The sequence below is a fragment of the Zea mays genome, chromosome 4 (assembly GCF_902167145.1).
Source record: "Zea mays cultivar B73 chromosome 4, Zm-B73-REFERENCE-NAM-5.0, whole genome shotgun sequence".
NCBI lineage: Eukaryota > Viridiplantae > Streptophyta > Magnoliopsida > Poales > Poaceae > Zea > Zea mays.
This window is the reverse complement of record NC_050099.1, coordinates 245701880-245772624: the sequence shown is the minus strand read 5'-3', so window position 1 is coordinate 245772624 and position 70745 is coordinate 245701880. Positions and strand designations below refer to the sequence as shown.

At 51.9% G+C, this 70745-nt stretch overlaps 3 protein-coding genes across 3 annotated transcripts; 1 reads left to right on the top strand and 2 right to left on the bottom strand.

Annotated features, from left to right (window-relative positions):
- Positions 1 to 31733: 31733 nt before the first annotated feature.
- On the top strand, positions 31734 to 35546 carry LOC103654910 (protein MEI2-like 7). Its single transcript, XM_023302249.1, has 4 exons — positions 31734 to 32437; positions 32573 to 32680; positions 34604 to 34745; positions 34856 to 35546. Exons 1-4 carry the CDS (start codon positions 31833 to 31835, stop codon positions 35048 to 35050), a joined length of 1050 nt encoding a protein of 349 aa, XP_023158017.1. The 5' UTR covers positions 31734 to 31832; the 3' UTR covers positions 35051 to 35546.
- A 3780-nt stretch (positions 35547 to 39326) lies between these two features.
- Positions 39327 to 40518, bottom strand: LOC100283801 (uncharacterized). Its single transcript, NM_001156700.2, has one exon. It carries the CDS (start codon positions 40337 to 40339, stop codon positions 39749 to 39751), a length of 591 nt encoding a protein of 196 aa, NP_001150172.1. The 5' UTR covers positions 40340 to 40518; the 3' UTR covers positions 39327 to 39748.
- An 873-nt stretch (positions 40519 to 41391) lies between these two features.
- Positions 41392 to 45760, bottom strand: LOC100272658 (uncharacterized). The gene is made up of 16 exons (NM_001147116.1): positions 45530 to 45760; positions 45359 to 45438; positions 45166 to 45234; positions 44990 to 45047; positions 44840 to 44892; positions 44690 to 44732; positions 44541 to 44602; positions 44265 to 44384; positions 44033 to 44135; positions 43870 to 43919; positions 43304 to 43432; positions 42977 to 43228; positions 42781 to 42860; positions 42416 to 42542; positions 42190 to 42333; positions 41392 to 41900 (listed from the first exon to the last, which is right to left on the bottom strand). The coding sequence occupies exons 1-16, from the start codon at positions 45615 to 45617 to the stop codon at positions 41715 to 41717; spliced, it is 1644 nt and encodes a 547-aa protein (NP_001140588.1). The 5' UTR covers positions 45618 to 45760; the 3' UTR covers positions 41392 to 41714.
- Between the last annotated feature and the right edge of the window lie 24985 nt (positions 45761 to 70745).

Below are 70745 nucleotides of genomic sequence, written 5' to 3'. Positions count from 1 at the left end.
CCGCACTGTGTCCGGTCAGTCGAGTCACCTGGAGAGACTGCACCACCGCCTGCGTGAGGAGCAGGAGCGCCAGCGTCAGCACAGGGAGCAGCAGGGCTCTTCCTCCCCACCTGAGCAGGAGGTGGAGTCCGTGAGGCGCCGCTCCTCTGTTCCCCAGCTGGAGGCGCCCCCTGCACCACCGCGGGACGCCCCGGCTGTTGGAGGAGCTACTGGAGGAGGTCTTGGAGGAGACCCCGACGACGACGACTCAGACCACAGCACGGAGTCCTCTGAGCCGCAGGAGGCGGAAGGATGGGTCGCCCGACCCATCACCCGTGACGCCGCTCGCGGTTGTCACTTCCACGACGCACTCAACACCTTGCTGCGCCAGGCTTTCGACCGGCACACCTGGTCGATCGAGTACCGTTGTGTAGTCTACCAGCACAGTCGCGGGGGGTACCCGGACCACTGGGAGGCTACCTGCCTAGTTCGTCGTCCGGAGGATGACCTCCGGGGTGCAGAGGCCGTTTCGGAGCACTACTCCATCTCCGAGAGGGACACTGCAGAGGCGGCTATGCAGGATGCAGCACGGCGTGCACTCTCCCAGTACTGTTCCTTGTTCGGTGGGGTGGCCGACGGTCTTAACCTTAGGTACTACCCCCGCCGTCCTACTGGCAGCACAGAGAGTGTGGTTGTCTCACCTCTTGGTGAGGGTAACCCTAGGTTGAGCAGCACAGTCAACCTAGTCGCGGTGTTTAACACTGAGCTGGATCACTCTCTGGACGAGCTGAGCAGGGCTCGAACGGAGATTGCTGAGTTGCGTGCTGAGCTAGCAGAGCGCCGCCACCAGGAGGGTGGTTCTCCCGCTCCTGCTGGGACTCAGCACCCATACCGCTCGCCGCCACGTGGTCACCACACTTATGGTTCCCCTGCCTGTAAGACCAGGATAGATCTGGATCCTTAGATCGTTAGTGTCGGAGTTTGTAATAATCCTGAAGTCAGATGTCTCAGTCTTAGGTAGTCAGTTTAGTTTGCTTATCAGTTGCTTCCATTCAGTTTAGTTTGATTATCAGTTGCTTACATGCTTGTCATGATGAACTTGTGTTGGATTTGAATCTTTGTAATGACTGTTGCCAACCTGTGGGGTTCCCCTGCAGTTTGGCTTAGCTAGTAATGTTAATGAAGTCAGTTGTTTAGTGGGGAAACCATTTACTTCTAATTTCCTTCTTATCTGAGAAGCTGTGTTGAATCATAATGAGGATCAGTGAAGCTCTTTTGTTCACTCGGTGTCATGAAGAATTCTGTATACTCTCTTTTCTTATGTTGAAGGATTGTAAGATCAATGCTGATGTGTGAATGTCTTCCACAGATGTCTGACAACAGGCGCCGATGCAACAGGCGTGCTCAGCAAGAGCAGCGTGCCCAGCAGGAGGAACATCAGAGGCAGCCTCCCCCGCCACCCCCGATGACAGTGGAGCAGATGTTCTTGATGCAAACTCAGGCAGTGCAGGCTATTGGGCAGACTCTGGCAGCCATGCAGCAGGCTCAACAGCAACCCCAACCCCAGTTGCAAGTGCAGATGCCCCAGATGCCACGGGATAAGCGTGGCGAGTTCATGAGAGGGCACCCTCCTACCTTCGCCCATTCTGCTGACCCCATGGATGCAGAAGACTGGTTGCGTGCAGTGGAAAGGGAACTGCGCACCGCCCAATGTGACGATAGGGAGAAGGTCCTGTATGGTCCCCGCCAGCTAAGGGGAGCAGCCCAGTCCTGGTGGGAGTCCTACCTCGCTACCCATGCTGACCCCGAAGCTATCACTTGGGAGGAATTCAGCGAGAGTTTCCGTCGGTACCATGTTCCAGAGGGACTAATGATCGTGAAGAAAGAGGAGTTCTTGGCTCTGAGGCAGGGACCCCTGTCTGTTAGTGAATACAGGGACAAGTTTCTGCAGCTATCTCGTTATGCACCTGAAGACGTCAACACTGATGCTAAAAGGCAGTACAGGTTCATGAGGGGTTTGGTGGATCCCCTGCACTACCAGCTGATGAACCACACCTTCCCCACCTTCCAGCACCTGATCGATAGGGCGATCATGACCGAGAGAAAGCGCAAGGATATGGAAGATCGGAAGCGCAAGATGAATGGACCACAGTCCGGGAGCATCAGCCGTCCCCGCTTCTCAGGCAGTCCATCTCAGCAAGGCAGGCCCAGTCACCCACAGGGATATCAGAATCAGAATCAGCGTCCGCATCAGCAGCAGTTTCAGAGGCAGTATCCACAGCAGCAGCAGTATCGTCAGAACAGCCAGCAGGGAGGTAACCAGTATCAGAGGCAGAACAACCAGGCACCTCGCCTTCCTGCCCCAGCAGCAAATCAGAGCAACCAAGCAGCCCCAGCACAAGGTGGAGGCAGAGGATGTTTCCACTGTGGAGAACAAGGCCACTGGGCGATGCATTGCCCAAAGAAGATGGCGCAGCAGCAGACCAACCCCAATGTTCCAACAAGGCAAGGTGTACCTCAACAGGCAGCAGGTAATCGTGGCCAAGCGTACAACCGTGGGAAGGTGAACCACTTGGAGGCCGAAGCGATCCAGGATGCACCAGATGTGGCAGTAGGTATGTTCTCAGTCGAATCTCATCCCGCAAAAGTGCTATTTGATACTGGTGCAACTCATTCATTTGTCACTGCAATATGGGTAGAAATGCATAACATCTCAGTAGAGGCAATGATGCTGCCCTTGAGGATTAATTCGGTTGGTGGTAAAGTGCAAGCAGATAGAATATGCTCAAATATAAGGGTGGAAATAAGGGGGATAGGGTTCCCCAGTGATCTAATAGTAATAGACACCCTTGGGGTAGATGTCATCCTAGGGATGAATTGGTTAATGAAATATGAAGCGAATGTTAGCTGTGACAAGAGGACCGTAACATTGAAGTCCCCATCCGGAGAGGAGGTAGTGGCTGAGCTAAGGATGCCTAAATCAGCGGAGGGAGATTGTCACCAGATTTCAGTGGATAGTAAGGAGCCCAACCCGCTCGAGGCTATCAAGGTTGTGTCAGACTTTCCGGATGTGTTTCCCGAGGAGCTAACGGGCATGCCACCCGAGAGAAAAGTCGAATTTGCCATAGAGCTTATCCCTGGTACCACCCCCATTTCCAAAAGAGCCTATCGAGTGTCTGGACCAGAATTGGTGGAACTCAAGAAGCAGATTGACGAGCTGTTAGAAAAGGGTTACATCAGACCAAGTATCTCGCCTTGGGCCGCTCCAGTATTATTTGTTGAGAAGAAAGATGGTACCAAAAGGATGTGCATAGATTACAGAGCCCTGAATGAAGTTACTATTAAGAATAAGTACCCTCTGCCAAGAATAGAAGATCTGTTTGACCAGCTCAGAGGTGCCAGCGTATTCTTGAAGATAGATCTGAGGTCAGGCTACCATCAACTCAGAATCCGACCCTCGGACATACCGAAGACGGCATTCATCACCAAGTACGGGTTATATGAATTCACAGTTATGTCCTTTGGTTTGACAAATGCACCAGCCTTCTTCATGTATCTGATGAACAGCATGTTTATGGACTATCTAGACAAGTTTGTGGTAGTGTTCATCGACGATATTCTCATATATTCCAAAAATGAGGAAGATCATGTGGAGCATTTGAAGATGGTATTGCAAAGACTACGAGAGCATCAGTTGTATGCCAAGCTGAGTAAATGCGAGTTCTGGATTCATGAAGTCTTGTTTCTGGTCACATCATAAACCAAGATGGGTTAGCTGTGGATCCAAAGAAAGTAGCAGATATCCTGAATTGGAAAACACCGAAGGATGTTCGTGGGATCAAGAGCTTCATTGGAATGGCCGGATACTATAGGCGTTTCATTGAAGGCTTTTCAAAGATTGCTAGACCAATGACAGCGTTACTAGCGAAGAAAGTTGAGTTTAAGTGGACCCAAAAGTGTCAGGAAGCATTTGAAGAACTGAAGAATAGATTGACTACAGCACCTGTGTTAGTTCTGCCTGATGTTCACAAGCCATTCTCGGTGTACTGCGATGCTTCTTACACCAGATTGGGATGTGTGCTAATGCAAGAAGGAAGAGTTGTAGCATACTCATCTCGACAGCTGAAGATTCATGAGAAAAATTACCCCACACACGACCTAGAGTTGGCAGCAGTGGTTCATGCTCTGAAGACATGGAGACATTACCTGTATGGACAGAAGTGCGACATCTACACAGATCACAAGAGTCTAAAATACATATTCACCCAGTCAGAGTTAAACATGAGGCAGCGAAGATGGTTGGAATTGATCAAAGACTATGAGTTGGAGATACACTACCATCCAGGCAAAGCCAATGTTGTTGCAGATGCTCTGAGCAGGAAGAGTCAAGTCAATATGTTGGCCACGTACCCAATGCCATATGAGTTAGCCAAGGAGTTCGACAGACTGAGTCTCGGTTTCCTGAACAGCACGCAAGGAGTAACAGTGGAATTAGAGCCCACCCTAGAGCGGGAGATCAAAGAAGGGCAGAAGGATGATGAAAACATCAACAATATCCGGCAGCTAATCTTAGAAGGAAGAGGCAAAGACTTTCGAGAGGATGAAAATGGAGTAATATGGTTCAAGGACCGATTGTGTGTTCCCGACATCAAACCTATTCGGGAGCTGATCCTAAAGGAAGCTCATGAGGCAGCCTACTCCATACACCCTGGAAGTGAAAAGATGTATCAGGATTTAAAAAGGAGATTTTGGTGGTATGGCATGAAAAGAGAAATCGCAGAATATGTCGCCATCTGTGATAGCTGTCAAAGAACCAAAGCAGAGCATCAAAGGCCCGCCGGACTGTTGCAGCCATTGCAGATCCCTCAGTGGAAGTGGGATGAGATCGGGATGGATTTCATAGTTGGCTTACCTCGTACCCGGGCCGGCTATGATTCCATCTGGGTGGTTGTGGACCGCTTAACAAAGGTAGCCCATTTTATACCTGTGAAGACAACGTACACCGGAGCAGTGTTAGCTGAGTTATACATGTCTCGAATAGTCTGCCTTCATGGTGTGCCGAAGAAGATAGTGTCAGATCGAGGAACACAATTTACCTCTCATTTCTGGCAGCAGCTACAAGAAGCTTTGGGCACGCATTTGAACTTCAGCTCAGCTTATCACCCGCAGACAGACGGTCAGACTGAAAGAACTAATCAGATCCTAGAAGATATGTTGAGAGCCTGTGCGTTGCAAGACAAGTCAGGATGGGACAAAAGGTTACCTTATGCAGAATTCTCCTACAACAATAGTTACCAGGCCAGCTTGAAGATGTCACCGTTTCAGGCACTCTATGGACGGAATTGTAGGACTCCGCTGCATTGGGACCAGCCTGGAGAGAGACAGGTGTTTGGCCCCGACATTTTGCTTGAAGCCGAAGAGAATATCAAAATGGTTCGGGAGAATCTGAAGATAGCACAATCAAGGCAGCGAAGCTATGCGGACAGAAGGAGAAGAGAACTGAGTTTTGAAGTGGGAGACTACGTCTATCTGAAGGTGTCACCTATCAGAGGAGTCAGAAGGTTCGGAGTCAAAGGCAAGTTAGCACCCCGGTACGTTGGACCATATCAGATTCAAGCAAAGCGTGGAGAAGTGGCCTACCAGCTCAACCTACCAGAAAGTTTGTCGGCAGTGCACAATGTGTTCCACGTGTCGCAATTGAAGAAGTGTCTGCGAGTACCAGAAGAACAGTTGCCAGTGGAGAGTTTGGAAGTCCAGGAGGATCTGACATACATAGAGAAGCCAACGCAGATTCTGGAGTTTGCAGACAGAGTCACACGGAGAAACACCATCAGAATGTGCAAAGTCAGATGGGGCCACCACTCTGAGGAAGAAGCAACCTGGGAACGCGAAGATGATCTGAAAGCCAAATACCCCGAACTCTTTGCTAACCAACCTTGAATCTCGGGGCGAGATTCTTTTAAGGGGGATAGGTTTGTAACACCCTGAATTTGGGGGTATAAAATTTCTTTGCTCATATCCACAAATTCAGGTGTTATTCCTCTCATCTCATCTTCCCCAATCTCTGTTTTTCTCTTTTCTATTGTAGAGTAGTGGTTATTTTATTTATAAATGCAATTATAATCTAGTGGGTTAAAAAACCCTAAGGGAAACAATGGTTGTTGCATCATGTTGGAGAACATTTATTTTGTTTGTTTGTTGTTTGTTGAATGGTTTGCTTGATCTTTCAATTAATCATTTGCTTGTGCATAGAGTTAAACTGAAATAAATAGAAAAGAGAAAGGAAAAAGAAAAGAAAAGGAGAAAACAGGTTTCAGCCTAGCCCCCTTCCCTGGCCCATTTCGGCCAGCCCACCCGCGCCCCCCCTCCCCCTCTTTTTCTTCCCCCTCAGCCCACCCGCGCCAACCCTCTCTCGTGGGCCAACTCAGCGCGCGGCCCAGCTCCTGGCCTTTTCTCCCCCGCGCCTGCACTCTTTCGCGGGCCCGCGCGCCGCGCCCACCCCAGCCCACCCCGCGCGCGCAGCCAGCTCGCAGCCCAGCGCGCCAGCAGCCGCTCGACCCAGCTCGCAGCGCCGCCAGCCCACCCCGTGCGCGCGCGCAAGCTGCAGGCAAGCAGCCCACGCGCCTCTCCCCGCCTGCGCTTGGCCCAGCGCCCTGCTCGCGCCCAGGTGCCGCGCCTGGCAGCCCAGGCCGCACGCAGGAGCGTGCGTTGCGCGCACGCAGCCGCTCGCCCGCGCGCCAGGACGCAGAATTTACTGTGTTTCTTCCCCAAACCGACCCTGCGAACTTTCAGCCGCCCATGACGTCTCCAAAATCGAACTGCCCATGATTCCTGCGCAGTTTCTCGCCCAGCACCGCTCCTCCTTGCCTCGCCCTCGCTCTCTGCGTCCCCTGCGCCGTCGGAGTGCCGCCGTCGTCGCCGCGTGCGCGCTCGCCGCACTCGCTGCGCAGCGAGTCTCGTCGGAGCGCCGCCGTCGTCAACCTCCGCTCGCCGACCTCGCTGCGTTCCGCCCGGAGTCGCCGCGCCGTCGAGGTGAACTCGCGTCCTCTCTCCCCTTTCCTCCCTGCACAGTGCCGTCGTCGGATTCGCGCGCGCAGCGCCTCGCGATACGCCGCCGAGGCGAGCTCGCCCCCGTTCTCTCTCTTCCCCCCGCCGTGTAAGTTCGTCGTGTCTCTGCAGTCCCTCGCCGGCGCCTAGCGCAGCGACAATCGCGGCACCTCCGGTCAGCTTCGCGACCAGCAGGCCCTGCGCGCGGCTGTTTCCCTGCCGTCGCGAATCGCAGCACGCAGCAAGCCCGATCCCCCGACGTGCAGACCCCGCGCGCCCTCGCCTCGTCCCTGCGCGCAGCGAACTCGTCCCCATGCCGCGCAGTCCAAGCTCGCCGCGCTCGCTGCACGCCCAGCACCCCTGCCGTGGCTAGCTAGGATGACCGAATCGCTTAGCCCGCGCGTCCAGCAGCCCCGCGCGCTCTCGTCCGGCGAGCAGAGGCCACCGTCGCTTAGCGTCGGCGTAGCAGCAGCATCCCCCTCGCCGTCGAGCCTAGTCCCTGCGCGTCGCAGCCGCGTTGCTGCGCGCTCGGCACGCCCAGTCGCGTGGACGTTTAGCGCCGTAGCAGCCGTTCGCCGTCGAACCTCGCCCTAGCGCATCGCGTACTCGTCAGTCTCGCGTGCGCAGTTTCGCACGTGATCACGGGTATCGCGCGCGCCGTCGTCGTTGTTTGTAGTGCCCTCGCGCTGTTTCGCGCGTGTCGCGCGCGCAGTTTGCGCGCAATAATTATTTACTTCGTTATAATCGTCTGTACGTGTTAGTCAATTAGTTCTCGTATTAATCACCGATTAATTGATAATTCCTTTGTTATCTAAAATATTCCACACAAGTAGTTACGTCAACTAAATTGAACTTAGAAATATAATTGTCGCGTTTAAACGTAATATGGATTGTTCGTCGTCACATCATTATTTAGCCGCGGTTTGCTAATTATTTAATGTGTCGTGCGTCGCGCAACTAGTGTGCGCGCTCGCGTTTGCTTGCACGCAGTGCGTCGACGGGACTCCGTCTACGTTTGCATACCCTTCGTCTACCCCTAGACGACTCTCGTCTACCCCCGTCTACCCCCCCCCCCTTGTCTAACCCCGTGCGCGTTCGTGTCGTTCGCCATCGCCCGCGCGTCGCGCAATAAGTCGTCGCGTGCTGTCCGCGCGCGTTGTGCGTGCTGTTCACACGTGTCGTCGTGCGTTTTACGCACGCTAATGACTCATCTCACCTAGAATAGCTCACGCTAATTAAAATATATATTTAAGCAACGGTTATTCGAACAACACACTAATCGGGACTAAGTAGTAATTTTACTCGGCATGTGATTATTGTCTGTTAATATGATTAAGCCAAATTAAATATTATAATTCACATTCGCTTAGTATACATGTGATATCCCTCGACCGTAGTATCAGTCGTCTCGGTTCCATTCTCGCGTAGTCGTAGATGCGAATTCTTTGTCGCGTGCATATTTATTTGATCTATACTGTTGTATGGTGTACTGTTTTCTACCATTTCAAGAATGTTGGATGTATGTTTGCACTCGCGTAGATATCGGGCCGTTCGTGGAGTCTGAGGGAATTGCAGGAGAAGACCCTGAGCAGCAGCAGCTTGGTGAAGGCAAGTGTCCTCTGACCTATTATGTCCCATTCGCTTATAATTTATTGTCCCGCATTACTCAATTGAAACCTAAGGATTGACTAGCTTTCTATTTATCATATCCTTGTTTACCTTTGGGTTATCATGGTTAGCATTCTGCTATTGCTTTAACTTAATCAATGAACATGATGAGACTATTTATGATACTGTTATCCTGATGATGTTGATGATCTTGTGATACTCTAGGGGGTGAAAGGGAAATGTGCCTTTGGGCCATTTCTAAGTATTTTGGTGATTGAGTGCAAACACAAGTGCTTAAATGTGAAAATATGCCCATGGATGAACAAAGTGCAAATCACAAGTTAAGGTATGTTTCTAAGCCTTAGTACATTGGTTTTGTGTACTAATATTCTTGTCTAAGTGTTAGAAACAGGAAGAAGAAGAAGAGGAGTGGAGGGCTGCTTCGGGCTGGGGCACCGGACTGTCCGGTGCGCACCGGACAGTGTCCGGTGCGCCAGACCAGCGCGGAGCAAACCAGCCGCTCTCGGGTTTTTCTCCGGCGACTTCGGCTAAAATTCACCGGACTGTCCGGTGTGCACCGGACTGTCCGGTGAGTCAACGGTCGGCCGGGCCAACGGTCGGCCGCGCGATCGGCGCGCGACACGTGGCCGAGCCAACGGTCGGAATGGGGCACCGGACTGTCCGGTGTGCACCGGACATGTCTGGTGCGCCAACGGCGCCCAGATCTACAACAGACAGCAACGGTCGGATGCGCTGTTTATGGAAATAAATCGGGCACCGGACAGTGTCCGGTGTGCACCGGACTGTCCGGTGCGCCCGACGACAGAAGGCAAGGATAGCCTTCCAGATGTGTTCTCAACGGCTCCTAGCTGCCTTGGGGCTATAAAAGGGACCCCTAGGCGCATGGAGGAGGACACCAAGCATTCCTACAACACTCCTAAGCACCAAGACATCGATCTCGCGCATTTGTTTCATTGTGATAGCATATAGAGCTCTTGTGGAGTTGTGAACTCTTTGAGTTGTGTTGCGAGCTCTTGTTGCGACTTGTGTGCGTGCTGTTGCTCTGATCTTTTGAAGTCTTGTGTGTGTTGCTCATCCCGTTCCTTACTCCGTGATTCTTTGTGAACATCAAAAGTGTAAGGGCGAGAGGCTCCAAGTTGTGGAGATTCCTCGCAAACGGGATAAGAAAAGAAAAGCATAACACTGTGGTATTCAAGTTGATCATTGGATCACTTGAGAGGAGTTGAGTGCAACTCTCGTCCGTTGGGACGCCACAACGTGGAGTAGGCGAGTATTTGTGCTTGGCCGAACCACGGGATAAACCACTGTGTCTTCTCTGTGTTTGATCTTTTGTGGTTATCGTATTGTGCAAGACCTTCTCTAGCCACTTGGCATTATTACGCTAACTCTTAACAAGTTTTTGTGGCTATAAGTTTAAGTTTTACAGGATCACCTATTCACCCCCCCTCTAGGTGCTCTCAATTGGTATCGGAGCCGTTCTCTTCAAGAAAGGGACTAACCGCCCGAAGAGATGGATCCTAAGGGGAAGGGAATTGTGATCAACGACAAGGAGAAGGAGTCTTTCGTCAACGAGCCAAGGGATGACAAGTCCAACAACTCGGGCTCGGGCCACAAGCGAAAAGATGGGAAGAAGAAGAAGACAAGACGCATCAAGGAGATCGTCTACTACGACAGCGATGAGTCCTCTTCTTCCCAAAAGGACGACGACAACGACTACAGGAAGACGGTCAATTCGAACTTTTCATTTGATTATTCTCGTATTCCACATAGTTCGAATTCGCATTTGCTTTCCATTCCTCTTGGTAAACCTCCACACTTTGATGGGGAGGACTACGGATTTTGGAGTCACAAAATGCGTAGTCATTTATTCTCTCTCCATCCAAGCATATGGGAGATTGTAGAGAATGGAATGAAATTTGATAGCTCGGATAGCCCTATGTTTATCAATGAACAAATTCATAAAAATGCACAAGCTACTACTGTTCTCTTAGCATCTTTGTGCAGGGAAGAGTACAATAAGGTGAGCGGCTTGGACAATGCCAAGCAGATATGGGACACCCTCAAGATCTCTCACGAGGGGAACGACATCACCATGCTCACCAAGATGGAGTTGGTGGAGGGCGAGCTTGGACGATTCGCCATGATAAGGGGAGAAGAGCCAACTCAAACTTACAACCGGCTCAAGACCCTTATCAACAAGATAAGGAGCTACGGAAGCACGCGTTGGACGGATCACGACGTCGTCCGCCTAATGCTCAGGTCATTTACCGTTCTTGATCCTCATCTCGTGAACAATATTCGTGAGAATCCCAGGTACACGATGATGACGCCCGAAGAAGTACTTGGAAAATTCGTGAGCAGGCGGATGATGATCAAGGAGGCAAGATACGTCGACGACGCGTTGAATGGTCCACTCCACGAGTCTCAACCCATTGCTCTAAAGGCAACAAGGAGCAAGGAGTCGCTACCTAGCAAGGTGGCGCAAGTTGAGGCGGTCGGGCTCAATGATGAAGAGATGGCTCTTATCATCAAAAGATTCAAGACAGTGCTAAAGGGTCACAAGGGGCAGCCAAGCAAGAACAAGACAAAGGGGAAGCGCTCATGCTTCAAGTGCGGTAAGATTGGTCATTTTATCGCTAACTGCCCCGATAACGACAGTGACCAGGAACAGGGAAACAAGAGGGAAAAGAAGAAGAATTACAAGAAGGCCAAGGGCGAGGCGCATCTCGGCAAGGAGTGGGATTCGGATTGCTCCTCCTCTGACTCCGACAATGAGGGACTCGCCGCCACTGCCTTCAACAAATCGGCTCTCTTCCCCAACGAGCATCACACTTGCCTCATGGCAAGGGAAAAGAAGGTAATCACTCGTAATGCTAATACTTATGATTCTTCTAGTGATGATGAATCTAGTGAGGATGAAATTGATTACTCTAGTTTATTCAAGGGATTGGATAGAACTAAGATAGCTAAGATTAATGAGTTGATTGATGCCTTAAATGAAAAGGATAGAATCTTAGAAAAACAAGAAGACCTTTTATATGAAGAACATGATAAATTTGTTAGTGCTCAAAATTCACTTGCTCTAGAAGTTAAAAGAAATGGAATACTTTCTTGTGAACTTTCTACTTGTAATGAAACCATTTCTTCTTTAAAAGGTGAAATTAATGTTTTAACTGCTAAACTAGAAGTAGCAAGTAACTCTTGTGTTGAAAATATTACAATTTGCACTAGGTGTAAGGATTTTGATGTTAATGCTTGTAGTGAACACTTAGTTTCAATTTCAAAACTAAATGATGAAGTGGCTAGTCTTAATGCTCAACTTAAGACTAGCAAAAGTGATTTTGAAAAACTAAAATTTGCTAGGGATGCCTACACGGTTGGTAGACACCCCTCAATTAAGGATGGACTTGGCTTCAAGAGGGAAGCCAAGAACTTAACAAGCCATAAGGCTCCCATTTCTGCCAAGGAGAAAGGGAAGGCCCCTATGGCTACTAGTGCTAAAAGGAACCATGCCTTTTTGTATCATGATAGAAGACAAACTAGAAATGTAAATAGAAGTTATGATGCTTTTGATTCATATGTTTATGATTCTCATGCCATGTTTGCTCCTAGTTCTTCTTATGTGTATGATAGAAATGTTACTAGGAGAAATGTTGTTCCTAAAAGAAATGTTGCAAATGTTCATAGAAAAGTAGTGAATGAACCCTCTACAATTTATTGTGCTTTGAATGCTTCCTTTGCAATTTGTAGAAAGGATAGAAAAGTAATTGCTAGGAAGTTAGGGGCAAAATGCAAAGGTGATAAAACTTGCATTTGGGTCCCTAAGGAAATTGTGACTAACCTTGTAGGACCCAACAAGAGTTGGGTACCTAAGTCCCAAGCCTAAATTTGCCTTGCAGGTTTATGCATCCGGGGGTTCAAGCTGGATTATCGACAGCGGATGCACAAACCATATGACGGGGGAGAAGAAGATGTTCACCTCCTACGTCAAGAATAAAGATTCCCAAGATTCAATTATATTCGGTGATGGGAATCAAGGCAAGGTAAAAGGTTTAGGTAAAATTGCAATTTCTAATGAGCACTCCATATCTAATGTGTTTTTAGTTGAGTCTCTTGGATATAATCTGCTATCTGTGAGTCAATTATGCAATATGGGATATAACTGTCTATTTACAAATGTAGATGTGTCTGTCTTTAGAAGAAGTGATGGTTCACTAGCTTTTAAGGGTGTATTAGACGGCAAACTTTATTTAGTTGATTTTGCAAAAGAAGAGGCCGGTCTAGATGCATGCTTAATAGCTAAGACTAGCATGGGCTGGCTGTGGCATCGCCGCTTAGCACATGTGGGGATGAAGAACCTTCACAAGCTTCTAAAGGGAGAACACGTGATAGGTCTAACTAATGTTCAATTCGAAAAAGATAGACCTTGTGCAGCTTGTCAAGCAGGGAAACAGGTGGGAGGCTCTCATCACACCAAAAATGTGATGACGACATCAAGACCCTTGGAGATGCTGCATATGGACCTTTTTGGACCCGTCGCCTATCTGAGCATAGGAGGAAGTAAGTATGGTTTAGTTATTGTTGATGACTTTTCCCGCTTCACTTGGGTGTTCTTTTTGCAGGAAAAGTCCGAAACCCAAGGGACCCTCAAACGCTTCCTCAGGAGAGCTCAAAATGAGTTTGAACTCAAAGTGAAGAAGATAAGGAGCGACAACGGATCCGAGTTCAAGAACCTTCAAGTGGAGGAGTTCCTTGAAGAGGAAGGGATCAAGCACGAGTTCTCCGCTCCCTACACACCACAGCAAAATGGTGTGGTAGAGAGGAAGAACAGGACGCTCATCGATATGGCGAGGACGATGCTAGGAGAGTTCAAGACCCCCGAGTGCTTTTGGACGGAAGCCGTTAACACTGCGTGCCACGCCATCAACAGGGTCTACCTTCATCGCCTCCTCAAGAAGACGTCGTATGAGCTACTAACCGGTAACAAACACAATGTATCGTACTTTCGTGTATTTGGGAATAAATGCTACATTCCAGTGAAGAAGGGTAGAAATTCTAAGTTTGCTCCCAAAGCTGTAGAAGGGTTTTTATTAGGTTATGACTCAAATACAAAGGCGTATAGAGTCTTCAACAAATCATCGGGTTTGGTTGAAGTCTCTAGCGACGTTGTATTTGATGAGACTAATGGCTCTCCAAGAGAGCAAGTTGTTGATTGTGATGATGCAGATGAAGAAGACGTTCCAACGGCCGCCATACGCACCATGGCGATTGGAGAAGTGCGGCCACAGGAACAAGATGAGCAAGATCAACCCTCTTCCTCAATTATGGTGCATCCCCCGACTCAAGACGATGAACAGGTTCATCAAAAGGAGGCGTGTGATCAAGGGGGAGCACAAGATGATCACGTGATGGAGGAAGAAGCGCAACCGGCACCTCCAACCCAAGTTCGAGCGACGATCCAAAGGGATCATCCCGTCGACCAAATTCTGGGTGACATTAGCAAGGGAGTAACTACTCGGTCTCGATTAGTTAATTTTTGTGAACATTACTCTTTTGTCTCTTCTATTGAGCCTTTCAGGGTAGAAGAGGCCTTGCTAGATCCGGACTGGGTGTTGGCCATGCAAGAGGAGCTAAACAACTTCAAGCGCAATGAAGTTTGGACACTGGTGCCTCGTCCGAAGCAAAATGTTGTGGGAACCAAGTGGGTGTTCCGCAACAAACAGGACGAGCACGGGGTGGTGACGAGGAACAAGGCTCGACTTGTGGCAAAAGGTTATGCCCAAGTCGCAGGTTTGGACTTTGAGGAGACTTTTGCTCCTGTGGCTAGGCTAGAGTCCATTCGTATTTTGCTAGCATATGCCGCTCACCATTCTTTCAGGTTGTTCCAAATGGATGTGAAGAGCGCTTTCCTCAATGGGCCAATCAAGGAGGAGGTGTACGTAGAGCAACCCCCTGGCTTTGAGGATGAACGGTACCCCGACCATGTGTGTAAGCTCTCTAAGGCGCTCTATGGACTTAAGCAAGCCCCAAGAGCATGGTATGAATGCCTTAGAGATTTCTTAATTGTTAATGCTTTCAAGGTTGGGAAAGCCGATCCAACTCTTTTTACAAAGACATGTGATGGTGATTTGTTTGTGTGCCAAATTTATGTCGACGACATAATATTTGGTTCAACTAACCAAAAGTCTTGTGAAGAGTTTAGCAGGGTGATGACGCAGAAATTCGAGATGTCGATGATGGGCGAGTTGAACTACTTCCTTGGGTTCCAAGTGAAGCAACTCAAGGACGGCACCTTCATCTCCCAAACGAAGTACACGCAAGATCTACTAAAGCGGTTTGGGATGAAGGACGCCAAGCCCGCAAAGACGCCGATGGGAACCGACGGACACACCGACCTCAACAAAGGAGGTAAGTCCGTTGATCAAAAAGCATACCGGTCAATGATAGGTTCTTTGCTTTATTTATGTGCTAGTAGACCGGACATTATGCTTAGCGTATGCATGTGTGCTAGATTTCAATCCGATCCTAAGGAGTGTCACTTAGTGGCGGTGAAGCGAATTCTTAGATATTTGGTTGCTACGCCTTGCTTCGGGCTCTGGTATCCAAAGGGGTCTACCTTTGACTTGGTTGGATACTCAGACTCCGACTATGCTGGATGTAAGGTCGATAGGAAGAGTACATCAGGGACGTGCCAATTCTTAGGAAGGTCCCTGGTGTCGTGGAACTCTAAGAAACAAACCTCCGTTGCCTTATCCACCGCTGAGGCCGAGTACGTTGCCGCAGGACAGTGTTGCGCGCAACTACTTTGGATGAGGCAAACCCTCAGGGACTTTGGCTACAATCTGAGCAAAGTCCCACTCCTATGTGATAATGAGAGTGCTATCCGCATGGCGGAAAATCCTGTTGAACACAGCCGCACAAAGCACATAGACATCCGGCATCACTTTTTGAGAGACCACCAGCAAAAGGGAGATATCGAAGTGTTTCATGTTAGCACCGAGAACCAGCTAGCCGATATCTTTACCAAGCCTCTAGATGAGAAGACCTTTTGCAGGCTGCGTAGTGAGCTAAATGTCTTAGATTCGCGGAACTTGGATTGAATTGTAGCATACATGTGTTTATGCCCTTGATCATGTTCATTCTTGAAAGGGAAATGTGCCCTTGGGCCATTTCTAAGTATTTTGGTGATTGAGTGCCAACTCAAGTGCTTAAATGTGAATTTATGCAATGGATGAACAAAGTGCAAATCTAGAGCAAAGGTATGTTTCTAAGTCTTAGTACATTGGTTTTGTGTACTAATATATTTGTCTAAGTGTTAGAAACAGAAAGAAGAAGAGAAGAGAAGACTTGGCTGTGTGCAGCCAAGGAGCTGCTTCGGTCTGGGGCACCGGACTGTCCGGTGGTGCACCGGACAGTGTCCGGTGGTGCACCGGACAGTGTCCGGTGCGCCAGGCCGCCTCGGTCGAAGAGGCCGCTCTCGGGTTTTTCTCCGGCGACTTCGGCTAAAATTCACCGGACTGTCCGGTGTGCACCGGACTGTCCGGTGAGCCAACGGTCGGCCGCGCGATCGGCGCGCGACACGTGGCCGAGCCAACGGTCGGAAGGAAGCACCGGACTGTCCGGTGTGCACCGGACTGTCCGGTGCTCCAGATCTGCAACGGTCTGCAACGGTCGGCTGCGCCTATTATGGAAACAAATCGGGCACCGGACAGTGTCCGGTGTGCACCGGACTGTCCGGTGCGCCCGACGACAGAAGGCAAGGATAGCCTTCCAGTTGTGTTCTCAACGGCTCCTAGCTGCCTTGGGGCTATAAAAGGGACCCCTAGGCGCATGGAGGAGGACACCAAGCATCCCTACAACTCTTCTAAGCACCAAGACATCAATCTCACGCATTCGATTCATTGTGATAGCATATAGAGCTCTTGTGGAGTTGTGAACTCTTTGTGTTGCATTGCGAGCTCTTGTTGCGACTTGTGTGCGTGTTGTTGCTCTGATTTTTGAGTCTTGTGTGCGTTGCTCATTCCCTCCCTTGCTCCGTGATTCTCTGTGAACTCAATTGTAAGGGCGAGAGACTCCAAGTTGTGGAGATTCCTCGCAAACGGGAAAAGATCAAAGGAAAGAAAAACACCGTGGTATTCAAGTTGATCGTTGGATCACTTGAGAGGAGTTGAGTGCAACTCTCGTCCGTTGGGACGCCACAACGTGGAAGTAGGCAAGTTTTGTACTTGGCCGAACCACGGGATAAATCTCTGTGTCTTCTCTGTGATTGTCATTTTGTGCAAGATCTTCTCCTTAGCCACTTGGCAACTATTGTGCTAACCTCTAACAAGTTTTTGTGGCTATAAGTTAAGATTTTACAGGATCACCTATTCACCCCCCCCCCCTCTAGGTGCTCTCAATTGGTATCAGAGCCGTTCTCTTCAAGAAAGGGACTAACCGCCCGAAGAGATGGATCCTAAGGGGAAGGGAATTGTGATCAACGACAAGGAGAAGGAGTCCTTCGTCAACGAGCCAATGGATGACAAGTCCAACGACTCGGGCTCGGGCCACAGGCGCAAAGATGGGAAGAAGAAGAAGACAAGGCGCATCAAGGAGATCATCTACTACGACGATAGTGATGAATCTACTTCTTCCCAAAAGGATGGTGACAACGACTACAAAAAGACGGTCAATTCGAACTTTTCATTTGATTATTCTCGTATTCAACATAGTTCGAATTCGCATTTGCTTTCCATTCCTCTTGGCAAACCCCCACACTTTGATGGGGAGGACTACGGATTTTGGAGTCACAAAATGCGTAGTCACTTATTCTCTCTCCATCCAAGCATATGGGAGATTGTGGAGAATGGAATGAAATTTGATAGCTCGGATAGTCCTATGCTTATAAATGAACAAATTCATAGAAATGCACAAGCTACTACTGTTCTCTTAGCATCTTTGTGCAGGGAAGAGTACAATAAGGTGAGCGGCTTGGACAATGCCAAGCAGATATGGGACACCCTCAAGATCTCTCACGAGGGGAACGACATCACCATGCTCACCAAGATGGAGTTGGTGGAGGGCGAGCTTGGACGATTCGCCATGATAAGGGGAGAGGAGCCAACTCAAACTTACAACCGGCTCAAGACCCTCATCAACAAAATAAGGAGCTACGGGAGCACGCGTTGGACGGATCACGACGTCGTCCGCCTAATGCTCAGGTCATTTACCGTTCTTGATCCTCATCTCGTGAACAATATTCGTGAGAATCCCAGGTACACGATGATGACGCCCGAGGAAGTACTTGGAAAATTCGTAAGCGGGCGGATGATGATCAAGGAGGCAAGATATGTCGACGACGCGTTGAACGGTCCACTCCACGAGCCTCAACCCATTGCTCTAAAGGCAACAAGGAGCAAGGAGTCGCTACCTAGCAAGGTGGCGCAAGTTGAGGCGGCCGGGCTCAATGATGAAGAGATGGCTCTCATCATCAAGAAATTCAAGACGGCGCTAAAAGGTCAAAAGGGACAGCCAAGCAAGGCCAAGACCAAGGGAAAGCGATCATGCTTCAAATGCGGTAAGCTTGGTCATTTTATCGCTAACTGCCCCGATAATGATAGTGACCAGGAAAAAGGAAACAAGAGGGAAAAGAAGAAGCACTACAAGAAGGCAAAGGGCGAGGCGCATCTAGGCAAGGAGTGGGACTCGGATTGCTCCTCTTCCGACTCCGACAATGAAGGACTCGCCGCCACCGCCTTCAACAAATCAACCCTCTTCCCCAACGAGCGTCACACATGCCTTATGGCAAGGGAGAAGAAGGTATGTACTCGCAACACTACCTATGCTTCTTCAAGTGAGGACGAATCTAGTGATGATGATGAAGTAGATTATTCATGTTTGTTCAAGGGCTTAGATAGATCTAAGATAGACAAAATTAATGAATTAATTGATGCCTTGAATGAAAAGAATATACTTTTAGAAAAGCAAGAGGATTTGTTATATGAAGAACATGATAAGTTTGTAGAGGCTCAAAAATCCCTTGCATTAGAAATTAAGAGAAATGAAATGCTTGCTTGTGAAGTGTCAACATGCCATGATTCAATTTCTAAATTAAAGAGCATTAATGATGACTTAAATGCTAAACTAGTAGAAGCACATAAATCCAACTCTTGTGTTGAACATGTTGAAATTTGCACTAGGTGTAAGGATGTTGATGTTAATGCTTGTAGTGAACACGTAGTTTCCATTTCAAAATTGAATGATGAATTAGCTAGTCTTAATGCCCAACTTAAGACTAGCAAAAGTGATTTTGAGAAACTAAAATTTGCTAGGGAGGCCTACACGGTTGGTAGACACCCCTCAATTAAGGATGGGCTTGGCTTCAAGAGGGAAGCCAAGAACTTAAAAAGCCATAAGGCTCCCATCTCTGCCAAGGAGAAAGGGAAGGCCCCTATGGCAAGTAGCGCTAAAAGGAATCATGCTTTTATATATCATGATAGGAGACAAACTAGAAATGCTTATAGGAGTTATAATGCATATGATGATTTTAACTCTCATGCCATGTTTGCTTCTAGTTCTTCCTTTATAAATGATGGAAATGTGTCTAGGAGAAATGCTATTCATCATGTGCCTAGGAAGAATATTATTCATGCTCCTAGGAAAGTAGTGAATGAATCTTCTACAATTTATTGTGCTTTGAATGCTTCCTTTGCAATTTGTAGAAAGGATAGAAAAGTAATTGCTAGGAAGTTAGGGGCAAAATGCAAGGGTGATAAAACTTGCATTTGGGTCCCTAAGGAAATTGTAACTAACCTTGTAGGACCCAACAAGAGTTGGGTACCTAAGACCCAAGCCTAAATTTGCCTTGCAGGTTTATGCATCCGGGGGTTCAAGCTGGATTATTGATAGCGGATGCACAAACCATATGACGGGGGAGAAGAAAATGTTCACCTCCTACGTCAAGAATAAGGATTCCCAAGATTCAATCATATTCGGTGATGGGAATCAAGGCAAGGTAAAAGGGTTAGGTAAAATTGCAATCTCAAATGAGCACTCAATTTCTAATGTGTTTTTAGTTGAGTCCTTGGGATATAATTTGCTATCTGTTAGTCAATTATGCAACATGGGGTATAACTGTTTATTTACAAATGTAGATGTGTCTGTCTTTAGAAGAAGTGATGGTTCACCAGCTTTTAAGGGTGTATTAGACGGCAAACTTTATTTAGTTGATTTTGCAAAAGAAGAAGCCGGTCTAGATGCATGCTTAATAGCTAAGACTAGCATGGGCTGGCTGTGGCATCGCCGCTTAGCACATGTGGGGATGAAGAACCTTCACAAGCTTCTAAAGGGAGAACACGTGATAGGTCTAACTAATGTTCAATTCGAAAAAGATAGACCTTGTGCAGCTTGTCAAGCAGGGAAACAGGTGGGAGGCTCTCATCACACCAAAAATGTGATGACGACATCAAGACCCTTGGAGATGCTGCATATGGACCTTTTTGGACCCGTCGCCTATCTGAGCATAGGAGGAAGTAAGTATGGTTTAGTTATTGTTGATGACTTTTCCCGCTTCACTTGGGTATTCTTTTTGCAGGATAAGTCTGAAACCCAAGGAACCCTCAAGCGCTTCCTCAGGAGAGCTCAAAATGAGTTTGAACTCAAGGTGAAGAAGATAAGGAGCGACAACGGGTCCGAATTTAAGAACCTTCAAGTGGAGGAATTTCTTGAAGAGGAAGGGATCAAGCACGAGTTCTCCGCTCCCTACACACCACAGCAAAATGGTGTGGTAGAGAGGAAGAACAGGACGCTAATCGACATGGCGAGGACTATGCTTGGAGAGTTCAAGACCCCCGAGCGTTTTTGGTCGGAAGCCGTGAACACGGCTTGCCACGCCATCAACAGGGTCTACCTTCACCGCCTCCTCAAGAAGACGTCGTATGAGCTACTAACCGGTAACAAACCCAATGTATCTTACTTTCGTGTATTTGGGAGCAAGTGCTACATTCTAGTGAAGAAAGGTAGAAATTCTAAGTTTGCTCCCAAAGCTGTAGAAGGGTTTTTGTTAGGTTATGACTCAAATACAAAGGCGTATAGAGTCTTCAACAAATCATCGGGTTTGGTTGAAGTCTCTAGCGACGTTGTATTTGATGAGACTAATGGCTCTCCAAGAGAGCAAGTTATTGATTGTGATGATGTAGATGAAGAAGATGTTCCAACGGCCGCTATGCGCACCATGGCGATTGGTGATGTGCGACCACAGGAACACTTGGAGCAAGATCAGCCTTCTTCCTCAACCATAGTGCATCCCCCAACCCAAGATGACGAACAGGTACCTCAAGTGGAGGCGGGTGATCAAGGGGGAGCACAAGATGATCATGTGATGGAGGAAAAAGCGCAACCGGCACCTCCAACCCAAGTTCGAGCAATGATTCAAAGGGATCATCCCGTCGACCAAATTCTGGGTGACATCAGCAAGGGAGTAACTACTCGTTCTCGATTAGTTAATTTTTGTGAGCATTACTCTTTTGTCTCTTCTATTGAGCCTTTCAGGGTAGAGGAGGCCTTGCTAGATCCGGACTGGGTGTTGGCCATGCAGGAGGAGCTCAACAACTTCAAGAGAAATGAAGTTTGGACGCTGGTGCCTCGTCCGAAGCAAAATGTTGTGGGAACCAAGTGGGTGTTCCGCAACAAACAGGACGAGCACGGGGTGGTGACGAGAAACAAGGCTCGACTTGTGGCAAAAGGTTATGCCCAAGTCGCAGGTTTGGATTTTGAGGAGACTTTTGCTCCTGTGGCTAGGCTAGAGTCAATTCGAATCTTGCTAGCATATGCCGCTCACCATTCTTTCAGGTTGTACCAAATGGATGTGAAGAGCGCTTTCCTCAACGGGCCAATCAAGGAGGAGGTGTACGTGGAGCAACCCCCTGGCTTCGAGGATGAACGGTACCCCGACCACGTGTGTAAGCTCTCTAAGGCGCTCTATGGACTTAAGCAAGCCCCAAGAGCATGGTATGAATGCCTTAGAGATTTCTTAATTGCTAATGCTTTCAAGGTTGGGAAAGCCGATCCAACTCTTTTCACTAAGACATGTGATGGTGATTTGTTCGTGTGCCAAATTTATGTCGATGACATAATATTTGGTTCTACTAACCAAAAGTCTTGTGAAGAGTTTAGCAGGGTGATGACGCAGAAATTCGAGATGTCGATGATGGGCGAGTTGAACTACTTCCTTGGGTTCCAAGTAAAGCAACTCAAGGACGGCACCTTCATCTCTCAAACAAAGTACACGCAAGATCTGCTGAAGCGGTTTGGGATGAAGGACGCCAAGCCTGCAAAGACTCTGATGGGAACCGACGGACACACTGACCTCAACAAAGGAGGTAAGTCCGTTGATCAAAAAGCATACCGGTCCATGATAGGTTCTTTGCTTTATTCATGTGCTAGTAGACCGGATATTATGCTTAGCGTATGCATGTGTGCTAGATTTCAATCCGATCCTAAGGAGTGTCACTTAGTGGCGGTGAAGCGGATTCTTAGATATTTGGTTGCTACGCCTTGCTTCGGGCTCTGGTATCCAAAGGGGTCTACCTTTGACTTGGTTGGATACTCAGACTCCGACTATGCTGGATGTAAGGTGGATAGGAAGAGTACATCGGGAACGTGCCAATTCTTAGGAAGGTCCCTGGTGTCATGGAACTCTAAGAAACAAACATCCGTTGCCCTATCCACCGCTGAGGCCGAGTACGTTGCCGCAGGACAGTGTTGCGCGCAACTACTTTGGATGAGGCAAACCCTCCGGGACTTTGGCTACAATCTGAGCAAAGTCCCACTCCTATGTGATAATGAGAGTGCTATCCGCATGGCGGAGAATCCTGTTGAGCACAGCCGCACAAAGCACATAGACATCCGGCATCACTTTTTGAGAGACCACCAGCAAAAGGGAGATATCGAAGTGTTTCATGTTAGCACCGAGAACCAGCTAGCCGATATCTTCACTAAGCCTCTAGATGAGAAGACCTTTTGCAGGTTGCGTAGTGAACTAAATGTCTTAGATTCGCGGAACTTGGATTGAATTGTAGCATACATGTACTTATGCATTTGATCAGGTTCATTCTGCATTTTGTTGCTTATTGTGGTGCTCAAGTTGTACAAACACTCCCTGGACCTCACAAGTCCGTTGCAAAGTGATGCACATGTTTAGGGGGAGATGTGTTACAACTTGATCCTTTGAGACTAACCATTTGCTTAAGTTTGCTTGATTTAGTCTCGAAGGAGAATTGAAAGGGAAAAGGTGGACTTGGACCATGAAAGACTTCCACTGCACTCCGATGAGAGGGTAACTAATTCCAAGTTCATCTCATGAACTCTTATTGCCATTTGCTCTTAATTGAAGATTTTGGTGAGGCAATGGGGTTACAAGGCCAAGATTAATCCCGTTTTGGTGCTTGATGCCAAAGGGGGAGAAAATAAAGGCCAAAGTGATAAATGGATCAGCTACCACTTGAGAAATTTCGAAAATTGTAAGATAGAGTTTTTGGTTTGTCAAAACTTTTTATTGTACTTCTTATCAAATGTTGGCTTCTTGTGGGGAGAAGTATTGATTATGGGATTTAGGGGGAGTTTTTGAAATCTTTGATCAATCTCTTTTGAAATGACTCTCTTTATGCTTCAACATGTGTGTTAGACTTAGAGATAGAGATTTGAGTTTGATTTGCAAAAACAAACCAAGTGGTGGCAAAGGATGATCCATATATGCCAAAATTGAATCAAAACCAATTTGAGTTTTCATTTGAAGTGATTTTGCACTTGCTCTAGTTGCTTTATGTTGTGTTGGCATAAATCACCAAAAAGGGGGAGATTGAAAGGGAAATGTGCCCTTGGGCCATTTCTAAGTATTTTGGTGATTGAGTGCCAACTCAAGTGCTTAAATGTGAATTTATGCAATGGATGAACAAAGTGCAAATCTAGAGCAAAGGTATGTTTCTAAGTCTTAGTACATTGGTTTTGTGTACTAATATATTTGTCTAAGTGTTAGAAACAGAAAGAAGAAGAGAAGAGAAGACTTGGCTGTGTGCAGCCAAGGAGCTGCTTCGGTCTGGGGCACCGGACTGTCCGGTGGTGCACCGGACAGTGTCCGGTGTCCGGTGCGCCAGGCCGCCTCGGCCGAAGAGGCCGCTCTCGGGTTTTTCTCCGGCGACTTCGGCTAAAATTCACCGGACTGTCCGGTGTGCACCGGACTGTCCGGTGAGCCAACGGTCGGCCGGGCCAACGGTCGGCCGCGCGATCGGCGCGCGACACGTGGCCGAGCCAACGGTCGGAAGGAAGCACCGGACTGTCCGGTGTGCACCGGACTGTCCGGTGCTCCAGATCTGCAACGGTCTGCAACGGTCGGCTGCGCCTATTATGGAAACAAATCGGGCACCGGACAGTGTCCGGTGTGCACCGGACTGTCCGGTGCGCCCGACGACAGAAGGCAAGGATAGTCTTCCAGTTGTGTTCTCAACGGCTCCTAGCTGCCTTGGGGCTATAAAAGGGACCCCTAGGCGCATGGAGGAGGACACCAAGCATCCCTACAACTCTTCTAAGCACCAAGACATCAATCTCACGCATTCGATTCATTGTGATAGCATATAGAGCTCTTGTGGAGTTGTGAACTCTTTGTGTTGCATTGCGAGCTCTTGTTGCGACTTGTGTGCGTGTTGTTGCTCTGATTTTTGAGTCTTGTGTGCGTTGCTCATTCCCTCCCTTGCTCCGTGATTCTCTGTGAACTCAATTGTAAGGGCGAGAGACTCCAGGTTGTGGAGATTCCTCGCAAACGGGAAAAGATCAAAGGAAAGAAAAACACCGTGGTATTCAAGTTGATCGTTGGATCACTTGAGAGGAGTTGAGTGCAACTCTCGTCCGTTGGGACGCCACAACGTGGAAGTAGGCAAGTTTTGTACTTGGCCGAACCACGGGATAAATCTCTGTGTCTTCTCTGTGATTGTCATTTTGTGCAAGATCTTCTCCTTAGCCACTTGGCAACTATTGTGCTAACCTCTAACAAGTTTTTGTGGCTATAAGTTAAGATTTTACAGGATCACCTATTCACCCCCCCCCCTCTAGGTGCTCTCAATTCTGCATTTTGTTGCTTATTGTGGTGCTCAAGTTGTACAAACACTCCCTGGACCTCACAAGTCCATTGCAAAGTGATGCACATGTTTAGGGGGAGATGTGTTACAACTTGACCCTTTGAGACTAACCATATGCTTGAGTTTGCTTGATCTAGTCTCGAAGGAGAATTGAAAGGGAAAAGGTGGACTTGGACCATGAAAGACTTCCACTGCACTCCGATGAGAGGGTAATTACTTCCAAGTTCATCTCATGAACTCTTATTACCATTTGCTCTTAATTGAAAATTTTGGTGAGGCAATGGGGTTCCAGGGCCAAGATTGATCCCGTTTTGGTGCTTGATGCCAAAGGGGGAGAAAATAAAGGCCAAAGCAATAAATGGATCAGCTACCACTTGAGAAATTTTGAAAAAGTATAATAGAGCTTTTGGTTTGTCAAAACTCTTGTATTGTCTCTTTTGTCAAAAGTTGGCTTCTTGTGGGGAGAAATGTTGATTATGGGAAAAAGGGGGAGTTCTTGAAATCCGTGGTCAAATTTCTTTGGAATGACTCTCTTTATGCTTCAACATGTGTGTTTGACTTAGAGATAGAGATTTGAGTTTGATTTGCAAAAACAAACCAAGTGGTGGCAAAGGATGATCCATATATGCCAAAATTGAATAAAACTCAAAGTTAGTTTTTATTTGAAGTAGTTTTGCACTTGTTCCACTTGCTTTATGTTGTGTTGGCATAAATCACCAAAAAGGGGGAGATTGAAAGGGAAATGTGCCTTTGGGCCATTTCTAAGTATTTTGGTGATTGAGTGCAAACACAAGTGCTTAAATGTGAAAATATGCCCATGGATGAACAAAGTGCAAATCACAAGTTAAGGTATGTTTCTAAGCCTTAGTACATTGGTTTTGTGTACTAATATTCTTGTCTAAGTGTTAGAAACAGGAAGAAGAAGAGGAGTGGAGGGCTGCTTCGGGCTGGGGCACCGGACTGTCCGGTGCGCACCGGACTGTGTCCGGTGCGCCAGACCAGCGCGGAGCAAACCAGCCGCTCTCGGGTTTTTCTCCGGCGACTTCGGCTAAAATTCACCGGACTGTCCGGTGTGCACCGGACTGTCCGGTGAGTCAACGGTCGGCCGGGCCAACGGTCGGCCGCGCGATCGGCGCGCGACACGTGGCCGAGCCAACGGTCGGAATGGGGCACCGGACTGTCCGGTGTGCACCGGACATGTCCGGTGCGCCAACGGCGCCCAGATCTGCAACAGACAGCAACGGTCGGATGCGCTGTTTATGGAAATAAATCGGGCACCGGACAGTGTCCGGTGTGCACCGGACTGTCCGGTGCGCCCGACGACAGAAGGCAAGGATAGCCTTCCAGATGTGTTCTCAACGGCTCCTAGCTGCCTTGGGGCTATAAAAGGGACCCCTAGGCGCATGGAGGAGGACACCAAGCATTCCTACAACACTCCTAAGCACCAAGACATCGATCTCGCGCATTTGTTTCATTGTGATAGCATATAGAGCTCTTGTGGAGTTGTGAACTCTTTGAGTTGTGTTACGAGCTCTTGTTGCGACTTGTGTGCGTGCTGTTGCTCTGATCTTTTGAAGTCTTGTGTGTGTTGCTCATCCCCTTCCTTACTCCGTGATTCTTTGTGAACATCAAAAGTGTAAGGGCGAGAGGCTCCAAGTTGTGGAGATTCCTCGCAAACGGGATAAGAAAAGAAAAGCATAACACTGTGGTATTCAAGTTGATCATTGGATCACTTGAGAGGAGTTGAGTGCAACTCTCGTCCGTTGGGACGCCACAACGTGGAGTAGGCGAGTATTTGTGCTTGGCCGAACCACGGGATAAACCACTGTGTCTTCTCTGTGTTTGATCTTTTGTGGTTATCGTATTGTGTAAGACCTTCTCTAGCCACTTGGCATTATTACGCTAACTCTTAACAAGTTTTTGTGGCTATAAGTTTAAGTTTTACAGGATCACCTATTCACCCCCCCTCTAGGTGCTCTCAGGGGGCTCAGGCTGTTTCCTGAGTACCTCTCCGTAAGGACCTGTTCGTTGAGAGACCACCCGGGATAACAGTGCAACCATGAGGGTGGAATGGGGTGCCCTTAGCTAATTAATTAGATGAACTAGAAGTGTAGTTGCTTCACCGTCGTGCCGTCAATGGGGTCCAGGCACAGTGCTTGCTCTGCCGAGGCTGGGTGTCGAGGTTCTTTCATTTTGCTTTTTAGTCGCCCTCCTGCGGGGAGAGGTACTGTGTTTATCAAACTGGAGAAACCTAACGGGCAGCTATGACCTCTAGGGAATCTTTGTAAAGGCTTCGTAGTGAATCCCTGGCCATTCACCTTGGGAGTGAATAAGGGTCTTGCAAGCCCGGGCTAGAGAGGGAATCACGGCTCATGGGTAAAGTGTGCGACCTCTGCAGAGGGTAGTGAAACTGGTATATCAGCCGTGCTCACGGTTAAGAGCAGCCTTGGGATCCTCTTTGATTAGAGATACAGATGGTTCAAGATACAAGGAATTATGTTATGGTTTTGGTTCGACCATGATGATGATGTTCCTCGATGAGGAAATGGTTTACGGGTTGGTTAATGCTAAAATCTGGCTTCTACTAATGATAAATACTTGACCAACTAAAAGCAACTGCTTGAGCCTAACCCCACATAAAGCTAGTCCACTTCAGCCAAACGGGACATTTGCTGAGTACGTTGATGTGTACTCATCCTTGCTTTACCACAAAACACCAGGTTGTCCGCATTGTAACCACTGCTCAGGAGGAGACGAAGTCGTGGAAGGAGACTTCCAGGAGTTCCAAGACTACGACGAATTCTAGGTGTGGGTTGGCGGCAACCCCCAGTCAGCTGCCTGTGAAGGCCTTATCTTTACTGCGTTTCGCTAGCACTTTGATTTACCTGTTAAGACAATGACTATGTGGATGTCTGTGACTCTATGATGTAATAAGTTAATACTCTTTTATGTTGTTTTTTGAGCATTGTGCGATGATGTTCAGTTATGTAATCGCTGTGTACGTGAGTTCTGATCCTGGCACGTACATAGTTCGCATTCGGTTTGCCTTCCAAAACCGGGTGTGACATAGAACCACCGGCGCTGCCACCCCTTGTTCGAGGATGCAAGGATAGCGGGAATATACAGCGATGCCCGCGACTGCCTCAACAGGAGGATGCAGCCGCCGGCCCGCACCGCCGCGCGGACCTTCCTCTCCCCCGTCGGCGAAGCAAAAAGCTCCGCGAAAAAGAGATGGGTCCACAAATCCCAATGGGGGGCGATCCCCAAGTACCCCTCACACACCGCTACGAAGATGGCGGCCTGCGAGATGGAGTTGGGGTTGAGGTTGTGCAACTCCACCCCGTAGTGGTGCAGGATCGCCCGCATGAATCGGCTCGCCGGCATACCAAATCCCCGCTCGTGGAAGGAGATGAAGCTCACGATGTACCCTGGCGGTGGGGACGGAGCGGCTCCGCCCACGGGGGGAATCCATTCCGGTCGCTGCTCATCGGTGAGAGGGCAAAGTAAACCCTCGCCGACAAGATCCTCCAAATCACTCGCCGTCACCGTGGAAAAAGGCCATGGGTCGCGCGACGAGATGATGGTCACCCGGTCAGCCATCACCGAGCGGAAGGGGTGGCGGCGCAAGGGACAGGGAGGGCGGTTTCCTCTTCTCTGGCTAAGTCTCTCGGGTTGCGAAAACCTGAGAGGGAGGCAGAAAGCGGAGCAAAGAACCATCGCCAGACCCCCTCCCGAGTATATAAAGACCAAGGCGAGACCGGTCCAAACGTTCCGCCCGGACCGGACGCGGGATTCAAAAACGCAAAGCGAAACAAACGTTCCCCGAACGGCTCGCGCACGCGCAACGGCCGCCCCGCCAACCACTCGCCCCGTCGCATTAACTCCGCGGCAGGACAAGCGGCGCCTCTGGCAGGAGAAGCGGACGACGCTTCGCCTTCGCCATAATGACCGCGCCAAAAAAGGTACGCCACGTCATTCGATTTCGTATCCTTTTCCTTTTTCCCTCTTTCTCTCTCTTGCAACAGGGACCGGGAAAGGGGATACCCCGAAAAGGATCCTTCCCCGTGAAGGAACCAGGCTCCGAGCCTCCCTACTGATCAAAGGTTCGAAGGCTGGCCCCTCGGAAGGGTTCGACAGCCGCCTCAGATCGCGTGGGCTCTACACCCACTACTGGTCAGAGGTTCGAAGGCCGGCCCCTCGGAAGGGTTCAACGGCCGCCTCAGGCTACTCGGGCTCCGCGCCCATTACTGATCAGGGGTTCGAAGGCTGGCCCCCGAAGGGTTCACAGCCGCCTCAGACGCCGAGCGAGGGATGACCATGGGTACGTTCGATACATAGCCGAGGCTCGGGCTGCGCTCCCGAGGTACCCTAGGACATTTCCGAGACCAGCGGGAACGATCTTGTAACGGAATCCCATCGGAGGGAGGCATCGAGCCCTCGGACCCCGTCGCTAGGGGACCGGGTCCGGCAGATCACCCGCAGGTACTTTTGGGCGTGCCCATGGGCCCCTAGCCGACCCCCAACGAACGGGGCACGAACGTCCACTCGGATTACCCGCTTGCAGCTCACCGGAGACACCATGTTCGGCGCCCATCGAGGGCAACATGGCGCTTCCCCCCCCTCCTTGCGGAAAGGCGACGCAGGGGCGTATGTAAAAAAGTCGAGTCTGTCCCTGATCGTCCTCTCGCCCTGTGTAGAGGCTCGGGGGCTGCTCTCGCAAACCCGGCTCCGGCCGAACCGTTGACAGCGTCAACATACCAGCCCGAGAACTTGGGACCCGACCGTACACCCGGGCTACGACCAGCTCGCATGAGGGACGACCAGACCAGCCGAAGCATTATGCGAGGCATTAAGACCTCGGAGGAGTGAAACCACTCCTCCGAGGCCTCGGGGGCTACACCCGGCGGGTGCGCTCGCGCGCACCCACCAGAACAAAACGCAACCGAGAAAGGCTTGTCCCCTTGCAAAAAAGTGCGATGAAAGCCTCCAAGCGAGTGCTAACACTCCCTTTGAGGCTCGGGGGCTACTGTCGGGGACCATAATTAGGGGTACCCTCAAGGCTCCTAATTCTCAGCTGGTAACCCCCATCAGCATAAAGCTGCAAAGGCCTGATGGGTGCGATTAAGTCAGGGATCGATCCATACGAGGGACTCGATCATGCCTCGCCCGAGCCTAGCCTCGGACAAGGGCAGCCGACCCCGGAGGATCTCCGTCTCGCCCGAGGCCCCCCTCCAGCGGCGAATGTGTTCCCGGCTCGCCCGAGGCCCTGTCTTCGCTAAGAAGCAACCCTGACCAAATCGCCGCACCGACCGACCAAGTCGCAAGAGCATTTAATGCAAAGGTGGCCTGACACCTTTATCCTGACGCGCGCCCCCCAGAGCCGAAGTGACCGCCGTCACTTCGCCGCTCCACTGACCGGCCTGACAGAAAGACAGCGCCGCCTGCGCCGCTCCTACTGCGGTGCCACTCGACAGAGTGAGGCTGACAGGCAGTCAGGTCCGGTCGAAGGCACCATAGGAAGCTCCGCTTCGCCCGACCCAGGGCTCGGACTCGGGCTAAATCCCAGAAGACGGTGAACTCCGCTCCGCCCGACCCCAGGGCTCGGACTTGGGCTCAGCCCCAGAAGACGGCGAACTCCGCTCCGCCCGACCCAGGGCTCGGACTCGGGCTAAGTCCCGGAAGACGGCGAACTCCGCCCGATACAGGGCTCAGACTCGGGCTAAGTCCCGGAAGACGGCGAACTCCGCCCGACCCAGGGCTCGGACTCGGGCTAAGTCCCGGAAGACGGCGAACTCCGCCCGACCCAGGGCTCGGACTCGGGCTAAGCCCCAGAAGACGACGAACTCCGCTTCGGCCGACCCCAGGGCTCGGACTCCGCCCCGACATCAGCCGGCGATCTTCGCTCCGCCCGACCCAGGGCTCGGACTCGGGCTCGGCCCCAGAAGACGACGAACTCCGCTTCACCCGACCCCAGGGCTCAGGCCAGCCACGTCGACAGGAGGCGCCATCATCACCCTACCCCGAGCTGACTCGGGCCACGGGGGACAAGACCGACGTCCCATCTGGCTCGCTCCGCCAGATAGGCAATGATGGCGCCCTGCATACTCTGTGACGACGGCGGCTCTCAGCAAGGACTCAACAGCTCCGACAGCTGTCCCTCCGCCAGGCTCCATCGCTCCTCCGACGGCCACGGCATCACACCGGCTGGGTGCCAAAATCTCTCCGGCTGCCACAGCGGCATGTACTTAGGGCACCAGCTCTACTCCGCTAGACACGTAGCACTCCGCTACACCCCCCATTGTACACCCGGATCCTCTCCTTACGCCTATAAAAGGAAGGACCAGGGCCCTCTTAGAGAGGGTTGGCCGCGCGGGGACGAGGATGAGACACGCGCTCGCTTGAAGCCGCTCGCTCCCTCTCCCGCGTGGACGCTTGTAACCCCCTACTGCAAGCGCACCCGACCTGGGCGCGGGACGAACACGAAGGCCGCGGGATTCCCACCTCTCTCACGCCGGTCTCCGGCCGCCTCGCTCTCCCCCTTCGCGCTCGCCCTCGCGCTCGACCCATCTGGGCTAGGGCACGCGGCGACATTCACTCGTCGGCTCAGGGACCCTCCGGTCTCGAAACGCCGACACACCCCTAGCCGTACTAGGCAGCTGTTGCAATTTTGCATCCAATATCAATATTCCCATCGCAGTAGAGTATCCAAATTTAAGACGGGCTCCAGTTATTACCATACAAACGTGGCACGCATAATTAATCCTCAGTAACGCACACCATCGGAATCATTCAGCCAATCAACACCCGAACGTCCTAAACTGCACCTGGTCCCATCTGCAGGGAAACAAGCCTTCGCCGAAGCCCGGGACCTACGCCGTAATCCCGGCCCACTCTGGGCCCCCCTTGCCCTTGCCACGGTTTATAAAACCCGGCAGCCGGCCGGCCGGCCATGGGGCGCTCCAACCAACGCGGCCGCGCTTCTCCTCGTCCGACCGAGCGCGTCCCTTCGCTTCCTTCCAGTTTCTAGCCCTCGCGCCCGCGGTCGTCACCGGCACACCCAAACCCACCATGACGGCCACGAAGCTCAACCCGGCCGCGGCGCCGTTCCCTTGCCCCTACCCCTACTACGCGCCGCCGCCCCCGTTCCCGCTCCCGGGCGCCTGCCCGCCTACGCTCCCGCTCGTCACCTACTCCTACGTCTTGTCCCCGCAGGGCCGCCTCGGCTTCTACCTCCCGGTGCGGCAGTACTCGTCCCCGCCGGTCCCACGCAAGGGCGTCTCCGCGGCGCCGCACCACGGCCGCCTCCCGCCGCCCAAAGTCATGGCGGCCTTCTCCGGGCCCTGCGGCGCGGGGAAGCGCCAGGCTGCGGCGCCTCCGGTGGCCGCCGCCGCGCGTGCCCAGGTGCCGGCGGCGCCGCGCAAGCCGCGGCAGGAAGCGGGGAGCAGGAGCCACGCCGTGGCGCCGCGGCAGAAAGCGGAGAGCAGGAGGAGCCAGGCCGTGGCGCCGTGGCCACGGAAGGCGGCTGGTCCCCGCGCGCGCCTCGCCGCGCAGCGTGAGGCGCCCCCGCCGCCGTCCCTCTACACGAAGCGGCCGCTGCATTGGGTGAAGCCGAAGCCCTCGGAGCTCGGCGAGTGCACTACCATCATGCTCCGGAATATCCCCAATAAGCTCAGGTAAACTACGGCCCCAACGATCACCACAAGGGCACGCACGGACATGCACACTATCTGCATTATTTTCGTAGCTCGTTCTCGATGAATCTCGCCTCCCAATATCCCCATATATTCAGCGGTTTATCATGTGCGCAGGAGCGGCGATCTGATCAGTTTGCTCGACGAGCAGTGCGCGCACGCCAACAGGGCCGCCGGCTCCGTCGTCGCGGCGTACGACGTCATGTACCTTCCGATGGACTTCCGGTGATGAATCTGGACCCTGCCTTTTTTTTTTCTTTTGCTGCGATCTTTTGGGGCGCAAAAAAACCCTACATGAAATTAAGTCTGAACTCTGAAGAGAAAACGATGCCACATCGTTTGGCCTACTTCTACTTTTCTTCTTTTGGCACATACAAGGACGCAGATTTCAGTTGCCCTTGTCCTCACTCCTGAGAAAAGCTATAAAGCAAAGAGGCCGATAAAATTTCATAGATATGTAGAATGGTTTCTTAACGAATACTGATGTTTAACAATTGCTGCATATGCTTGGACATGGATCTTGCCAACATTATCTTATGCAATCAATGTGTGTCCTGTCTCATTGCACGCGCGAATAGTCTGATTCCTTAATGGATACTGATGTTATTGTGCAAATTTGCATTGTACTACTGCTACAGTACACAGTTGCTTCGCTATAGTCTGGAAGCACATAAAAGCCGTAGGAAACTGACATTCTAGGGCACTTTCGCTTCTTCTGCACAAGGCAGGACTCTGTCGTCCTTGTTCTGGAGAAAGTTAAAAGAACAAGGAGACAAAACTGCACATACATAGGCAGGAAAGTGAAAGTTTTAATGCATGGTTCTTGGAAAAAAACAAGTTTAACGCAAGCATTTTTATTCTGAAATAAATGGAATTTATCCTGTAGCCAATTTCAATATGGAGCACTATTGTCTTGTTTACATTTTCTTGTTAGTTAGTTTTCCGGTATTTGTTTGCTAATGAGTTTGGCCAGTGCCTGCATTTTTTTGGTGCGAATGACTACGTATTGCCCCCCCACCCCCCCCATCCAGAAATAATCGTAGATTATGTTTACAAAGAAACCAAACATTTATAAGTTTGTCCAGATATAACTAAAAACCCTAGTAACACTTGCGCAAAAAAACCTTTATTACATTGGTTGTGTAATATGCTGTTGTAGCTAACTTATCTGAAGGTACAAACACTGTTATCATTTCATAAGGTTAAGGGAACTGAACTTGCACATCACTTTTCCCTGTTCCTTTTTCCTCTTTTGAACACTCAAAAATGCTGGCTTGACTCCTCCCGTGGAAAGGTAAACGACAGGGAGAAAACAGCACGGGATGAAACTCGATGCCAGTGCTTTTATTTTTTAGAAGAAACAAATTAATGGATGGTTTTATAATGACTTCTGGTAGTCGGATAAGTAGACAGTGGTAATAACCACTTGATCAACTGAACTTTTAGAGTGCTTTCCCTTTCTTTTTATTTTCTTTGTACATAAATTGTCCCGCGTTCCTTTGAGGAGGTAGCAACAAATCAGACGAAATTTAGTGGGCAATGGTACCATGCATGTGGCCACTATTAATTTTATGCAACTTGATCGATTATATTTCCTGCGTTTTCTTGGCCAACACAGCCACGCGCCGGGCTGTGGGTGTGTCACCTGTATTTGTCTAGATGAAATAACAGTATTATATTTTTCTTGTTGTGCTAGATGTATTGCATTACATGTAGGAGCGTTGCATAAGGCCAAATGAATAAAGCCGTAAAAATAAGGTTAAGGGAAATTCACTTTCCCTTTGTTCTTTTTCTTCTTCTTTTGTACTGCACACACAGACACGCAGTGACACGGATGCTGCTGGATCAGCACATGCCCTCTCTCGAGGAGAAAAGCTAAAGAGACTAGCACAGCATAAAATGAAACAAAATGGATGCCACTACGCCAGCGACCTTCTGGAGCAACACAACGAGTGATGACTTGTGATGAAGTGGCGACGTGCATCTTGTTTCGTTGTTTGTCCCCTCCATGGCTCGTGTTTTTTGTTGCGGTGGTTCCCTTTTCTTTTTGTAATCCGATTAGTGTCGTCCGAGAGCCCATGTGATATGATATGGATATTGTGATGGAGTTGATGATAGATGCGTGTGCGTGTTGGTGTGTGGTTGCAGGAAGGAAGCGAACTTTGGCTACGCGTTCATAAACCTGACGACGCCGGCGGCCGCCAAGGTGCTCTACTGCGCGTTGCAAAACTGCGGCTGGAAAGTGCAGGGCTCCAAGAAGGTCATCAGGATCGACCAGGCCGCGCAGCAGGTGCGTGACTGCTACTACTACTAGTCTACTACTAGTGTTCTACGCAAAAAGACGCAATCATGAGCGCGATTTGATGTTCGCTCGCTCGCTCGCTGCGCGCGCATGCACAGGGCAAGGCGACGCTGGTGAGGCACTTGGAGAGGATGCGGCTGGAGTGCGACAAGGACGAGTTCCTGCCGGTGCAGTTCTCGCCGCCGCGCGACGGCGTGAACGTCCCCGCCGCGCCCTGCCGCATCCGCGTGCAGCCGCTGGCCCTCGGCGAGGGGCGCGGGCCTCGTCCCAGGCCGAGGCCCAAGGCTGCTTAGCTAGAGCTAGCTAGCGCCATGGGCGCCAGCGCCACTAGTGGGATGCATGGGGGGAGTCAAACGATGCATGCATGCAAGCATGCATACGATGGACGCGGGCATGCGGCGGAGTAGGAAGAGTGCTTCGGACGTTGTTGCATTGGTGGTGGCGTCGTCGGGCCGGGCGGTGATCTGAGAGTCTCAAGTCCGTCAAGTATGCCTTCCCCTTCCTCTAGACCTCTCTTCTACCCGTCCGACGAGGAGGAGGAGGGGTAGGCTGGGGGGACTTTGGACGGTAGCCTAGTAGGGTCGATGCATGTGTACTCGTAGTAGTCTGTGTGTGTACTCGTGGTTGTGCAGCGTGTCTGTACTCTGTAGTTGGATCTGTACTGCCTGCCTTGCCTGTGTTGTGTTGTGTGCTACTGATAGGAGGACGTCTGATGGCAGGCCGCGCAGCAGCTGTCTAGCTACAAGTAGGGTACTAGCTAGGCAATGTGTGTGTCCCACTCCCCACCCACTTTCCTGCTTCCTGCTCCCTGGCCTCATCGTGGAACTGGTAGTACTAGCATGCATGGGCTGCAGCATGGCCTGTGGCCATCACCTGTGGCGTTGGTGTTCCCCGAACCCGAAGCAAAAGGAGAATCTCCGAAGCCGCCCGAATCCGTGGTGCCATAATGGCAGCGAGCCGTGCTTCGTGGTCAAACAGTTGCCACTCCGGTGAAAGCTGTGTCCGGGCTCTCGCGACTCGGCACCGGCCGCCGAGGCCGAGCCGATGCTTTCTGCTGCGCGTGTGGCAACGAGCCAACCTCTCTCTCTCTCTCTCTCTCTGGTGGCTTCTTTCTCTGCGTTGGGCTGGGCAGGCAGGACTGCAAGGGCATGTTTGTCGGCATGTACTGCCGTCTGCCGTCAGTCCGGCCACCGCTGGCCGTGCTGGTAAAATGACGCTGCTGCCCCTCTAAGAGAGAGACTCACACACACGATACGGCAGCCATAAAACTCCGAGCCACCAATTTAAGATAGACTTATATCTAAACTTTGGAAAAAAATAGTGAAATATCAAATTGCAAATTAAATAATTTACTTTATTAAATAAATTTTAATTCCTCTAAAATGAATGATCCAAACGCCCGTAAGGATACTTTGCTAATTTATTTCGCCCGTAAGGATACTTTATTTGGATCCCTCGTAGAGTATATAGGGTGTTTGGTTGTCACATTTTAAACTTTAGTGGTAATGAGATAACCATAAGCATGGCTACATGTGATATTAAATATAATCAATAAATAACTAAATCTTTTTTTAAAAAAAAATGAAAAACAGATAGAAATCTCGTCAGATAACCATCCTTGTCCGCCGAGAGGCGTCCTTTCGTCACATTTTATAACTGCTGGTGCAGCCTGTTGTATTGCTGGTGCAGCCCGTGCAGCGCGCAGCGGCTGGAGCACGCACGCTCCGCTTGCTCGCTCATCAGGCCTGGCCCCGCCGGAATTCCCCATACGTATGCAAGCGAAGAGCGCGCGTTGGGAAGGAACGATCGGAACGGGGCCACAAGTACGCGAGTGGATCGATGCATGACGGGCGCTCTCCCCGCCGTCGTGTCATGTCGTGTCGTGTGGATTCACCGCTACTCCTGTAAGTACTACGAGTAGAGGAGGTCAGGAGGAGGAGCCGAGTGGTGGCGGACGTGCGTACTCACCAACTCCTATTTTCAACAGCGCAATCATGGCCTGCACGCCTCCTCCCTCCGCGTGCGACACCGACGTGATTGACCTGTGTGTGACTCGTGGTCGACTAGACAGTGTCAGCCTGCCGCTGAAACGAAACGAAACGAAACGAAAAGAAAAGAAAAGAAGCGAGGAAGATCTGGGAGCTGCTATGCTAGCTTAGGGGGGCGGGCGATGGATCAGATGGGACGGACCGAGCGCGAGGCCGAGGCGACGGTTCGTTTGGAAGCTTGTGGCTTGTCCCGTTCTCTTCTTCTTCTTTTCGTTTCGCCCGCGCGCCAGCCAAAGGGTCCAAGTGCAAGGGCAGCAAGCAAGGCAAAGCTTCCCCCCTGGCCCTGCATGCGGCCTGCCGCTGCCAGACGCCCCGGGCCCGGCAGGAGCAGGAGCAGCCTGCGCAGCAGCGCTACGCAGCGCAGTACTCTGCCGCCCGCCCAGCAGAATCGCAGAGAGGACTGGCATTTTTGGACACGGGGCCAAGCGGTTTCATTTGATTTGATTTGATTCCATCTGCTTGGCCTTTTCGCCCTCCAGTCCCCAGACTCCCTCTCTCCCCGTCCCCGGGGATCGCTGGCACGAACGAACAATGCCGCTAGCTCCAGCTTCCTCAGCCCAGTCCGCACACCGCAGGCCACGTAAAAACACGTCCATGTGTCCAACCGAGCCACCGCTAGTCCATAAATTTTATTTCTATTTTAGTCCATAAATTACGAAAACTAAAATTATATTTTATTTTTCCGCATTTGATAATTTATAAATTAAAATGGAATAAAATAAAGGAACTAAAAAATAGTCCTAAAAACAAACATCCCATAGCCCGTAGTTACAAATTTAGGAACTAAAAATTAAATATAGGGACTCAAAATGTCTTTTGATCGACGAGTAGTGAGAGAACGTATGGTATCAACTTTTCTGAGGCTATCTCTAGCACCCGTCACATGATATTCTCTATCTCATCTTCTGATTCAAACTTCACTCTACTATCTACGGTGGAAAAAAATGTTTTACACGATGATATGCACGATCTGCTGAACACGGCCTAAACCTCCTATATTTTATAGCTTTTATCGAATTCATACATTTTTTTACATGAAAACGTTGTTCTTTCCTATGTACCAAAAGGAAGGGAGGGAGAGAAAGAGAGAGCAGATGGCGAGTGGCCCCACTGCCACGTCAGTAAAACCATGCAAAAAAATCACTTCAAGTAGTTTTAAAAAAATATTTTTGTCCGATTTTAAAAGTTAGATTATATTTATATTATGCAGTGTTAAAGTTTGAGCGGGTCTTTCAAATCCAACAGCTAGTTTAGAGTTAGACACAGTTCAATCAGGCTGTACTGTTTTTTTCCTTTCTCTCTTGTTATATATGGACCCTTATGGAGAGACTGATAGGCCGCGTCGGTCCACTGGCCCAGCGTGCGGTGCGTGAGGAGACCCAGCCCGTGTTGGGCCCAGCCAGCAGGCCGGCACAAGGGGGGATCCGAGAGGCAGGCGCGTGGTTGGGCCGCTGGTCGTCGTCGTCTCACTCTCACGGTGGACTGGAGACGCGGCGCGAGGAAGCCGTGACCTGCAAGGCTCGGTGCGCTGGTCGCCGGCGCTCAACGACCTGCAAGGCGCAGCGGCAGGGTGCTGCTTGGGTGAACGTTGCACCAATCGACAGGCAAGGACAGCCGGCGCGGGGCGGAGTTCGCGGCCACCGTTCAGCGAGCGACGGCGCCACACGCTGCCGTCCGTCCGTCCGTCCACCCGTGCCGTGCCAGGCTCTCCCCCTCCCTAGCTACATAAAGCACATGCCAGAAACAAAGGTCCGTGTGTGCCGCGTGCGTGCGTGCGTAGCGGAGCACTCGGCTGGGAGCGAAACTCACCTTTCCCCGACCCGCGTCGAGCCACCGTCACGACCCACACAGCACAAAACGTTGTAGCACCTGCACCACTCGTCGGTCCGCCCGGGGGCGGGGTCCGTCGTCCGTCCAACCAACCAATCGATATCAGCCGTTGGAGTGGACGAGATTTTTGCCGGCCCATCCAACCGCTGCCGCTGCACCACACCACACCACACCACACCACAGCACTGCGGCAGCCGGCAGCCGGCAGCCGGCAGCCGTGCAGCGAGCGCATGCCAATTGCCATCGCCCCCCAATCGCAGTCCCGATCCGCGGCGCACAGCACAGGCTCGTCCGACGGCAACGTGTGTCCCCAGCCCCGGACCCTGACCTGATGGGGTTTTCTGCCCGCTCTGCAGAGTGCCGCAACGCGTCCCAGCCCGGATCAGATCTCAGATGCTATCGGCTGGCTTTGGACTGAAGCCGATCATACTCCTGGAAATCCTGATTCCACTCGAGAACTTCTGCAGCTCTGCTCTCATGAAGGACAGGGCACACAAGTATATCAGCTTGTTCGCTGCGGCTTGCTGCGGCTGCAATCCGGCTGCGGCTACGGCTTCTACAGTATTTTTCTCTCTATGGATTGCAGCTGCAGCAATCCAAACAGCTGCAACAGTGTCGGCTTGCAGCCAGCCGAACACGCCCTATATCACAATCGAAGTAAGTAGCAGCCAGTAAGTACACAGAAGCAAGGTGTCTGTAAATCACTCTTAATTCCATTATCTCTTGAGAATTACAGCAAGACAGACAGTATTACATCGTGCTGCTGCTGCTGCTGCTACAGATACACACACAGCAGGAGGAGACAGGAAGGTTTCGCGAGACCAGGCTCCCTCCACTCCCCACGGATTACATAATGAGTTATTCACATTATCACAGAGTAATTACCGAGTCTTGGCAGTGGTAAAAAAAAAGAGAGAGAGACTAAAATTATCAATTTCTATGGAGAGAATAGCAAAATAGCACGATAGCACTTCATGGCGGGGTGGGGTACGCACGCACGCATTGCTCCGCTCCGTTCCGCCGGATCAGCGTCGGCCGGCCACGCGAAGCGAGCGAGATATCCTGGGGGCACCAGTCTGGGGAGGAGTGGTTGCGGGCCTGCGGCGGCGGCGGCTAGAGGCGGAGCAGCGTGTCGCAGCGCCAGTCCATGTCGTCGGCCGCCGGGTCCGGCACGTTCAGATCGAACGGCAACGGCGGCGGCGCGGCGGCCTCGTCGCCGCAGCCCGGACCCGACGCGCCGTCCTCGCAGAGGACCGACGACGAGGAGCCGCAGTAGCTGCGGCAGTCCTCCTCGGCGGCCGGGGCGGCCGCGGCGCGGAGGATCCCGGCGGGCGCGCCGCCGCCGCCGCCGCCGCTCCAGGACTCCACGGTGCTGCTGAGGCTGGACGTCGCCGCGCCCGCCGCGGCGGCGGTTGAGGCGGGGAGTGGCGGCGGCGGCGCGACCGCGGCGGAGGTGGGCGCGGAGGGGAAGTTGGTCCGCGCGGCGGCGCCGCGGATGGTCCTGGCTGCGGCGTCGTAGGCGCGGGCCGCGGCCTCGGCCGAGTCGAAGGTGCCCAGCCAGATCGGGGTCTTCCTAGCCGGGTCCCGGATCTCGGCCGCGTACCGCCCCGACGGCCGCCGCCTCACCCCGCGGTACTTCACCTCCGGCCCCGCGTCCCCCGGCGCCGTCGGGACCGGGACCGGCGGCAGCCTCGCCCGCCGCATCCCGCTCCTCCACGCGCTTCTTCTCCTCCTCCTCTTTCTTCCCCTCTGCCCTGCCCTGCCCTGCCCTGCCTGCCTTCTCGTGCGGCTTGTTGTGCCTTGTCCTCCTCCTCCTCCTCGGCGACTCCGCGTTTGGCTTGGCTTGGCCAGGCCCCGCCCCGCCCCCCGAGTGGCCTTTCCTTACCTTTCCTCCCGCGCCCGCGCCTGTTTGGTCGGCACGGCCCCGCGGAGGCTGACACGCCGGGCCCGCCACGACCCGGGCGCCGCGTCGGTCTGTCGGGTTGATTTCCCCGACCGCGTCACCACGTCCACGTCCCGGGGTCGGTCGGCTGCCTCTGCCTGCCGCGCCTCCTCTCAAGCCTCGCCAGTCGCCACCGCCAGAGGCCAGACCCAGCGGTGTGGTGTGGTGGGTTGGGCGCGCCGGATTTTAGCGATGCCGATGCGACGCTTGCCGGCCTGGCCTGGGTGCGCCCGAGCGTGTCGTGCTGGTAGCCGCGGTGCCACTAGTGCGGGGGCGGCATATTCGCGCCACTGTGCTGCCTGCCTGCCTGTGGCTGTGGACACCGTCAGTTTAGTGCTGCCAAACGGGAGCTGAATCGAGCTTGTTTCACTTCTTCCACGTGCAAAGCTAAGCCAAGCCAGTGCGGTAATTAAACATAAAAACTAACCGCCATTTACCTGTCTCACGTCCATGTTCTTTGACCGCTTTGGAATGCGTGTAATCCACCAGCTCATCTAGGATTTCTGGGAAAACAATATCTAGAGGTTCCAGTAATTTTTTCAAAGAAAAAAAAAGCAGGCCACCAAGGGAGAGGGACGGACGACACACGGCCCCACTTCAAGGGCGAGCCCATTATCATGTGTGTGGAGTCGGCCAGACACCGTCCATCCAGGTCCAAACGATCTGCCCCGCGCTCGTACGCAAAACACCACCAGCCGGGACACCACAGGGCAAAGGCAGCGGGTGCGGCGCGGCGCTGGTGCGTCACGCATCGTGTGCCGCCCAGGCCCAGCAACGTCACATGGTCTCAAGCTATCATTGCACCGTATCGCTTCTGCCGCCTGCAACTCTCTTTTCATCTCGTCACGAGGGAAAATGTATCACAGCGAGACGGCACGGCAACGGTGCCGCAGCAGCTCCTTCGCGTGCAGAGAGCACTGACGCCGAAACCAACACAGGCTATGCGCTGTGGCTGTCCGATCTGAACCCTCATGTGTCCTCTCGGTTTTGGCACAGCTGCGGACAGCTAGAAGTAGTGACCCGTAACCGTCTAGGCATCTCCCTCCCAGGAACGTCTGCCTCGTCCGTCCGCCATCACCGGACGTGACAGCTAAGATAATCTTTTTACAACCGACGGACGCGAGAGGTCAGATCAGTTCACTCGTACGGGTTCCGCAAGTTCTTGAGGAGCTCCGGGATGTCGTGAGCGAGCATGTCGTCCACCGCCTGCACCATCTTCGGCTTCAGCTTCTCGAACTTGTCGATGCTGTACCCGCCCAGCACCTGCTTGAAGTGCTCGACGTCGGGGAAGTCTCCGGCGGGGAGATGGTATTCCCTCTGCACCTGTTCCACCGGACCACGAGTATCAGCCAAGCAGAGGGATGTTGAGCAAAAAGAAAAGAGGAAAAATGACAGTAACTTTGGATTTAGGTGCGACCAAATCAAGGTTAGTTGTAGACGAGTTATCATATACCTGCAGCCTACCCATTAGTAACCCCCCAAGAAAAAACTTTTGCCCAAAAGCAACATTTTACTATTCAAATGATCAATCTTATCAAGAAAATCTTCTGCTGAAAATATGAAATTAGACCCCAGTCATAGACATACGAGCAATCAAGTTATGTGTAAGTACCTTTGCAAACTCCTCGTCTAAGTTGTCTATGAGTCGCTGCTGAGCCTTGGCTTTTCCCATCATTGCAGGCATCTCCTTCTTCAGATGGCCAATTATGTAAGCATGGATCTTGGCAGCTCGGGCACGCTTAACAAACTCATTGACCTGGAAGAAACGGTGCTGTCCGTTTCAGAAATCCAGTACAGGAAGGGAGGATTCTGACAGATGACTCAACATTTCAACTTACCCGTCGATCACAGGCTTTCTTAGGAATGTCCTTCAGGTCACAGAGGAGGTCATCTTGCTCCCTCTCAAACAAGTCTTTTCCAATTGGCCCAACAGCTGAATCATTCACTGGCTTATCATTAAATGATCTGCAAATAATGATTCCAAAGTGACAACCCAATTAGTTTATACTCTGTTGAACAACTGCTAACTTTTGTGAAGATTCGGCTACAACCCAATGCAAATTAGATATATATTTTAATTTGAATTTTGAACCTCCATCAACATGCATATATTTTTTTACTTATTGTACAAGCCTTGTAACACGTCCATTGCTCAAAAGTAATAGAGGAGTAAATGTAACAAATAGCAGGCATAAGAAAGTACCCGATATACACACGCACAACCTCAGGAGTATTTAGCACTTTCCCAAGAGACCACATCAATGCACCATACACTCTCATAAGCTGTAGCGCAGAAGACAGAAGAAAAAAAATTATTCATCATAATAGACCTTTTAGCAAACGAAATAAAGGATAAGCATAACAGGTCATACAAATCGATTGCAAGGAAAAACTTGTACCTGTTGTGTGTCAACTTGGTCGGCCTTGTTCAACACTACGCGTATTTTGTCATCATGCCCACGTAAAGATGAAATGACACGTTTGAACTCATCACTTATATCAAGCTTGTGAGGGTCAAACAGAAGAAGGATAAGGTCACACTTGGCAGCAAACCATGAGGTCACACCAGTGAAATCATAGCTACGTTGGGTCCGTTGCTTTTCCCCAGAGAGAACACCAGGAGTGTCCACAAAGGTGATATGCTCTAGCAGCTTCAAGAAACAAAGGAGGTTTCAGTTTCTAAATGAATGCATTCTACATGTTACCGGTATCAAACTAAATCTTACGGGATGTGGCATCTGAGAGCATTCAAACTTCGACAGAAACGCTCCCCCAAAGGTTGTAAGACCAGTGAATGGCATGTCGGCTTGAACGGCAATAGTATTGCCAGGAATGGTCCTTCCATCAGATCCTGACTGAAATGAAAACAAAATTAATTTGAGGGACAAATAAAAAAAAGAATGTATACATTGACAGGGCAGCCTGGGAGCCAGTGGATAATGCAAACCGATATGATTTGTAAAAGAATAGCAGTAAAGTTTTGTTTTGAACCACTAAAATAAATGAAGAAACATCCCATGAGCATGCGGTATGGTTTGAAGGAAGCTTTAAAGGGGTAAAAAATGCATAACCATTATTCTAAATTTTCAATATTAAAGTTTTATTTTCAGCAATCACCAGTTCATGATACTGACTAGTAGTTGTTGCAATGATATCATAATAGCAAAGACCAACTACATTGCTTTAGCCAATATAAGGGAAACGTTCTCAGTACACATGCCCATATCCATTTTGTATTGACAATTTGACATCAGTCAGATCTTTCAAATACAATATTCACGCCAACAGTTACCATGACAACTACGAATCTATCAGTTGTTGGCTCTGGTCCGACGTGAGCTCCTGAAATTCAAACGGACAAAAAAGTCAAATTTTAATGCGTTCAGAGGCAATTGAAAACAAAATGGCCAATAAGCCTGATACTCAAATCTGTTTTATAAGATGAAGCATCAAACCTGGGTAGCTTGTCTTTAGCAGATGCTTAATGAATGTTGTTTTCCCTGTTGAATACTGACCCAAGAGCATAACCATTGGCTTTGCTTCAAAATCACTGTTTGTCTAGAAAATGGTAGGAGCAATGAAGTGACATGTAAATAATGACGTGAGAGCACAATGAACATCAAAAGAACTTCAGAACAATAACACTGATACATCAAACAAGACAAAACTGTGAATGGAATTATTTACCAATAATGGGTGAGAAAAATCATTGTATCTGTAGGCGACTTCCAAAGGCTTCAGTTTTTCAACATAGAGTCTTTTCAAGCCATCAATTACAGAGGTAACAGCAGTCAGAGGCATCTGCACCTGCAGAATGCCAGATTAAACGCAAAATAAATCAAACGCTAAACCACAATGCTCGACATACCATGAAAAATGGATTGTGCCGTAGTGAAAAGCATATTGAAAGCAGCAGCCAAGGATTTTGCATGATATTCCAAATCCAACAAGTTAATCTAATACCTTCTGTGCTGATTTTGAACCAAACCAGTGATATATGGAAGGTGCTTGGGCCTGAGTGGTGCCTGAAGAGCAGACATAGCCATATAGGTAAGTGATATCAAAGACGATTCAGCCACATGGGTATAACTAGGGTTAAACATATCGGATACCATTGTCATCTGGGTGAACTCTCTTCACAACAGCCTTGGATCTCTGGAAAGAAACAATCCATCATTACATCACAACAATCCATCATAGTATCGTGTTGAAAGGGGTAAATACATTTTGAATGACACAGAATCTGAAGATTTCAGACTTACAGCCAGTAGCTCATCAACACCTTCCATCACAGGCGGATCCAAGGTGCTCAGGTCTCCACGAACCACCATAAACAAAAGATTTAACATCCACGTCCAAATGAACTCACAAAAGGGGAAAAGGAAGGTAAAGTTCAGTTCACAGCCGACTACCTTCACGTTTCAGACTGTCCTGTGTGATCTCGTTCCCTGCTTGGGCCAGAGACACGAGCTGCAGTTTGCATATGGATCGTGTTAGACCGTCACGTCAGTTCACCAAACCAGCAGCGCAACCTCACGGTTGATCGTCGGATTCACACGCTACGGCTAATCCACACGAGGGAACGAACCTGCATTGCTGTGACGAACTCGGCGAATCCGAGGTACCCCTGCCGCCTGGAATCCGCGATCGCCCACACCTTCGCACGCAAATCCCCAAACAGGGAAATGTCACTACCCATTCGTCAACGATAATCCTAGATGATATCACCCAGGCCAGAAGTCAGAAGAGGAGCAGGAGGAGACCAGCGGCCCCGTGCTCACCTGCTTGAGATCGGCGCGTGAAAGCGCGGACATGGCGAAGAAGCTGGTGGCATCGGCGCCCGTGACGCGGCCGTCGCCATCTACAACAAAGCCCCCCCGCCGGAGCAGTAAGCCTCAAACCTCCGCTGATTTTGTGGGGCGGCGTGGGAGCGAGGGGCAGGAGCGCCTTACCTGGGTCGGCCAGGGCGAACCACTCGGCGTAGATCCTCTGGTGCTCCTTGCAGCAGGCCACGCCAGCAGCCGCCCGCGCGATATCCATCTCCGTCCCCTCTCGCCGCCCCGCTCAGGTGCTAGGCCGCCGCCGCCGCCGCCGCCGCAGAAACGAGCAGGCAGAAACGAGCAGGAGCAACTGCAGCAGCTGAGGGCCGCACTCGCACTCGCTTCGGCTTTCCCTCTCGTTTGCGTTGGACGGGGTGTCAATTTGAAACGGGGGACCCTACTTCAGCGAGAGTGGGAGACCGGAGGCGCTACCCGTGATTTCTTTTAAGTTTTTGATTTTTTAAAAAAAAGTAGCGTTGGACGCTCCCCGTGATTTCTAGTTTTTGTTTTGAAAAGATAGTCTTGGACGCTTCCGATTACCGTGCTACGATAGACGATACGATTGCTTTTTTTGAGATAGGGATGGTATTTGGGAGGACCTGAATTCAAAACTTTTGAAATATTTCACCACGAAATTAGAGGAAAACACATGGGCCTCTTTCTGGCCCAGACGGCCCGACGGAACCATGGATCCTTTACAGGTTTCATATTTTTTATTTTTTTTCCTTTATGGGTGTTTGGGACTATTCTACAGGAACAATGGATCATTAACTAGGTTGAAAGTCGCCTAGAGGGGGTGAATATGGCGAATCTAAAATTTACAAACTTAAGCACAACTTACAAGCCGGGTTAGCGTTAGAAATAATAATGAGTCCGAGAGAGAGGGCGCAAAACAAATCGTGAGCGAATAAAGAGCGAGACACGATGATTTGTTTTTACTGAGGTTCGGTTCTTGCAAACCTACTCCCCGTTGAGGTGGTCACAAAGACCGGGTCTCTTTCAACCCTTTCCCTCTCTCAAACGGTCCCTCGGACCGAGTGAGCTTCTCTTCTCAATCAAACGAGACACTAAGTTCCCGCAAGGACCACCACACAATTGGTGTCTCTTGCCTCGGTTACAATTGAGTTGATCGCAAGAAGAATGAGAAAGAAAAGAAGCAATCCAAGCGCAAGAGCTCAAATGAACACAACAAATCACTCTCTCTAATCACTAAAGCTTTTGTGTGGAGTTGGAAGAGGATTTGATCTCTTTGGTGTGTCTTGTATTAAATGTTATAGCTCTTGTAAGGTGTAGAAGTGTAGAAACTTGGATGCCATTGAATGTGGGGTGGTTAGGGTATTTATAGCCCCAACCACCAAAATATGTGTCGGGGACCATAATTAGGGGTACCCTCAAGACTCCTAATTCTCAGCCGGTAACCCCCATCAGCACAAAGCTGCAAATGCCTGATGGGTGCGACTAAGTCAGGGATCGGTCCATTCGAGGGACTCGATCACGCCTCGCCCGAGCCTAGCCTCGGGCAAGGGCAGCCGACCCCGGAGGATCTCCGTCTCGCCCGAGGCCCCCCTCCAGCGACGAACATACTTCCGGCTCGCCCGAGGCCCAGTCTTCGCCAAGAAGCAACCCTGGCCAAATCGCCACGCTACCGAACAAATCGCAGGGGCATTTAATGCAAAGGTGGCCTGACACCTTTATCCTGACGCACGCCCTCCAGTCGACTGAGCCGAAGTGACCACAGTCACTTCGCCGCTCCACTGACCGGCCTGACAAAAGGACAGCGCCGCCTACGCCGCTCCGACTGCTGTGCCACTCGACAGAGTGAGGCTGACCGGCAGTCAGGCCCGGCCTCAGGCACCATAGGAAACTCCGCTTCGCCCGACCCAGGGCTCGGACTCGGGCTCAGCCCCAGAAGACGACGAACTCCGCTCCGCCCGACCCAGGGCTCGGACTCGGGCTCAGCCGCGGAAGACGGCGAACTCCGCTCCGCCCGACCCAGGGCTCGGACTCGAGCTCAGCCCCGGAAGACGGCGAACTCCGCTCCGCCCGACCCAGGGCTCGGACTCGGGCTCAGCCCCGGAAGACGACGAACTCCGCTTCGCTCGACCCCAGGGCTCGGACTTAGCCCTGGCCTCCGCCGACGATCTCCGCCTCGCCCGACCCAGGGGCTCGGACTCGACCTCGGCCTCGGAAGACAGACTCGACCTCGACCTCGGAGAAGCCTCCACATCGCCCAACCGAAGGCACGGACCGACCACGTCAACAGGAGGCGCCATCATTACCCTACCCCAAGTTGACTCAGGCTATGGGGAACAAGACTGGCGTCCCATCTGGCTCGCTCCGCCAGACAAGTAATGATGGCGCCCTGCACGCTCTATGACGATGGCGGCTCTCAGCCCCCTTACGGAAGCAAGAGGACGTCAGCAAGGACTCGACAGCCCCGATAGCTGTCTTTCCGCCAGGCTCCAGCGCTCCTCCGACGACCACGACACCACACGAACCGGGTGCCAAAACCTCTCCGGCTGCCACGATGGCATGTACTTAGGGCGCTAGCTCTCCTCCGCTAGACACATTAGCACTCTGCTACACCCCCCCATTGTACACCTGGATCCTCTCCTTACGCCTATAAAAGGAAGGACCAGGGCCCTCTTACAGAGGGTTGGCCGCGCGGGGAAGAGGACGGGACAGGCGCTCGCGTGAGGTCGCTCGCTCCCCTCCCGCGTGGACGCTTGTAACCCCCTACTGCAAGCGCACCCGACCCTGGCGCGGGACAAACACGAAGGCTGCGGGATTCCCACCTCTCTCTCTCTCGCTCCGGCTGCCTTTTTCCCCCCTTCGCGCTCCGTCTCGCGCTGACCCATCTGGGCTGGGGCACGCGGCGACATCTTCACTCGTCGGCCCAGGGACCCCCCCAGTCTCGAAACGCCGACAGTTGGCGCGCCAGGTAGGGGCCTGCTGTGTGTTGACGAACAGCTACCCATCAAGCTCCAGATGGGCAGTCTCCAGCAACCTTTCCAGCCCGGGACGGTGCTCCATTTCGGGAGTCTTGAGTTCATGTCCCTCGACGGCAGCTACGACATGATACTCCTTCCCCCGCCGTGCGACAGCGACAATGGCGGCCGACAGCCCGCCTACCGGCGGCGGAATCGACGACGTCCTCCCCGCGTGGTGGAAGAACAACGTTCGAGCTCACCCCGCCCTCTCCCCCACCGACGGAGGAGGAGGCGGGGCAACCAAGGCCAAGCAGGAGGCGGCACCTCATCGGCTGTCGAGCGAGTCGACGACACCGGCACCCCAACGGGGGGCACGTCGGGCATCGACCTCGCGTTTGAGATGAAGACGAGCGCCGTCTCCCCGCAACACGCCAATCCCAAGCAAACGGACGACGCCAGCACGATCGCGAAAGGCTTGCTGGGCGTCACCCTCGTACCTGAGACGACGGTGCGGTCAGTCCCTGACGTGACTTCGTCACCGCCCGTCGACCAAGAGGTACCCACCGATTCCCATCTCACGCCCTTTGGATTCGGCCTTGACCCGCCAAGCGACTTCGCTTTGGCGGACGCTCTCGTAGAGGCGAGTCCAAACCCTCTGGGGTTTCGTATGCGGTCACCCTGGGACCGGCTGACGGACGTCTCAACCTACGGGCCCTCGGGGTCCGAGGAAGATGACGTGCCCGACTTCTGTTGGGATTTTTCCGGACTTGGTAACCCCAGTGTCATGCGGGACTTCATGACCGCATGCGACTACTGCCTTTCCGACTGTTCCGACGGTAGCCGCAGCCTCGGCGACGAGGACTGCGGCCCAAGTCGTGAATGTTTCCACGTCGATCTAGGGGGTCCCTCCGAAGGCAACCATCTTGGTGTGCCGGAGAACGGTGATCTCCCTAGGCATGTGCCTCGCGTTGACATCCAACGGGAGCTAGCTGACCCACAGCTCGAGCAAATCCGTGGGGTGCAGGCCAGGCTCGACGAGGGAGCAGGAACGCTTGAGCCGATCCGCCGGGACATCGAGCAGGAATGGGCGGGCCAACCTCCGGCCGGAGAAGTGCGCCATCTACCCTAGGGTATCCAGCACCGCATCGCCGATGATGTCCGGGTGAGGCCGCCACACGCTTCCAGTGGAGTCGGCCAGAACCTGGCTACAACAGCAATGCTTCTCCGCGCGATGCCGGAGCCATCAACCACCGAGGGGCGGCGGATTCAGGGAGAGCTCAAGAATCTCCTGGAGGGCGCCGCGGTCCGACGGGCCGAAAGCTCCGCCTCCTGAAGGCAGGGGTACCCCTCGGAACATCGCGCCGCGACTTCCCGATTCATGCGGGAAGCCTCGGTCCACACCGGGCGCACGCGCGACACAGCGCCTGCGGCCCCGGGTCGCCTCGTCAATGAGCACCATCACCACGACCGTCGGGCCCACCTCGACGAGAGGGTGCGCCGAGGCTATCACCCCAGGCGTGGGGGACGCTACGACAGCGGGGAGGATCGGAGTCCCTCGCCCGAACCACCCGGTCCGCAGGCTTTCAGCAGCGCCATACGACGGGCGTCGTTCCCGACCCGGTTCCGACCCCCGACTACTATCACAAAGTACTCGGGGGAGACGAGACCGGAACTGTGGCTCGCGGACTACCGGCTGGCCTGTCAACTGGGTGGAACGGACGATGACAACCTCATCATCCGCAACCTCCCCTTGTTCCTCTCCGACACCGCTCGCGCCTGGTTGGAGCACCTGCCTCCGGGGCAGATCTCCAACTGGGACGACCTGGTCCAAGCCTTCGCCGGCAATTTCTAGGGCACGTACGTGCGCCCCGGAAACTCCTGGGACCTCCGAAGCTGCCGACAGCAGCCGGGAGAGTCTCTCCGGGACTACATCCGGCGATTCTCGAAGCAGCGCACCGAGCTGCCCAACATCACCGATTCAGATGTCATCGACACGTTCCTCGCTGGCACCACTTGCCGCGACCTGGTCAGCAAGCTGGGTCGCAAAACCCCCGCCAGGGCGAGCGAGCTGATGGACATCGCCACCAAGTTCGCCTCTGGCCAGGAGGCGGTTGAGGCTATCTTCCGGAAGGACAAGCAGCCCCAGGGCCGCCCACCGGAAGACGCCCCCGAGGCGTCAACTCAGCGTGGCGCCAAGAAGAAAGGCAAGAAGAAGTCGCAAGCGAAACGCGACGCCGCCGACGCGGACCTTGTCGCCGCCGCCGAGTACAAGAACCCTCGGAAACCCTGAGAGCACCTAGAGGGGGGGTGAATAGGTGATCCTGTAAAACTTAAACTTATAGCCACAAAAGCTTGTTAAGGGTTAGCACAATAATTGCCAAGTGGCTAGAGAGGAGATCTTGCACAATATGACAATCACAAAGAATTCAACACAGAGAAGACACAGTGATTTATCCCGTGGTTCGGCCAAGTACAAAACTTGCCTACTCCACGTTGTGGCGTCCCAACGGACGAGAGTTGCACTCAACTCCTCTCAAGTGATCCAATGATCAACTTGAATACCACAGTGTTATGCTTTTCCTTTCAATTTCCCGTTTGCGAGGAATCTCCACAACTTGGAGTCTCTCGCCCTTACACTTGAGATTCACAAAGAAATACGGAGTAAGGGAGGGAAGCAACACACACAAATCCACAGCAAAAATGCGCACACACACGGCCAAGAATCGAGCTCAAAAGACTATCTCAAAGTTCTCACTAGAACGGAGCTCGAATCACTTAGAATGACAAACGAATGCGCAAAGAATGAGTGTGGATGATCAAGAATGCTCTTAGGTTGCTTGGTTTTCTCCTCCATGCGCCTAGGGGTCCCTTTTATAGCCCCAAGGCAGCTAGGAGCCGTTGAGAACAAATCTGGAAGGCCATCTTTGCCTTCTGTCGTCGGGCGCACCGGACAGTCCGGTGCACACCGGACACTGTCCGGTGCCCGATTTCCTTCCTTAAACAGCGCAGTCGACCGTTGCAGATGCGGGAGCCATTGGCGCACCGGACATGTCCGGTGCACACCGGACAGTCCGGTGCCCCCTTCCAACCGTTGGCTCGGCCACGTGTCCCGCGCAGATCGCGCGGCCGACCGTTGGCCCGGCCGACCGTTGGCTCACCGGACAGTCCGGTGCACACCGGACAGTCCGGTGAATTTTAGCCGTACGCCGTCAGCAAATTCCCGAGAGCGACCTCTTCGGCCGAGGCAGCCTGGCGCACCGGACACTGTCCGGTGCACCACCGGACAGTCCGGTGCCCCAAACCGAAACAGCCTCTTGGCTGTACACAGCCAACTCTCTTCTTTTCTTCTTCTTCCTGTTTCTAATACTTAGACAAGTATATTAGTACACAAAACCAATGTACTAAGACTTAGAAACATACCTTTGCTCTAGATTTGCACTTTGTTCATCCATGGGCATTGATTCACATTCAAGCACTTGTGTTGACACTCAATCACCAAAATACTTAGAAATGGCCCAAGGGCACATTTCCCTTTCAATCCCCCCCTTTTTGGTGATTTATGCCAATCACAACATAAAGCAACTAGAACAAGTGCAAAATCACTTCAAATAAAACTCAAATTGATTTTGATTCAATTTTGGCATATATGGATCATCCTTTGCCACCACTTGGTTTGTTTTTGCAAATCAAACTCAAATCTCTATCTTTAAGTCAAACACACATGTTGAAGCATAAAGAGAGTCATTCCAAAAGAGATTGATCAAAGATTTCAAAAACTCCCCCTATTTCCCATAATCAACACTTCTCCCCACAAGAAGCCAACTTTTGACAAGAGAGACAATAAGAGACAATAAAAGCTATTCTACTGTTTTCAAAATCTCTCAAGTGGTAGCTGATCCATTTATCGCTTTGGCCTTTATTTTCTCCCCCTTTGGCATCAAGCACCAAAACAGGATCAATCTTGGCCTTTTAACCCCATTGCCTCACCAAAATCTTCAATAAGAATACAAAGGCAATAAGAGTCTAAAGATGAACTTGGAATAAGTTACCCTCTCATCGGAGTGCAGTGGAAGTCTTTCATGGTCCAAGTCCACTTTTTCCCTTTCAATCCTCCTTCGAGACTAAATCATCAAACTCAAGCACATGGTTAGTCTCAAAGGGTCAAGTTGTAACACATCTCCCCCTAAACATGTGCATCATTTTGCAACGGGCTTGTGAGGTCCAGGGAGTGTTTGTACAACTTGAGCACCATAATAAGCAACAAAATGCAAAAAGGAACATGATCAAAAGCATAAGTACATGTATGCTACAATTCAATCCAGGTTCCGCGAATCTAAGACATTTAGCTCACTACGCAACCTGCAAAAGGTCTTCTCATCTAGAGGCTTGGTGAAGATATCGGCTAGCTGGTTCTCGGTGCTAACATGAAACACTTCGATATCTCCCTTTTGCTGGTGGTCTCTCAAAAAGTGATGCCGGATGTCTATGTGCTTTGTGCGGCTGTGCTCAACAGGATTCTCCGTCATGCGGATAGCACTCTCATTGTCACATAGGAGTGGGACTTTGCTCAGATTGTAGCCAAAGTCCCGGAGGGTTTGCCTCATCCAAAGTAGTTGCGCGCAACACTGACCTGCGGCAACGTACTCGGCCTCAGCGGTGGATAGGGCAACGGAGGTTTGTTTCTTAGAGTTCCATGACACCAGGGACCTTCCTAAGAATTGGCACGTCCCCGATGTACTCTTCCTATCGACCTTACATCCAGCATAGTCGGAGTCTGAGTATCCAACTAAGTCAAAGGTAGACCCCTTTGGATACCAGAGCCCGAAGCAAGGCGTAGCAACCAAATATCTAAGAATTCGCTTCACCGCCACTAAGTGACACTCCTTAGGATCGGATTGAAATCTAGCACACATGCATACGCTAAGCATAATATCCGGTCTACTAGCACATAAGTAAAGCAAAGAACCTATCATTGACCGGTATGCTTTTTGATCAACGGACTTACCTCCTTTGTTGAGGTCGGTGTGTCCGTCGGTCCCCATCGGAGTCTTTGCGGGCTTGGCATCCTTCATCCCAAACCGCTTTAGCAGATCTTGCGTGTACTTTGTTTGGGAGATGAAGGTGCCGTCCTTGAGTTGCTTCACTTGGAACCCAAGGAAGTAGTTCAACTCGCCCATCATCGACATCTCGAATTTCTGCGTCATCACCCTGCTAAACTCTTCACAAGACTTTTGGTTAGTAGAACCAAATATTATGTCATCGACATAAATTTGGCACACAAATAAATCACCATCACATGTCTTAGTAAAAAGAGTTGGATCGGCTTTCCCAACCTTGAAAGCATTAGCAATTAAAAAGTCTCTAAGGCATTCATACCATGCTCTTGGGGCTTGCTTAAGTCCATAGAGCGCCTTAGAGAGCTTACACACGTGGTCGGGGTACCGTTCATCCTCGAAGCCAGGGGTTGCTCCACGTACACCTCCTCCTTGATTGGCCCGTTGAGGAAAGCGCTCTTCACATCCATTTGGTACAACCTGAAAGAATGGTGAGCGGCATATGCTAGCAAGATACGAATTGATTCTAGCCTAGCCACAGGAGCAAACGTCTCCTTAAAGTCCAAACCTACGACTTGGGCATAACCTTTTGCCACAAGTCGAGCCTTGTTCCTCGTCACCACCCCGTGCTCGTCCTGTTTGTTGCGGAACACCCACTTGGTTCCCACAACATTTTGCTTCGGACGAGGCACCAGTGTCCAAACTTCATTGCGCTTGAAGTTGTTGAGCTCCTCCTGCATGGCCAACACCCAGTCCGGATCTAGCAAGGCCTCCTCTACCCTGAAAGGCTCAATAGAAGAGACAAAGGAGTAATGCTCACAAAAATTAACTAATCGAGATCGAGTAGTTACTCCCTTGCTAATGTCACCCAGAATTTGGTCGACGGGATGATCCCTTTGAATCATCGCCCTAACTTGGGTTGGAGGTGCCGGTTGCGCTTCTTCCTCCATTACTTGATCATCTTGTGCTCCCCCTTGTTCTAGCGCCTCCACTTGAGGTACCTGTACGTCATCTTCAGTTGGGGGATGCACCATAGTTGAGGAAGAGGGTTGATCTTGTTGTTCCTGTGGCCGCACTTCTCCAATCGCCATGGTTCGTATAGCGGCCGTTGGAACATCTTCTTAATCTACATCATCACAATCAACAACTTGCTCTCTTGGAGAGCCATTAGTCTCATCAAATACAACGTCGCTAGAGACTTCAACCAAACCCGATGATTTGTTGAAGACTCTATACGCCTTTGTATTTGAGTCATAACCTAACAAAAACCCTTCTACAGCTTTGGGAGCAAATTTAGAATTTCTACCCTTCTTCACTAGAATGTAGCATTTGCTCCCAAATACACGAAAGTACGATACATTGGGTTTGTTACCGGTTAGAAGCTCATATGACGTCTTCTTGAGGAGGCGGTGAAGGTAGACCCTGTTGATGGCGTGGCAAGCCGTGTTCACGGCTTCCGACCAAAAACGCTCGGGGGTCTTGAATTCTCCAAGCATAGTCCTCGCCATGTCGATTAGCGTCATGTTCTTCCTCTCTGCCACACCATTTTGCTGTGGTGTGTAGGGAGCGGAGAACTCATGCTTGATCCCTTCCTCCTCAAGGAACTCCTCCACTTGAAGGTTCTTGAACTCGGACCCGTTGTCGCTTCTTATCTTCTTCACCTTGAGCTCAAACTCATTTTGAGCTCTCCTGAGGAAGCGCTTGAGGGTCCCTTGGGTTTCAGACTTATCCTGCAAAAAGAACACCCAAGTGAAGCGGGAAAAGTCATCAACAATAACTAAACCATACTTACTCCCTCCTATGCTCAGATAGGCGACGGGTCCGAAGAGGTCCATATGCAGCAGCTCCAGGGGTCTTGAAGTGGTCATCACATTCTTGCTGTGATGTGCTCCTCCCACTTGTTTACCTGCTTGACAAGCTGCACAAGGTCTATCTTTTTCGAATTGTACGTTAGTCAACCCTATCACGTGTTCTCCCTTTAGAAGCTTGTGAAGGTTCTTCATCCCCACATGTGCTAAGCGGCGATGCCACAGCCAGCCCATGCTAGTCTTAGCTATTAAGCATGCATCTAGACCGGCCTCTTCTTTTGCAAAATCAACTAAATAAAGTTTGCCGTCTAATACACCCTTAAAAGCTAATGAACCATCGCTTCTTCTAAAGACAGACACATCTATATTTGTAAATAGACAGTTATATCCCATATGACATAATTGACTAACAGATAGCAAATTATATCCAAGACTCTCTACTAAAAATACATTAGAGATAGAATGCTCATTAGAAATTGCAATTTTACCTAACCCTTTTACCTTGCCTTGATTCCCATCACCGAATATAATTGAATCTTGGGAATCCTTATTCTTGACGTAGGAAGTGAACATCTTCTTCTCCCCCGTCATATGGTTTGTGCATCCGCTGTCGATAATCCAGCTTGAACCCCCGGATGCATAAACCTGCAAGGCAAATTTAGGCTTGGGACTTAGGTACCCAACTCTTGTTGGGTCCTACAAGGTTAGTGCAAATTTCCTTAGGGACCCAAATGCAAGTTTTGTCTCCCTTGCATTTTGCCCCTAACTTCCTAGCAACTATTTTCCTACCCTTTCTACAAATAGCAAAGGAAGCATTTAGGGCATGATAAGTTGTAGAAGGTCCATGAACTTTCCTATGAGCAACATTTCTCCTAGGCATATTGTGAATAACATTTCTTCTACAAACCTTTCTATTATGCACAACATGAGAACTAGAGGCAGTCATAGCATAAGAATCATAAGCATGTGAATCAAAGGCATCATAACTTCTAAAAGCATTTCTAGAATCTTTCCTATCATGATACAAAAAGGCATGGTTCTTTTTAGCACTAGTAGCCATAGGGGCCTTCCCTTTCTCCTTAGCGGGAATGGGAGCCTTATGGCTTGTTAAGTTCTTGGCTTCCCTTTTGTAGCCAAGTCCGTCCTTAATTGAGGGATGTCTACCAATCGTATAGGCATCCCTTGCAAATTTCAATTTATCAAATTCGCTTTTGCTAGTCTTAAGTTGGGCATTAAGACTAGACACTTCATCATTCAATTTAGAAATTGAAGCTAGATGTTCACTACACGCATCAATGTCAAAATCTTTACACCTAGTGCAAATCACAACATGTTCTACACAAGATGTTGATTTACTAGATTTTTCTAGCTTAGCATTTAAATCATCATTAATACTCTTTAAAGTAGCAATGTTTTCATGACAAGAAGATAATTCACTAGAAAGAACTTCATTTCTTTTAACTTCTAACGCATAGGATTTTTGTGCCTCTACAAACTTATCATGCTCATCATACAACAAATCCTCTTGCTTTTCTAAAAGCCTATCCTTTTCATTCAAGACATCAATCAATTCATTGATTTTATCAATTTTATTTCTATCCAGTCCCTTGAACAAACTAGAATAATCTATTTCATCATCACTAGACTCATCGTCACTAGAAGAATCATAAGTGACATCATTACGAGTGATTACCTTCTTCTCTCTTGCCATGAGGCAAGTGTGACGCTCGTTTGGGAAGAGGGAAGACTTGTTGAAGGCGGTGGCGGCGAGTCCTTCATTGTCGGAGTCGGAAGAGGAGCAGTCCGAATCCCACTCCTTGCCTAGATGCGCCTCGCCCTTTGCCTTCTTATAGTTCTTCTTCTTTTCCCTCTTGTTCCCTTGATCCTGATCACTATCATTGTCGGGACAGTTAGCAATAAAATGACCAAGCTTACCACATTTGAAGCATGATCGCTTTCCCTTGGTCTTAGCCTTGCTTGGCTGACCCTTTCGACCTTTTAGCGTCGTCTTGAATCTTTTAATGATGAGGGCCATCTCTTCATCATTAAGACCGACAGCCTCAATTTGTGCCACCTTGCTGGGTAGCACCTCCTTGCTCCTCGTTGCCTTGAGAGCAATGGGTTGAGGCTCGTTGATCAGACCATTCAAGGCGTCGTCGACGTATCTTGCCTCCTTGATCATCATCCGTCCGCTTACGAATTTCCCGAGTACCTCCTCGGGCGTCATCTTTGTGTACCTGGGATTCTCACGAATATTGTTCACGAGATGAGGATCAAGAACAGTAAATGACCTTAGCATTAGGCGGACGACGTCGTGATCCGTCCATCGCGTGCTTCCGTAGCTCCTTATTTTGTTGATAAGGATCTTGAGCCGGTTGTATGTTTGCGTCGGCTCCTCGCCCCTTATCATCGCGAATCGTCCGAGCTCGCCCTCCACCAACTCCATCTTGGTGAGTAAGGTGACATCATTCCCCTCATGAGAGATCTTGAGGGTGTCCCAAATCTGCTTGGCATTGTCCAAGCCGCTCACCTTGTGATACTCGTCCCTGCACAAAGAGGCTAGCAACACAGTAGTAGCTTGTGCATTTTTATGGATCTGTTCATTAATAAATGAAGGACTATCCGAGCTATCAAATTTCATTCCACTTTCCACAATCTCCCAAATGCTTGGATGGAGAGAAAATAGGTGTGTACGCATTTTGTGACTCCAAAATCCGTAGTCCTCTCCATCAAAGTGAGGGGGCTTGCCAAGTGGAATGGGGAGCAAATGAGCATTTGAGCTGTGCGGAATGCGCGAATAATCAAAAGAAAAGTTTGAGTTAACCGTCTTTTGTTTGTCGTAGTCGTCGTCCTTGTGGGAAGAAGTAGACTCGTCGCTGTCGTAGTAGACGATCTCCTTGATACGTCGTGTCTTCTTCTTCTTCCCATCTTTACGTCTGTGGCCTGAGCCAGAGTCGTTGGATTTGTCATCTTTTGGCTCGTTGACGAAGAACTCCTTTTCCTTGTTGTTGATCACGATTCCCTTCCCCTTAGGATCCATCTCTTCGGGCGGTTAGTCCCTTCCTTGAAGAGAACGGCTTTGATACCAATTGAGAGCACCTAGAGGGGGGGGTGAATAGGTGATCCTGTAAAACTTAAACTTATAGCCACAAAAGCTTGTTAAGGGTTAGCACAATAATTGCCAAGTGGCTAAAGAGGAGATCTTGCACAATATGACAATCACAAAGAATTCAACACAGAGAAGACACAGTGATTTATCCCGTGGTTCGGCCAAGTACAAAACTTGCCTACTCCACGTTGTGGCGTCCCAACGGACGAGAGTTGCACTCAACTCCTCTCAAGTGATCCAATGATCAACTTGAATACCACAGTGTTATGCTTTTCCTTTCAATTTCCCGTTTGCGAGGAATCTCCACAACTTGGAGTCTCTCGCCCTTACACTTGAGATTCACAAAGAAATACGGAGTAAGGGAGGGAAGCAACACACACAAATCCACAGCAAAAATGCGCACACACACGGCCAAGAATCGAGCTCAAAAGACTATCTCAAAGTTCTCACTAGAACGGAGCTCGAATCACTTAGAATGACAAACGAATGCGCAAAGAATGAGAGTGGATGATCAAGAATGCTCTTAGGTTGCTTGGTTTTCTCCTCCATGCGCCTAGGGGTCCCTTTTATAGCCCCAAGGCAGCTAGGAGCCGTTGAGAACAAATCTGGAAGGCCATCTTTGCCTTCTGTCGTCGGGCGCACCGGACAGTCCGGTGCACACCGGACACTGTCCGGTGCCCGATTTCCTTCCTTAAACAACGCAGTCGACCGTTGCAGATGCGGGAGCCGTTGGCGCACCGGACATGTCCGGTGCACACCGGACAGTCCGGTGCCCCCTTCCGACCGTTGGCTCGGCCACGTGTCCCGCGCAGATCGCGCGGCCGACCGTTGGCCCGGCCGACCGTTGGCTCACTGGACAGTCCGGTGCTCACCGGACAGTCCGGTGCACACCGGACAGTCCGGTGAATTTTAGCCGTACGCCGTTAGCAAATTCCCGAGAGCGACCTCTTCGGCCGAGGCAGCCTGGCGCACCGGACACTGTCCGGTGCACCACCGGACAGTCCGGTGCCCCAAACCGAAACAGCCTCTTGGCTGTACACAGCCAACTCTCTTCTTTTCTTCTTCTTCCTGTTTCTAATACTTAGACAAGTATATTAGTACACAAAACCAATGTACTAAGACTTAGAAACATACCTTTGCTCTAGATTTGCACTTTGTTCATCCATGGGCATTGATTCACATTCAAGCACTTGTGTTGACACTCAATCACCAAAATACTTAGAAATGGCCCAAGGGCACATTTCCCTTTCAAACCCCCCGGAGGTGCCAACCTCTTCGACAAGATGCTCAAGGAGCCGTGCCCCTATCATCAGGGGCCCGTCAAGCATACCCTTGAGGAGTGCGCCATGCTTCGGCGCCACTTCCACAGGGTCGGGCCACCCGTGGAGGGTGGCAGGGCTCACGACGATGACAAGAAGGAGGATCACCAGGCAGGAGAGTTCCCCGAGGTCCGCGACTGCTTCATGATCTACGGTGGGCAAGCGGCAAACGCCTCGGCTCGGCACCGCAAGCAAGAGCGTCGGGAGGTCTGTTCGGTGAAGGTGGCGGCGCCAGTCTACCTAGACTGGTCCGACAAGCCCATCACCTTCGACCAAGCCGACCACCCCGACCACGTGCCAAGCCTGGGGAAATACCCGCTCGTTGCCGACCCCATCATCGGCAACGTCAGGCTCACCAAGGTCCTCATGGACGGAGGCAGCAGCCTCAACATCATCTACGCCGAGACCCTCGGGCTCCTGCGTGTTGATCTATCCTCGGTCCGGGCAGGCGCTACGCCTTTCCACGTGATCATCCCCGGGAAGCGCGTCCAGCCCCTCGGACAACTCGACCTTCCTGTCTGCTTCGGAACACCCTCCAACTTCCGAAGGGAGACCCTCACGTTCGAGGTGGTCGGGTTCCGAGGAACCTACCACGCAGTACTAGGGAGGCCATGCTACGCGAAGTTCATGGTCGTCCCCAACTACACCTACCTTAAGCACAAGATGCTGGGCCCCAACGGGGTCATCACCGTTGGCCCCACGTACAAACACGTGTTCGAATGCGACGTGGAGTGCGTGGAGTACGCCGAGGCCCTCGCCGAATCCGAGGCCCTCATCGCCGACCTGGAGAGCCTCTCTAAGGAGGTGCTAGACGTGAAGCGCCACGCCGGCAACTTCGAGCCAGCGGAGATGGTTAAGTCCGTCCCCCTCGACCCCAGCAGCGACGCCTCCAAGCAGATCCGGATCGGCTCCGAGCTTGATCCCAAATAGGAAGCAGTGCTCGTCGACTTTCTCCGCGCAAACGCCGACGTTTTCGCGTGGAGTCCCTCGGACATGCCCGGCATACCGAGGGATGTCGCCGAGCACTCGCTGGATATCCGAGCTGGAGCCCGACCTGTGAAGCAGCCTCTGCGTCGATTCGACGAAGAAAAGCGCAGAGCCATAGGCGAGGAGATCCACAAGCTGATGGCGGCAGGGTTCATCAAAGAGGTATTCCATCCCGAATGGCTTGCCAACCCTGTGCTTGTGAGAAAGAAAGGAGGGAAATGGCGGATGTGTGTAGACTACACTGGTCTAAACAAAGCATGTCCGAAGGTTCCCTACCCTCTGCCTCGCATCGATCAAATCGTGGATTCCACTGCTGGGTGCGAAACCCTGTCTTTCCTCGATGTCTACTCAGGGTATCACCAAATCAGGATGAAGGAGTCCGACCAGCTCGCGACTTCTTTCATCACACCCTTCGGCATGTACTGCTATGTCACCATGTCGTTCGGCTTGAGGAATGCGGGCGCGACGTACCAGCGGTGCATGAACCATGTGTTCGGCGAACACATTGGCCGGACGGTCGAGGCCTACGTCGATGACATCGTAGTCAAGACGAGGAAAGCCTCCGACCTCCTTTTTGACCTTGAAGTGACATTCCGATGTCTCAAGGCGAAAGGCGTGAAGCTTAATCCCGAGAAGTGTGTCTTTGGGGTTCCCCGAGGCATGCTCTTGGGGTTCATCGTCTCTGAGCGGGGCATCGAAGCCAACCCGGAGAAGATCGCGGCCATCACCAGCATGGGGCCCATCAAGGACTTGAAGGGCGTATAGAGAGTCACGGGATGTCTTGCGGCTCTGAGCCGCTTCATCTCACGCCTCGGCGAAAGAGGCCTGCCTCTGTACCGCCTCTTAAGGAAGGCCGAGTGCTTCACTTGGACCCCTGAGGCCGAGGAAGCCCTCGAGAACCTGAAGGCGCTCCTCACGAATGCGCCCATCTTGGTGCCCCCCGCTGCCGGAGAAGCCCTCTTGATCTACGTCGCCGCGACCACTCAGGTGGTTAGCGCCGCGATCATGGTTGAGAGACGAGAAGAAGGGCATGCATTGCCCGTCCAGAGGCCAGTCTACTTCATCAGCGAGGTACTGCCCGAGACCAAGATCCGCTACCCACAAGTTCAGAAGCTGCTGTACGCAGTGATCCTGACGCGGCGGAAGTTGCGACACTACTTCGAGTCTCATCCGGTAACTGTGGTGTCATCCTTCCCCCTGGGGGAGATCATCCAGTGCCGAGAGGCCTCGGGTAGAATCGCAAAGTGGGCGGTGGAAATTATGGGCGAAACGATCTCGTTCGCCCCTCGGAAGGCCATCAAGTCCCAGGTCTTGGCGGACTTCGTGGCTGAGTGGGTCGACACCCAGCTCCCAACAGTTCCGATTCAACCGAAACTCTGGACCATGTTCTTCGACGGGTCGCTGATGAAGACAGGAGCCGGCGCAGGCCTACTCTTCATCTCGCCCCTCGAGAAGCACCTACGCTACGTGCTACGCCTCCACTTCCCAGCGTCCAACAATGTGGCTGAGTACGAGGCTCTGGTCAACGGGTTGCGCATCGCCATCGAGCTAGGGGTCCGACGCCTCGACGCTCGCGGTGACTCGCAACTCGTCATCGACCAAGTCATGAAGAACTCCCACTACCGCGACCCGAAGATGGAAGCCTACTGCGATGAGGTTCGGCGCCTGGAAGACAAGTTCTACGGGCTTGAGCTCAACCACATCGCCCGACGCTACAACGAGACTGCGGACGAGCTGGCTAAAATAGCCTCGGGGCGAACAACGGTTCCCCCGGACGTCTTCTCCCGAGACCTGCATCAACCCTCCGTCAAGATCGACGACGCGTCTGAGCCCGAGGCACCCTCGGCCCAGCCCGAGGTACCCTCGGCTCAGTCCGAGGCACCGTCGGCTCAACCCGAGGCACCCTCGGTTCAGCCCGAGGTACCCTCGGCCCCTGAGGGTGAGGCACTGTGCGTCGAGGAGGAGCGAAGCGGGGTCACGCCTAATCGAAACTGGCAGACCCCGTACCTGCAATATCTCCACCGAGGAGAGCTACCCCTCGACCGAGCCGAAGCTCGGCGGTTGGTGCGGCGCGCCAAGTCGTTTGTCTTGGTGGGGGACGGGAAAGAGCTCTACCCCGCAGCCCCTCAGGCATCCTCCAGCGATGCATTTCCATCGCCGAAGGCCAGGAGCTCCTACAAGAGATACACTCCTGTAGAATTGTCCGCACCTGCGAAGGGTGTCAGTTCTACGCGAGGCAGACCCACCTGCCTGCTCAGGCTCTACAGACGATACCCATCACCTGGCCTTTTGCTGTGTGGGGTCTGGACCTCGTCGGCCCCTTGCAGAAGGCACCTGGGGTCTACACGCACCTGTTGGTCGCCATCGACAAATTCTCCAAGTGGATCGAGGTCCGACCCCTAAACAGCACCAGGTCCGAACAGGCGGTGGCGTTCTTCACCAACATCATCCATCGCTTTGGAGTCCCGAACTCCATCATCACCGACAACGGCACCCAGTTCACCGGCAGAAAGTTCCTGGACTTCTGCGAGGATCACCACATCCGGGTGGACTGGGCCGCCGTGGCTCACCCCATGACGAATGGGCAAGTAGAGCGTGCCAACTGCATGATTCTACAAGGACTCAAGTCTCGGATCTACAACGACCTCAACAAGTTCGGCAAGCGATGGATGAAGGAACTCCCCTCGGTGGTCTGGAGTCTAAGGACAACGCCGAGCCGAGCCACGGGCTTCACGCCGTTCTTTCTAGTCTATGGGGCCGAGGCCATCTTGCCCACAGACTTAGAATACGGTTCCCCGAGGACGAGGGCCTACGCCGACCAAAGCAACCAAGCTAGTCGAGAAGACTCGCTGGACCAACTGGAAGAGGCTCGGGACATGGCCTTACTACACTCGGCGCGGTACCAGCAGTCCCTGCGACGCTACCACGCCCGAGGGGTCCGGTCCCGAGACCTCCAGGTGGGCGACCTGGTGCTTCAGCTGCGATAGGACGCCCGAGGGCGGCACAAGCTCACGCCTCCCTGGGAAGGGCCGTTCGTCATCGCCAAAGTTCTGAAGCCCGAAACGTACAAGCTGGCCAACAGTCAAGGCGAGGTCTACGGCAACGCTTGGAACATCCAACAACTACGTCGCTTCTACCCTTAAGATGCTTTCAAGTTGTTCATATACCTCGCTCCCACGCAAAGTTTAGTCATCAAGGAAGGGTCAGCCTTGCCTCGGCAAAGCCCGACCCTCCCTCGGGGGCTAAAAGGGGGGAACCCCCTCTACGTTGAAATTTTCCTCGAAAAAAGACCCTTTCTGCCAGAATGTCTTTGGTGCTTTTCGACTACTTCGAAAGTGGATCCTGAAAACGATGGAGTACACGTAAGCAGCCAAGGCTGACTGAGCCGAGGGACTCCTACGCCTCCGGGATACGGATACCTCACTCATCACCTTCTGCGATAAGTAACTCGCGTTCGGATAAGTGATTCCGCGGACCAAACAAGTCTTCACGCTCGAAAGCTCCCCTGCCGAAGTGATTCTTCGGGCCTTCTCGACTGTGTCGGTGACAGAACCCTATGGATGGGCAAGAGTGCGCGTAAGCGGCAAGGCCGACCGAGCCAAGGGATTCCTACGCCTCCGGGATACGGATACCTCACTCATCACCTTCCGTGAAAAGCAACTCTCGCTCGCACAGACAATTCTGTTACCGACGAAAAAGTCCAAATACTCGAAACAAGAGGAAAAGAAGCGCACCTTTACAACACGACGATGGTGTGTTTGGGCCTCGGCGGCCGCAGAAAACACACGCTACAAGATAATCCGATCCTGCAGGCTCGGATCTCGATAGTTGAAGGGAGCAGCAGCACCCTCGGCGTCGACTACACCTTCGGCGAGGTCCAACCTAGCCTCGGACGGCGACGCGGTCCGAGGATCTCCACCCTGAAGGACGACTTCATCATCACGCCCGGGCCATCGCCGCCAGGGTCTCCTCCAAGGATCCGGCTCGAACAGGCGGCTCGGCTGGTCACCCCGAGGCCTCGGTCAGCTGTCCCTCGAAGACATCAGCCCGGCCCGAGGCCTCGGCAGATCAACTCCAGCGTCGGTCCCGCTAACGGACGACCCGGCCAGGCTCCGGCCGACCAAGTCTTCTTTTCGAGCCAACTCTGCCTCTATCCGTGCTGACACCGCTACTCCTGGCTTCGGCTCATCGAAGAGCGGCAGAGGGGTTCCTTTAACTAAGCAAGAGAAGCCTCGGACAGCAAGGGCGACCGAGCCGAGGGATTCCTATGCCTCCGGGATACGGATACCTCACTCATCACCTTTCGTGAAAAGCAACTGCACCGCCACTCGCACCACTGCCACGCCTCCTCGACTGCGGAACCAATACCGCGACTCGAGGCAACCCTGCGTACGACCCAGTAGTGCCAGCCAGGCGCGACGGTCAATACGACCATAAATGGGCCGGCAGTAATGGCGGTGGCAGGCAGGCGGGAGCAGCGGTCGCGTCGTCAGCCAAGCTTACGTCCCATCCTAGGGAAGTGAAAGAACCCTCTCTCATGACGTGAAGACGGCGCGCCCGTGTTCCGTTCCTCGAACGGCTCGCGCACGCGCAACGGCCGCCCCGCGAACCGCTCGCCCCGTCGCATTAACTCCGCGGCGGGAAAGGCGGCGCCTCTGGCAGGGGAAGCGAGCGACGCTTCGCCATAATGACCGCGTCAAAAGAGGTACGCCACGTCATTCGATTTCGTATCCTTTTCCTTTTTCCTCTTTCTCTCTCTTACAACAGGGACCGGGAAAGGGGGATACCCCGAAAAGGATCCTTCTCCTTGAAGGAAACAGGCTCCGAGCCTCCCTACTGATCAGAGGTTCAAAGGCTGGCCCCTCGGAGGGGTTCAACAGCCGCCTCAAAGCGCGTGGGTTCTGCGCCCACTACTGGTCAGAGGTTCGAAGGCCGGCCCCTCGAAAGGGTTCAACGGCCGCCTCAGGCTACTCGGGCTCCGCGCCCACTACTGATCAGGGGTTCGTAGGCTGGCCCTCGAAGGGTTCACAGCCGCCTCAGACACAGAGCGAGGGATGACCATGGATACGTTCGATACATAACCAAGGCTCGAGCTACGCTCCCGAGGTACCCTAGGACATTTCCGAGACCAGCGGGAACGATCTTGTAACGGAATCCCATCAGAGGGAGGCATCGAGCCCTCGGACCCCGTCGACAGGGGACCGGGTCCGGCAGATCACCCGCAGGTACTTTTGAGCGCGCCTCCGGGCCTCTAGCCGACCCCTAACAAATGGGGCACGGGCGTCCACTCGGATTACCCGCCAGCAGCTCACCGGAGACACCATGTTCGGCGCCCTCCGAGGGCAACATGGCGCTTCCCCCCCATCCTTGCGGAAAGGCGACGCAGGGGCGTATGTTAAAAAGTCGAGTCTGTCCTTGACCGTCCTCTCGCCCTGTGCGGAGGCTCGGGGGCTGCTCTCGCAAACCCGGCTCCGGCCAAACCGTTGACAGCGTCAACATACCAGCCCGAGAACTTGGGACCCGACCGTGCACCCGGGCTACGGCCAGCTCGCATGAGGGAACGACCAGACCAGCCGAAGCATTGCACGAGGCATTAAGACCTCGGAGGAGTCAAACTACTCCTCCGAGGCCTCGGGGGCTACACCCGGCGGGTGCGCTCGCGCGCACCCACCGGAACAAAACGCAACCGAGAAAGGCTGGTCCCCTTGCAAAAAGTGCGACAAAAGCCTCCAAGCGAGTGTTAACACTCCCTTCGAGGCTCGGGGGCTACTGTCGGGGACCATAATTAGGGGTACCCTCAAGACTCCTAATTCTCAGCTGGTAACCCCCATCAACACAAAGCTGCAAAGGCCTGATGGGTGCGACTAAGTCAGGGATTGGTCCATTCGAGGGACTCGATCACTTCTCGCCCGAGCCTAGCCTCGGGCAAGGGCAGCCGACCCCGGAGGATCTCCGTCTCGCCCGAGGCCCCCCTCCAGCGACGAACATACTTCCGGCTCGCCCGAGGCCCAGTCTTCGCCAAGAAGCAACTCTGGCCAAATCGCCACGCTAGCCGACCAAATCGCAGGGGCATTTAATGCAAAGGTGGCCTGACACCTTTATCCTGACGCACGCCCTCCAGTCGACAGAGCCGAAGTGACCGCAGTCACTTCGCCGCTCCACTGACCGGCCTGACAGAAGGACAGCGCCGCCTACGCCGCTCCGACTGCTGTGCCACTCGACAGAGTGAGGCTGACCGGCAGTCAGGCCCGGCCTCAGGCACCATAGGAAACTCCACTTCGCCCGACCCAGGGCTCGGACTCGGGCTCAACACCGGAAGACGGCGAACTCCGCTCCGCCCGACCCAGGGCTCAGACTCGGGCTCAGCCCCGGAAGACGACGAACTCCGCTCCGCCCGACCCAGGGCTCGGACTCGGGCTCAGCCTCGGAAGACGGCGAACTCCGCTCCGCCCGACCCAGGGCTTGGACTCGGGCTCAGCCTCGAAAGACGACGAACTCCGCTCCGCTCGGGCTCAGCCCCGGAAGACGACGAACTCCACTTCGCCCGACCCCAGGGCTCGGACTCAGCCCTGGCCTCCGCCGACGGTCTCCGCCTCGCCCGACCCAGGGGCTCGGACTCGACCTCGGCCTCGGAAGACAGACTCGAACTCGATCTCGGAGAAGCCTCCACATCGCCCAACCTAAGGCACGGACCGACCACGTCAATAGGAGGCGCCATCATTACCCTACCCCAAGCTGACTCAGGCTATGGGGAACAAGACCGGCGTCCCATCTGGCTTGCTCCGCCAGACAAGTAATGATGGCGCCCCGCACGCTCTATGACGTCAGCGGCTCCTAGCCCCCTTACGGAAGCAAGAGGACGTCAACAAGGACTCGACAGCCCCGACAGCTATCCTTCCACCAGGCTCCAGCGCTCCTCCGACGGCCACAACACCACACGAACCGGGTGCCAAAACCTCTCTGGCTGCCACGATGGCATGTACTTAGGGCGCTAGCTCTCCTTCGCTAGACACGTTAGCACTCTGCTACACCCCCCCATTGTACACCTGGATCCTCTCCTTACGCCTATAAAAGGAAGGACCAGAGCCCTCTTACAGAGGGTTGGCCGCGCGGAGAAGAGGACGGGACAGGCGCTCGCGTGAGGCTGCTCGCTCCCCTCCCGCGTGGACGCTTGTAACCCCCTACTACAAGCGCACCCAACCCGGGCGCGGGACAAACACGAAGGTCGCGGGATTACCACCTCTCTCTCTCTCGCTCTGGCTGCCTTTTTCCCCCCTTCGCGCTCCGTCTCGCGCCGACCCATCTGGGCTGGGGCACGCGGCGACATCTTCACTCGTCGGCCCAGGGACCCCCCGGTCTCGAAACGCCGACAATATGGTTGTTGGAAGTGTGCTGTCGCATGGCGCACCTGAGAGCACCTTGAGGGGGGTGAATAGGTGATCCTGTGAAACTTGAAAACTTAAGCCACAAAACTTGGTGAATCGTTAGCACAATAATTGCCAAGTGGCTAGATAGGAATCCTCAACAAAATACAATAACCAACAAAGATCAATCACAGAGATGACACGGTGGTTATCCCGTGGTTCGGCCAAGACCAACGCTTGCCTACTCCACGTTGTGGCGTCCCAACGGACGAGGGTTGCAATCAACCCCTCTCAAGCGGTCCAAAGACCCACTTGAATACCATGGTGTTTTGCTTTGCTTATCTTTATCCCACTTGCGAGGAATCTCCACAAATTGGCGTCTCTCGCCCTTACACTTAAAGTTCACAAAGAAGCACGGAGTAAGGGAGGGAAGCAACACACACAAATCCACAGCAAAATGCGCACACACACGGCCAAGAATCGAGCTCAAAAGACTATCTCAAAGTTCTCACTAGAACGGAGCTCGAATCACTGAGAATGACAAACGAATGCGCAAAGACTAAGTGTGGATGATCAAGAATGCTCTAAGGTTGCTTGGTCTCCTCCTCCATGCGCCTAGGGGTCCCTTTTATAGCCCCAAGGCAGCTAGGAGCCGTTGAGAGAAAATCTGGAAAGCCATTCTTGCCTTCTGTCATCGGGGGCACCGGACAGTCCGGTGCACACCGGACAGTCCGGTGCCCGATTTCCTTCCTTAAATAGCGAAGTCGACCGTTGCGGATTTGGGAGCCGTTGGTGCACTGGACATGTCCGGTGCACACCGGACAGTCCGGTGCCATCTTCTAGCCGTTGGCTCAGCCACGTGTCTCGCGCAGATTGCGCGCCCGACCGTTGGCCCGGCCGACCGTTGGCTCACCGGACAGTCCGGTGAATTTTAGCCGTATGTCGCCGGTGAATTCCCGAGAGCGGCCACTTCGCCCGAGCCAGCCTGGCGCACCGGACACTGTCCGGTGCACCACCGGACAGTCCGGTGTGCCAGACAGAGCTGAGTCTTGGCTGTACACAGCCAAGCCTTTTTCACCTCTTTTCTTTTCTTCTTCTTTCTGTTTCTAACACTTAGACAAGTATATTAGTACACAAAACCAATGTACTAAGGCTTAGAAACATACCTTTACTCTTGATTTGCACTTTGTTCATCCATGGGCATAGATTCACATTTAAGCACTTGTGTTGGCACTCAATCACCAAAATACTTAGAAATGGCCCAAGGGCACATTTCCCTTTCAATCTCCCCCTTTTTGGTGATTTATGCCAACACAACATAAAGCAACTAGAACAAGTGCAATATCACTTCAAATAAAAACTCAAATTTATTTTGATTCAATTTGGCATATATGGATCATCCTTTGCCACCACTTGGTTTGTTTTTGCAAATCAAACTCAAAATCCTATCTCTAAGTCAAATCCACTTGTAGAGACATAAAGAGAGGTTTTCCAAAGAAAATTGATTCAAGATTCCAAAAACTCCCCCTTTTTCCCATAATCAACACTTCTCCCCACAAGAGGCCAACTTTTGACAAAAGAGACAATGCAAGAGTTTTGACAAACCAAAAGCTCTATCCTACTGTTTTCAAAGTTTCTCAAGTGGTAGTTGATCCATTTATTGCTTTGGCCTTTATTTTCTCCCCCTTTGGCATCAAGCACCAAAACGGGATCAATCTTGGCCCTTTGACCCCATTGCCTCACCAAAATCTTCAATTAAGAGCAAATAGGCAATAAGAGTTTAAAGATGAACTTGGAATAAGTTACCCTCTCATCGGAGTGCAGTGGAAGTCTTTCACGGTCCAAGTCCACCTTTCCCTTTCAAACCTTCTTTGAGACTAAAACAATCAAACTCAAACAAACGGTTAGTCTCAAAGGGTCAAGTTGTAACACATCTCCCCCTAAATATGTGCATTACTGGCACCAGGACTTGTGAGGTCCGGGGAGTGCTTGTACAACTTGAGCACCATAATAAGCAACACAATGCAGAATGAACATGATTAAAGGCATAAACACATGTATGCTATAAATCAATCCAGGTTCCGCGAATCTAAGACATTTAACTCACTACGCAACCTGCAAAAGGTCTTCTCATCTAGAGGCTTAGTGAAGATATCGGCTAGCTGGTTCTCGGTGCTAACATGAAACACTTCGATATCTCCCTTTTGCTGGTGGTCTCTCAAAAAGTGATGCCGGATGTCTATGTGCTTTGTGCGGCTGTGTTCAACAGGATTTTCCGCCACGCGGATAGCACTCTCATTGTCACATAGGAGGGGGACTTTGCTCAGATTGTAGCCAAAGTCCTGGAGGGTTTGCCTCATCCAAAGTAGCTGCGCGCAACACTGTCCTGCGGCAACATACTCGGCCTCAGCGGTGGATAGGGCAACGGAGGTTTGTTTCTTAGAGTTCCACGACACCAGGGACCTTCCTAAGAATTGGCACGTCCCTGATGTACTCTTCCTATCGACCTTACATCCAGCATAGTCGGAATCTGAGTATCCAACCAAGTCAAAGGTAGACCCCTTTGGATACCAGAGCCCGAAGCAGGGCGTAGCAACCAAATATCTAAGAATTCGCTTCACCGCCACTAAGTGACACTCCTTAGGATCGGATTGAAATCTAGCACACATGCATACGCTAAGCATGATATCCGGTCTACTAGCACATAAATAAAGTAAAGACCCTATCATTGACCGGTATGCTTTTTGATCAACGGACTTACCTCCTTTGTTGAGATC

Coding starts and splice junctions, on each gene's coding strand:
- LOC103654910 (XM_023302249.1), top strand. CDS start 31,833: ATGACGGCCACGAAGCTCAACCCGGCCGCGGCGCCGTTCCCTTGCCCC. Junction 32,438..32,572: donor AATATCCCCAATAAGCTCAG/GTAAACTACGGC, acceptor TCATGTGCGCAG/GAGCGGCGATCTGATCAGTT. Junction 34,746..34,855: donor TCGACCAGGCCGCGCAGCAG/GTGCGTGACTGC, acceptor GCGCATGCACAG/GGCAAGGCGACGCTGGTGAG.
- LOC100283801 (NM_001156700.2), bottom strand. CDS start 40,339: ATGCGGCGGGCGAGGCTGCCGCCGGTCCCGGTCCCGACGGCGCCGGGG.
- LOC100272658 (NM_001147116.1), bottom strand. CDS start 45,617: ATGGATATCGCGCGGGCGGCTGCTGGCGTGGCCTGCTGCAAGGAGCAC. Junction 44,893..44,989: donor GGACAGTCTGAAACGTGAAG/GTAGTCGGCTGT, acceptor TGGTTCGTGGAG/ACCTGAGCACCTTGGATCCG. Junction 44,385..44,540: donor GTTCAAAATCAGCACAGAAG/GTATTAGATTAA, acceptor GGCATTCTGCAG/GTGCAGATGCCTCTGACTGC.